Below are 72,089 nucleotides of genomic sequence, written 5' to 3' on the forward strand. Positions count from 1 at the left end.
TAAAAATTGAAGCTTAATTGTTATTGCCAGCTCCCCATCCATAAGCATTCATTCATTTGAAAACCAGCATTCCTTAGAAAGAAAGTAGGTGCCAGCCACCTGGGCAAGCCATCAAAGAAAGGAAGATTCACAGAATGACAGTGCACTATTTTCCACCTCTAATTGCATCCCATATTTCTGTGTATAGATCAGCACTAGAATGAAATTTGGCATCGAGATCTACCCAGGGTGCTTACGCTTCTCCTTGTTATGAGCTACTATAGTGATAAATAAAACAGCAACACTACCAGGGCCAGGGTATTTGTGAAGTTGAACACCAACAAGTAGGGATTAACAACCACATCGGAAATAATGAACCTTGACAGATCTAGGGTTAAATACTTTAAAATTAGATCTTGCTGAAAGCTGAATCTTGTCGCTTAGCAACGGCTGCATGGGATGCTGCTGTCACTCAGTGGATGCTTCTCTGGGGAGTTATCATTATGCTCACAGAAAATGGGTTATGATTGGGTCAAGGTGACATCATGCAGCACGGCAGCATCATTTTTTTAAGGTAGCATACAACACCATCGCGCTCGAGTTAATACCCAGATTTGTGTAGCCACTTGGAGATTTAAGGAAACATCTTTTCTTTTGAAATGGCTCAGGTCTGCCTACACCTTACCTGCCCCGCAGAAGGGCTCGCAGAGTCTGCACGAAACAGCAGGTCATTTCAGCTGGCACATTGTCGTCCAACTCAACAGGTGGATTTTTAATCTTTTCAAATTACTCAGAGCCGAAAGAAAAGCAAAATACCTGCAACCTGTGGAGGTCTAGCTGTGTATTCAGAGCATGGAAACCACCACCAGCAGTTCAGAAAACATGCACAAAGCTTATGAGAGAGAATAAAATGTACCCTTACTGAAAATAACTGAAAATTTAGTTTGCTGAGCTAATTTTAGCATTTAAAACAACTGGGAACCTACAGGATCTTAGTATGAAACCAAGATACCAAGTTAATTAAATCAAAAAAAGCCTTTGAGGCACAAAATCTATTTTTAAAAGTGATGCTCTGTAGAGGTTGGTATAGACACCTACAGAGGTTTTTCTGAACACCTGCCTGTCAGCTGCAAAGCACATAAGCACATCAGTGCTTCAGAGGTTGGCCTGGTAGGGACCAACCTGAATTTCTACGTATGAAAATACCCCAATGCTTAACTGTTACCAGTGTCTTTGGAATGGATACAGAAATTAGGTATTCAGTCCAATCTAGTATGCTGCCATTAGGGCTTAGAAAGTCAAGGTACTCTGGAAATGGAGATTATGGCAACCAGCATAAAAGCAACACTGGGGTAGACACACCTTTTTTTAAGAAACTGGATGTCCTTCTCTGAAGGTTGAAAGAGCACAGACAAGTACTTACTTGGTTGAGGGTAGTCATTCTGATGACTCAAATGAAGTGTGACAATGGCAAATGTAGCATCTCCTATTAAGACATGAGGCAAAGACACCTTTGATCTGTCCCCACTGTTTTAAACAAAAAAACCCAACGCTGCAGAGAACTGCAAAACGAGCTGAACGACAACATGCGTTGATGAAATACATATCATGACTGACAAATCTTGTCCTTCTTTATTTATTTGGACAAGTTGTGACAAAAAGTAGTTCCTGGTGAGCAGGAAGGTTACCAGGAGAGATCACAAAGAGTCAGGATCCAGACAGATCTCATTAAATCAAGTTCCAGGTCATGAACTACCAACTTTTTCTGCTGACTGGGGCCTCACCGTTTGGCAGTGATGGAGGAGAACAAAGACATGGACATATTAGTTGGTAATAGGATTAGTCAACTGTATGTGGCTGGGCAAAGGCCATGACAAGCCTAAGACATACCAGGCAAAAGTGGTGCTGCAAAGTCAGGGAAATATTAAGGCCTGGTTACAAAAAGCACCAGCACTCTAGAAGAGTGTCTATAGCTCTTCTCGTGCACCTGCCAGCAGGCTGAATTCAAACTGGAATTGATGTACCGAAAAGTGGTTAAGAGGAACGAAGATCATGTCTTTCAAATGGAAACCAATTGATCTTGGTTTATTTAATAAGTCAAGAGCCTAAGGAGGGAAATGATTGCTTTTGTACTGATGCAATAGGAAAGTAAACACTCTGATGTTTAACAAAGAGCTGTTTAAACTAACACTAGCGGAGGGTAGTTAATAATCTTACGTTAGTTTTAAGTAGTTTATAACTGTAAGAGCAGGAAGCTTTCAGGAGAGCCTTCTGGAAGAAAAGGGAGAAGAAACCTAACTGATCTGAAGACTGACAATTTGAGCAGAGGCGATATTGCTTTGCTATCTCAGGTGCAAGAATGACTCCCGTGAGTAAAAACAGGGAAGAGAGTTTCTGTGTCCAAATATGCTGGGAAAATTCACAGTAACATTGCTGGACTACTTCTCATATGCGATTACGTCCAAGCACACCAGATGTTCACAGATACATGTATTTACTCAGACTACTCAAACTAAGAACACTTACAGGTGTCTGGAAGCTTAAGATCTGTGAAAATATAACCATATTCTGTGTCAAATTTAGACAGCCATTTTTTCCAAATAAATCTATTATTTCCTCAACAAATGTCCTTAAAATACAGCTGGTATAAGTGGGTAATTGCTTCAATTAATGCTTTATTTCGAGAGTTGTGGCTCCATACAGAGGGTAATTTTCAGCAAAGTCGTAACTGAGGAAAACACTCTTGGGAAATTTAACAACGAACTTCAGGCTCTCTTAGCACAATATAGTGAATAACAATTAGAAAGATTATCATTAGCATATGATACATAGCTGTGATTTTGTCCAAACTAATTAGAGCAGTTGTTCTTTTATCAGTATATTACGATGAACACTAAATCAAAGATATTAACAGTGCATATATATTCTGTAATTTGTGATTTAAATTTTATTTGATAAGGTGATGAAGGTGTCTTTGTTAAATTCTACCGTATCACTTCAAGCATTGCAAAAGGAACTGATGTATTTCCATCAGGTCCTACAGAGGAAACTTAACTCAGTGATACTAGTAGGTTAAAAATAATAAAAAGAGATGGACCAATGTCTGCTTTTAAGAGAGATCAGCATCACGTCACATCTTGTTTCCCTCCTCTGGTACTTCTGCCTCTCAGGCACTGTAAGGGCACACGTGTGTGCAGGCACTCGAGGGGAGAGCTGCCCGGGGAGCAGCAAGCAGAGGCACATAGGCAGTGGGATGGGGAGTATTTCATTCCTGCTAGTGAAGAGACAGGTGTTCCCACCTGTGTGCTTTCCCTAAGGCCTTAGGGAAAAACCACCAAACAAGACCTACGCAGCTTTATCCAGGGACACGTTTTTTAAATTACCCATCCTGTATTACGCTGTTGATCTCCAAGTATCACACAAGCAACTTGGCCACAGTGATGCAGATGCAGAACTATAAATAATCACAGATGTTTAATCAGAAAAAGATTCCAGTTATTTCTGTTTAAACAAATGCTTTGCACAGGAGCGAAAAAGGTATGCAGTAGTATCTCAGCAATTTCCAAGATGTCAAAACATTCCTCAAGTTCCAGGTTAAAGTGTGAAATCTTGGCCTTAACAAGATGCTCTTAAAATATTACAGGCCAGCTATGCCTGAACCTGACTGCAAGCGAATCCTATTACGGATTGATAGGGTATTTTACAGATGACTTCCACAGGCATGCAACTGTCTTAACCAACCTACAATGAATTACACATTTGGCTTTTTACACTAGTCCGGTCTCATGGAAGAGGTTGAAAGGGGAAGGTGGAGCACTTGGAGCACCATCTAAGACCAGAACCAGGGTCTGTAGATAAAGAGAAAACACAGCGCTTTCTGTTTGCAATGCTGTTTATTTTAGAAAAGCCCCTTTGATCATCTGAATGAAAAATGTGGGCAGAAAAGTCACAAATGTTATAAAACAAAGTTTATTCTGCAATATTTTGTCATAATGAATTGCATCTCTTTGGTAAAAATAAACTTTATAAACATTTTAATTAACAGAGATTAGCATACAAAAAACTAAACCTTCTGTAAATCGTCTTTAAAATGGGTAAAGGACTAAACTGGAGGAAAAAGGGTTAGAATTGGTCACCTACTGGCAAAATTATTCTAAACAAACCCAAGGACATTGCTTATGCTACATTAGAAACAAGCTAACGGGAATGGTTTTAAAACAACTCTGGTTCATTTGATCAGAAAGCATTCTTACAATTCACTTTTAAATAAATAATAGTTACAATGAATTGGCAATTATAAAATGTTTTATATCACTATATGGCAGTAACATAATACTTTTAATTATGCACTTTTTAGTTTGAAGAAATGTACATTTATAAAACAGACTTGATAATGGCACTGGCAGTTAGCTGTGAAGAATGTGCTTTAAGATATAATGGCAGGTGCAACATTTAAAATATTCTACCTTTTCTTTTCAATAAATATTTTGACTACACCATTATTAACCTGTATGAGCGTACTTGGCTTTAGCCAAAGCTTGTAGTTAGTTTTCAGGCTGATGAAAAGTTGCAAACCATACAACTTCCATTTTACAGTTGGATTTTAGAACATTTGATGCGACTTTTGCAAAAGCAGTAATTTAGTATTGGAATCTGAAAGGCCAATACATGTTCATACAGTATTCCCATCGGAATTATCCTGAACAGAGCAGCCTCCCTTGTACACAAGTCTCACACACTTCTTCACTGTATGTAAAGAATTGAACGTGGTTCATTAATACTTTTCTTGCCAAAATATATCCGAGTTCATTGGCATGAACATTTTACATGTGTCACAAAAAACCCAAAACCCAACAATCAAAATAACTTTTAATTATACTCCATTTATACTATATACACCAGGGTCTCTAACTGAGGTGGCAAACAAACCCAAACCCAATGCTAGACAGGTAAGCGAAAGGAAGGGCAGCTATTCTCCCACTACCAAGAGGGGTGCTCTGCAACTGAGCTGGCGGCCTTTGCCTGCCAAAACGTGCGGGCAGAGGTATGGGACAACGTGGTGGAGTAGGTCAAGGGCACAGATTGGCTGCCTTCTCCTTTGGGAGGAGAGAGGGAACACAGCAAAGCACGAAGAGCATGGCCCCGCCGCACTGCTCTGTGTCCCAGGGCAAGGCTGCAATTGCTTCCCCGCTTCCACAATTCCAGTTCTCCCAGGCCAAAAGCTGTAAGGATGGAGGCAGCTTTCACCACTAACTTCTGATTAGTATGGTTTTACTGCTCATTGCATATTGTAAGTTAAATGCATCGTTAGCATCCCAACCCCATCCCTTCAGAAATGCTGAAGTCATTCATTATCACCAACTTCAGGGTTAACAGCGGCAGAGCCACACTCCCAGTAAGAATTAACCTTCTCAAATTTTATCTGAGGAAAAAAAATAATTCAGAACCAAACCACGGAGCCTACTAGGACTGCAGTTTCCAGGATACTTGAACCTTCATCCAGCTTTCACTGGAAGCTACAGAAAAGCTGCAACCACCTTCAGCGGGAACGAGGCAGCACCCCTCTTCAGCAGCGTGCAACTGAAATCACGGCACCGAGCAAAATCCCAGACTGCTAACAAAATTCCTGTGTAGCTGAATCCTCATTTGTCACTGACACAAACTCTGCCCTTTGCAGTTTTCCATCAAGGTACAAAAGCAACCCATGAGCAAAAAGCAGTTCCACCAAGCATTCACATCTCCACATCCCAAAATCCTAAGAACCACTGCGTTGGTACTTAATTTTCCTTTAAATCGCAAGTTTTACCCCTACTATCCATCAGTAACACATCCGGTATCAGATCTAATTGGCTAATGCACCACTTGTGATCTCCAGAAGACATACATGTCTGCACACGTTGCCCTGTTATGAGTGTAGGCTAATGGGTGTTCACACAAAGCAGGAATGCAGCAGAGTATTTTTCTTCCCTTTCAAGAAATAAAACAAATCATTCTTAAAACTGAAGTAATTGGGGGGGGGGGAGGAAGAAAAAACCCACTTTTTTTTCTAGTGTTTGTGCTTTAAAAAAAAAAAAATGTTGGCTTTAAATTCCAAACACAAATAACATCAAATATTTCAGGCTTGATCCAACAGCCATTGAGTCAGCGGGAGCACCACCGTTGTCTTCAAGAGGCACTGGAACAGGCCCTCAGAGCAACAGACCTTCAGCAGCATGGCTGTGTTCATAGTTAAAGTAGACAGTTTATGGCAGTATTCACGAAGACTGACAAATAAGAAAATACCCAAAAAACCCACACTGATCTAAGAAAGGCCTCCAAATAGCCAGAAAAATACCCTGTTAGGGAAAGGTTAACTTTTGGCTGAATCCAATCCATGGTTTTCAACAACCAAAACAGTGGACAATGGCTTCCTAGGTGGCTTTGCTCCTAATTTTCAACCAGCTTGCCCCAACACCTGCTGGAAGCAATAGCTTCATGTGTTTGCAAGAACATTTATGGCACATCATGCTACCTTTCAGAAACAGGAAAGATGACCTTTGATAGTTGTATACAATTCTGCAACATACTTAAGGCATCCTTAAATGTACAGTACTGTTAAAACTTACTCCAACAGAACTGCTTACCCATTTTTGAACAGAAAATTTTTTAGAAAGCCATCATCTACAAGAAGATGTAATTAATCAACCACCACTGATTTTTTTTTTTTTTTTTAAAAAAAAAAAGGAAAAAAGTTTACCATACCCCTAAAACATTTTTGGCTGAAGGATGTGTGGGAACTATAAAGAGATTCTCTTATTGCAAAAATGAATTGTGAAGGAATTTCTTCCCAAAACAGAGAGGTCCTCCTGAGCTACGATGTACACCCAAAGGCTAAAGCCTAGCCTTGCCCATTAGATGCCCCATATGCGGCAGGAGGCTGACAGGGTTCACACAGCACAAGGCACAGTGATCTGAGAAACAAAAGGTATGGACAGCCCATGTGACAAAAACAACAAGCATTGGGGAGGAAGGGACAAAAACCCCAAAAACAGGGTTCACTGATCCAAAAGGAAGCTATTTGATTTTGTCTCAGATTATGGGGCAAGACATTCCCTTTTCAGCAGCTGTTCACCACCTAGCCACCTAAATACTCCACCTCATCCACGCTGTCACCACCATCAACTGTTGGGTTCTTTTTTCCCCAAAAATTGATATAGGGGAGAAAAAGGGTAGATGTTGCAGGACTAGGCAGCTACTATGTATTCAAGAGTGGTGGTAACACGAGGACAACATCAAACTTGGCAAGTGGCAGCTTTCACTGTTGGTTGGCTACATGAAGGCGTGGGTATGCATGCACACATCTGCACGAAAAGGACACACACCCCCCCAAAAAAAAGGCAATTTGTCTTAAGATGAAAAAAACCAACCAAACTGTTTTCCTTCAGGAATCTGACCTGCACACAGCAGGTTGGGGGGAAGGAGGAAAAAAAAGAAAACTGCAGGTGGCAGCCCTTGTCCCCACTCTTCCTGGGGGTACTTAGCGTCTTGCTGAAAGCAGCTCCTGGAGCGCTGCAGGTTTTCAGCCACTGTGTCAGATGGGCTGAAAACTGCAGCCACTCAGAGCTGCTTCACCAGCATTTCCACCGGATCTGTCTCAAAAGAGTGACGAGAGGATGGGTGGGCGGAGGCAACCAAAGCCAGGACTTTTTCCCCCGCCTTTCTTTCTTTTTTCTCCTCCTTTTTAATCCTTTACATTGAAGTCAGAGCCCTTAGACAGGGCAAAAGTCACCTCTGCAGATGGGGCCAGCAGAGATGTAAATATGATCCACAATGTGCATCTGAATAAACACATCTGAGAAAATAAAAAGGTAAAATCAATTATTAAAAAGAAAAAAAATTAAAAAGTGATCATTAAGAAGTATGCTTTCAGGTTTTCACAAGTCATGCATCTCTTCTAATTTTAAATAATTTTTTTTTTTTAGGCAGTGATTTAAAAATAAATGGCTAAATTATAGTTAGCGCCAAAAATAAAAAAGCAATGAGTCCTCTTATGGCTTTGATCTCCCTTGTGAAGGGTAAAAGTAGAAGAGTATTGCCACAATTAAAAAAAATATATGTATATATTCAACACTGACAAACACACTATTTTCTATTTTTTCCTTTGCTTGTGACAGTGGGTCTTTGCAGTACTTATTAAGGAACTCAAGCATGTTTGGATGCCAGCAAGGTGGAGCAGAGACCCTGCTGCTTCTTTCAACTCCTCATCGATTTCTTGACATAACTCCTTGAGTGCTTTGTTGCTAGGCTGACTTTCCTCAGAGGTATCTACACAAGGTTGTGATGCATAGCCACTGTCTCCAAGAGGATCATCTTCATAGTCAACGTCTGTATCCACTTCACTGTGAAATCCTTCGCTGCCATCGCTTCCGTCATGGCTGGTCTTGGAGATAAATTCATACACCTCATCAAGGGAGGACAAGGAAGACACGCTGGACCTAGATGCACAGCGCTGGGAACCCATGCTGCTGGCACTGTAGTTGTGATCCTCCTTTGGATCAATATTAGTGGCCACAGAATCATTTTCCTGCAAATTTATGGAACTGGGAGGATTGAATGCACTGCCGTAACTCCTCTTCTTGGGTGTCTTCAGAGGCTGAGGTTTCTCACCTATTAAAACCAAGATCCATCAGTAAGCAAATACTCCAGTGAGATCACCTGCAAAATGAGCACACTATGGCTGGCTGACTGCAAAGTAAGCTGAATGTGAGCATTTACTGTCATCCACAGAGGACAACAGTCTTCACCTAATCACAACTAGGAACTACAGAAACAGAGAAGTAGCTAAGAAACTCTTCCTACCGTCTAGCACAAAGAGGGCAGGGGAAGAACTTTGCAGAAAAAACAAAATTAATTGGGGAAAAAAAAAAGAAGGTGGTTCTATAAAACTCTGTAATGCTAGCAGAAAGAATAATCAAACCAGAATCGCTTCTTGACTGCTCCTACTATTTGGAAACTAGACCATACTTGTTTCCTAAAACTTTATAGAGAAAACATTTAGCTACTGGGTAGAGCAAAAAAAAACCAGAGTAAAATGGTTTATGCTTACAGTCCAACATCCCTTGCTGAATGGAAGTATTTAACAGCATCATTGCAGTAGCAGCATCGATATCGGATTCTGTGAAGGACAAGCAGCAAAACATTAGATTTCAGGTAAGCCTGACAAAATGAGGTCCCTAGAACATACAAAGAATATATATCTGCATATATTGGCCTAAAATAAAGAGCGAGGGGGCGGGGAAATGTACAAATTCAGACAGAGCATGGCTCCTATACAGTACAATATAGTTATAGAAGTCTTATATGTTAACTATGGTATTCAAAAACTGAATTCTCATAATGCACTTACCAAGTCTGAAGCCAAGAATCAGCGACATTAATTAGACACCCATATGATGATGCTGTTGCTATACTTATCAACAAGTGGCTTTTGTTTGTACTGGTTGAGAAAGATTACGCATATGGCACAGCAAAGCATCTCGGCAGCTTCACACCCTGGTTATGTGAACATGCAAGGCTGAGAACAAACGTGCCCATTAATGCAGCACTAATTCAGCACACCTCTCCTCCAGCAGTATTTTTCACACTAACAACAACTCAAACAGAAGAAATCGAGAAGACGAAGGGGGAAAGGGCACTGAACTGCTCAATCTAGAAAGCACGGGGATCTAAATAACGAATAGGCACTTAAAAAGGTTTAGGTGAACTGCGGTGCTTTTAGCTGTGGTGACAAGCGCTGCTGTAAAACACCATCCTTTGCTGCCCAGAGTGAATTGTTTACATCTCAAAAAGGGCACCTTGAGGATATTATGGCAAAAAGTAGCATTTCTAACCAGAGTCAGGTGAAAAGGAAAAGAAACAAGCATGTTTTTCCCGTTCATTTCAGGACACACTCATGCACTTTAAAAAAAGAGGAAATCCAAGGTCTTCCTTCCTTCACTTCAGCTATGGATGATGAATACTCCTTATACAGGAGAGAAATATGTAAGAAATATGTATGGTGGACTAACCAGGCAGAAGAGGAGCAAAAAGACTTTGAGCTCTCACAAGAGCCTTGGCTCAGAGTCTCAGAGCAAAAGACTACATCTGAGATGTACATATGCACGTATGTACGTAAAAGCGACGAGCGGAGAAGTGGGGCTGGAAGACAACGTGCTGGAAGGTGCTGGCAGCGAGCAGAGCGGGCTCTCGGTCCTGCTGAACAGGAACCGGGGTAGGAACCCTTGAAGTGAAACATCAGCGATGTCTTTTTTGATGGCATTTGTTTTCTTCCCCCCTCATTATATGCATTAACTGTATTACTGAATTTGAAGGGAGGGTTAGTATTGGGAGGGGAACTGCAGAATTATCTGTTTGGCTTCCTTATCTTATATAATCATCCCTAACTTCATCCCTGGTCAAGGAGAAATTTGAGGAACATGACAATTTGAGAATGTTGTACCAATGTGGGAAGGGGACTGAGCTGCTGTTTCCAACAGGGGTTACAAAACATACACATTCCCCCCCTCATTTTTGCTGTCTCTCATTTTAAAACCAGCATACTTTAAGGTCTATTCCATTGCACTCATGAGATTATTTTTTTTGCTCTGTTTTGTCTGTCTTTGGCAGCAATAGAGTCCCTGAATTTACAAGTCATATGTATCCAACTGACAAAAAGAAATTAAAAGAAGCACGAAGAGTTACTTTCCCCCACTACCATAATCAGCAAGTGAAATATTCCCATTCCTTACTTGCTATCAGACATTTTATTTTAACATCTGATGTTGGTATATAAGCACCACCTTGTTAAAATGACAAGCAAACAGAGGCATTAATGCAACACAAAATTACTACCTGCAAAGAACATTTCTGCATCTGAGTACCCCCAAAGAAAGAGGAGAGACACTTCTGCAGCAATTTCTTAACAGTACTCTGCGTCACTGTTAATGTGCTTTGGCTTCACTTGTGATTGCTCTCCTCAATAGAGCAGTATTTCCCAAATTTATGCTTCCCAAGCAGAACTGCTAAGGAAGCACCTTATTACAAGGAATTCTTTCAATCTGTACAACAGCTGCCCTATGCGACCCTGTGAACATTAATGGCTTGCCTCTAATGCCAGGGAGACTCCGCACAAGTTCACCGAGATACAGAAATTCAATGAGAGAAGATATATGTCATTATTTCGGCACCGCCAGTGTAGCAAATTGCAATAGTTAGCATCAGACTGGCAATCTCCAAACCTGTCACAGGACACACCAGCAAAATCATTACGAGAAGGGGGATTTCTTGTATTCTCTAACAAGCCCTGAGAATCCCACATCTAGCAGCCCTGCAGCAGCCAGCCAGCCAAGGATGCTTCCTTGCCAGCCAGGTACCACCATAAAACCTCCGTCTGGATGCATGGTAATTACCATCTATGGACCAGGAAGCTGCTTGGTCTCTAAAAAACCTTGGCTTTGCTGCCTCACCAATGTTTCTGGTTTGTGGCTAAAAACTGAAAGCAACCTTCTCCCCTCAAAGCCTACCGTGCTAGCAAAACCAGAGAGCTGGATGCTCAAGTCCTGCTTCATCGGTGGCCTTTCATTATCCTTTTGAAAGAGCTTTAACAACACTTCTCTACAACAAATTAACACATGCTTACTTTTTCTTGGAATCAGCCATTTGGAAGTTGAGCACAATTCACTTTTCAGCACTTTTTTTAAAAAAAAAAACTTATTATTTTTGACAAGGACAAGCCTTCAATGTATTAAGCTTTAGTGGTGAGGTGCAAAACCTGTGCTCAACAGGATTCTTCAAAAGAAATGCTGTGATACCCAACATGCTGTCCTGGTACCAAGGCCCACTAAAATGTTTTAAAATGAAGAAAACTTTTTTAAAAGTACATATGGGAAAATGAAGTAACCATCTTCTGTTCAACAGCTGTTGCTACTTCTATTTGCATTTGACTGTCGATGAGAAACAGATTTCCATCTTAAATTAGCTTTTTTTAAAAAAAAAAAATCTGAATCTGGCTGGCTGTTTTTCCTTGTGGAAAGCAAAAGTAGAAATCCCTAGGACTGAGCTATAGCCAATTCCTTCTTACTCTAATACTCACTAAAACCTGTAACAGTAGGCTGAGGAAGGGGACACCACAAAGAAAAGCAATGCTGCACTTCAGCAGGGATTCCCTGAAAATAAACAGCAACCCACCCCCCAAATACCTGCATTCTTTCTCAGCAGCAATACCACTCTGGGTTTGTCTGTACTACAAAAGCACAGGTGTACCTACGTCACCATCCCTGGCTCAGCTTCCAGGCTGCTGCTGGCGCATCGCCCGCCCCTGGGGCAGGTCTGCAAGTGCCGAATAACTGCCCTAAACAGCAGTGCCAGCTACTGCAGGGACAACCAGGAGGGACAGGCACCTTCTGAAACATCACCTACAGACAACTATGTTTAACTTGCTAGATGGGGAAATATATTGTGCTACTGAGTTCCTGCCTTGGCTAGAAGGGATCACTCATCCACAGTAACATCCTGAGCATGACTTGGTCCGATCCGATCCTTCTCCATCAAGTTTTGATGGCTATGGTTAAAATAACATTCATACAACATAAAAGCTTTTGGTTGTGGACATCGTTTGTTTTCTCCTGCACCTACTTCATTACTAGTGCAGGAAACACAGAGGGATATAAACTTGGTTGAGAAGCAACACTTCAGCCCACAGCATCAAGACCTGTATTGGGAGTCCATATATTAAACCCATCCTATTCCCCTCTCCCAAAAGTTAAAATGAACAATTTGCAATTTTTAAGGTGACACCTTAAACTAAACAGACATCATGAGGCTAATCTGTTAGCTGGGTTAATACCCAGAACTTAGATCTTCCTGCATAACTACACTGGCAATAACATCAGCTTGTGCCCAACTTTTTGGCCAGTGAGTGAAAAGTAGCACACAGCTAGGAAAGACTCATCTGAAGTATACTTCTAGTTCCACGTTCCCCTGCAAATCCTGTCATGCTCTCCCATCCACCTGTATCAAAGAACCAACTTTAAGGGACTTCTGTGGCCACAATCCCACGAGTTTTACACATTAAAATTTGCTACCTTTTGTTCTCAGTAACCAATAAAACTAGTATAGAGATATGCAGCTTTCAGATTTGTTTTCTAATGAACTATTCATTCTTTAAGTAGGTCATATTTGGGAGTGATACCTGCTAAATACCTTCCTGGTAGAATAAGATGGCCCCTATTACATCTTGAAATTCATTGTATGGATTTAAACTTAACACACAAGCAGCTAATACAATAAGCATGTGTTCTACTACATCAGGGGGTTTTTTGTAATCTAGTAGACCCTTCAGAGCAGGTCCATACATACCATCAGCTGGATTTCAATACATGCTTGTGACTAAAACCAGAGAAACAGAACAAAAGAAAGTTCAGTGTTTACCTTTGAGAGATCGGCCATGATTCTGCTGAAGGACTGAAGTTAGGTAGTGAGGGGATGCTGACCTACTGAAAAAAAATTCAACAGGTCAAAGCCAAGCCCTAATTAGTCAAATGATTTGTACAAAGTATAGTAGACACAATATTATGATCATAGAAAGGTAAAAACAGAAACAACCCAATTGCCACAGTTTTTGCTGTGCAAGCAATTTCTACTGCCCTCAGCAGATGGCTTTACAGATTAGTTGATGGTTTATGTAGCACTATAAGCCATCATCAGCACTTGGAAAACACCTCCAAACACACACACTAAGCAAAAGTCTCATTGGCAAGAGATACTAACTTTTACAGATTTTATGTACCCACCTAAAGGCTGGATTTTAAACAAAGGTATGTATTTTTTAGTAAGTAAAACCTACATGTGAACAAAACATTAGCTTATACAGGGATGCTTAGAGCCCAGAAGCAGTTGTGTCTGCTATTCGAAATGGTGGTGGGAGATTAACAGAAACAAAAGGTAGCGTCATGCAAAAAGCTGGGGGAAGAACAAAAGACCCAAACCAAAATATCTGCTGATTTTAAAGTTATCTGAAGCTGGGCTGTTTTGGTGATGCCGTCTGCTTTTTTGTGTTAGGAGACCAGCTTTGCACCTGGCAAAGTACCACTTCATACCTTACAGAATAAACGGTGAGTTAAACCTTTCACATGGTTTTCTTCTACACACCCAGTCCTAATTATTCAGTTCATTATAACTTTACTAGCAAACAGTTAGAAATACATACAACAGAAATGGTACACAACTATTAAATTGGATGACACATAGCAACGTGCAACTTTTAGAGTATCGTTGGAAGAACTCGAAGGGTGATGAGCAGAATTTCAAGCCCACCCTGTAACAGCAGCCTTATGGGATTAATGGGGTGATTTCTATCGTTAAGGTGTGTTTACCTTCTATATTTATTATATTTAGGCAGCTCTATTTTCCAAAATAAGGCACTGACACAAATCCCCCCAAAATCACAAAGCTACTAAGTGCTTAACATTTTTTTTAATTACCTGTCTAGATCATTAAGGAAAATCCAAACAATTACTTCAGTTTTTAAAAATATCTTTTTAAACTATAATCCTCATTCCTTAAGTTGAATTCTGAAGAAAATATTATTCACTGTTCATTGGCTGGTGCCATGGCTGCACACATCTCGACAACCCTGAGATCAGTTACTCTGCACAGCTGTTAATGAGGGATGCCTGTTTAATACTCTCACCGCTCCGACTTGCCATCATAAATCAAAACTCAGCTAGCCATTGGTAACAGCTCCAAAGGTTGGTATAGTGCAGGAGGAAAAAAAAAAAAAAAAAAAAAAAAAAAAATCGAAGCAAGGTGGCTTGAAATGCATCATCCGAGCTACGTAAGGAGCTCTTGCAGCACTGCAGCCTGCCTGGCGCTGGTAACCAAAGCTACTGGAAAGGAGAGTAATATTTAAGCATCTCCCAATAGGGTAACCAAAGGGAAAAGGATCCAGTGCAGCTGAACGCGAACACGTGCAAAACTCGAGTTCAATGTCTGTTATGTTTTCTTGTAGGGGTGATAGAGTGCAAAGGGAACGGATGCAAAAATGGGGGAAAAAAATTAAAAATAATTTTAAAAGTCACAAGGAAAGCAATGGACCCACCCCAACTTGGCTGGCTCTGCAGTCTGCAGGTAAATTGCACAAAGAGATGCTAAACATCTTCATCCTTTTGCCTGAGCTCAGATCCTTCAAGAATCGTATCCACATAGAGCTTTCCTAGAGCAAATTAACGCATAGCTTGTCTTAATCAATACTAAGCATATGCAATAAGGTATTTGCAAGATGAGGACCCTAGCTGTCCCCAGAGCCCAGGGATACAAACCATGTAGTACTAGAACCAGAATGCAGCTAGGGGCCTCGCACTGACTGGGGGCCTTGCACTGACTGGTTGAACAAGCTGTGCAGAAATAAAATGCACCGGTGATGCCAATCATCTATGATAATACAAATTTCAGTGTAACTAGACACAGATTACAGTTTTGGAAAGCTTCTGCTCAAAGTAACACCTTAAATTTTACTTTAAAATCCTGCTGAATGATAGGTATACTCCCTGCGAACACACTGTAAAATAATTATGAACACTAGCCCTCCCACAGAAAAATTCAGAAACTCTCACAGTCAAATTCTAGCATCACCCTGTAGGTAAATTTGGACAGTCCTTCCAGCCTCTCTCCAGCTCTACCTCTGGGCTTTCTCTTTCTCTCCACACATAAAGCAGCCCCTTGGGGGCCCTTCCCCAAAATTATGCCAGAATTTAAATCTAATCTAAGAATTTTTAAATGTGGGGGGGAAAAAAAAAAAAAAAAATCTGTTTTTTCTGTGTATGACTTAAAGCCACACAGATGTTTTTTATTATTAAAGGAAAAATAAACCAGCTTTCATTAGGGCGGAGTTTAGTATCTTAAAATGTTTTTTTCTGTTTTGTTGCCCTTATAAATACAACCACTGCAAAACCCTTCACGTATTGAAGTCAGTGGGAATTTTGCCATGTGGCTTCATTAGGACCAGGATTTCCTTGTAATTGTGATTGTTGGCAAGTGTGACTTGTTCTTCAGTGAAGGAAAAAAGTTACTGAGAACAGCAGCTTCAAATTAAAGTCCTGATCTTGCAAGTACTTCAGCATTCAGATAAAATCTCTCCTTCCCTACCCTAATTTCAGTAACTTGTATTTATACAAGCTAGGTAAAGCATACTTCAGTGCTTGTATTGTTGGACTAATCTTGAAGACCTTGGAGATATTAAAAGCTTAACTGGTCAAGACTCTGAACGACCTGCCCTAGGCTGAGTATGTCTTGATTCTCTGCTCCTCTGCCTGGACAGACAACATCCAGAGGTTCTTTCCCATCTGTATTATTATCTAAATTTTAAAGTTTGACCATGTCAACATAGACACGGTGTTAAGAAGGCTTCCAAGGACCAGACCTTCACTCGAGTTGCACTGAAAAACAGAAGTCCATGCCCTTAGGTAGAAACATTAAAGCCTACAAAAGCATTATCATCAAGAGTCCAATTACAGTAGTTTCAGTAATCTTTGTTCCCACAAAACAAAGCCTGACAATACCACCAGTCATCTCATACTTTCCAACTTGACTATTTCTTAATACTTAAATGCTTTAGGGTAATTTTAGTAATGCTCCTGTTCCAGTAGAAAGCTAGGAAACAGCACACTTCTGCCTGGCTCATTCAAACCCAAGATGACCCTTTACAGTTCAAGATGGCTGGAAGGTCAGAGACCACTGTTACACCTTGTCTGTTACAAGCCCAAGTGGCAAAGCCCATGCCACACAAATCTTCAGCCACTGACAGCCAGCCAGCCAAGGCTTGCACGAGGGTGCCAGCTCCCAGGGTCAATGTCCCATTGGGCCCTTCGAAATGTCTGCTCAACGTTATCAGTTTTACATCCTGCTCCAGTAATCCCAGTTCCTCCTGTTTGTTAAGGAAACTCCTTGCAGTAAGAATAAGGCATAGGGCAATGTACAGAGACCTTAATTATCTCTTATCTCACCCAAATTATTTGCTGAACTAGATAAACCGGCCATGTGCCTAACCTAAGAACTGAGCTCACCAACAGCAATGTGTTCCTCTCTGCTTTCTGTCCTCCTCCTCTTTGTCCCGCCTCTGTGGGCTGACCCGGCTCTTCCTCTACTGAGAACACACAACATTTACTTCAAATTCTCAAAAGTCTATTGCCTAATCTTAAAATGTGTCGGATGAGGAAGCCCTGATTGCAGAATTCTTGCATGCTGCACCTCTAGAGTATGTTTATGGTAAAGGCTGTTCCTCCCATCCCTGCTGCAAAATGCTTTTTAACAGCCTTGGAGAAAAAACACCTCTCTCAGACCAGCCTCTCTAATCACTTCAGACTGCAGAAAAGTTGATTGTTTTTGACAACAGCATAGAATATATACATTTTATATCCTGACGAGTGACTTACATGAGAAGACACACACCTCCTTGCAAGCTAGCAGCACCAGGCACCCTAGATCAGTCCCAGTGAACTGTGCCTGAAGGAGGATTTTGCTCCACTACCCAGGACTGCCTGCCCTCCAGAGAAATGGGGCTCACCAGTAAGCACCCAGCACAGCCCCAACCTCCTGCTTTTAAACTCTCCCACAGTTATGAAGATGACTTGGACACAAGCCCCAGATCTGCTATCTGGGAAGTCTGAGCTCATTACACCTCCCTGCCTCATCTAGCTGGTCTCAACTAAGCCCCACTCAAATTCTTCTCTCAGGTGGCAGCTGGTAACAACACATCAACATCCGTGTGGGCATTTCCTCTGAGAGGTGGAGTAACGTAACCGCGCGCCCTACTCGGATGCGAAAATCCACCTACCTTGGCGGTGACGCTGGCGGAGTATAAAATGCAAGTGCTGAAGGAAAAGGCTGCTTTTTTAGTGCTTGGACAAGATTAGGTTTATATTCTGGGTCAACACACCATAACGAACCTTTTCCATTCACCTGCAAGAAAGAAGAACTGCAAATTAGAAAATCCAGGGGCCAGGCTGTTACAGTCATTTCTAATTTAACATTCTGAAGACACAGTGCAGTGATGTAGGCATCCACCACTGTACAGCTGATGTACATCATCCTCAGGCAGCTCCATTGCCTGCCTGGAAAGCAGATGCTCCCAAACTGAGCATATGGTCCTGCGACCCTTGTTATACGGTATGGAAGCACCCATCTTGCAGTTTGGGATAGTAACTCCACAGCCTCTTCTCTAACGCCCCACTTCCACTCATGCTTGACCACTGAAAGCTGTAAACCTTATTTTAACACTTGGTAAATACAGCTCTAAGTTTAAGGATCTGTCCCGGCATCAATGGACTGATCAGCAGTCTTCCATTTAACAGGTTTCTGAGTAAGTAACCAAAGCACCTTTCCCTTCACTTAGATATGGCCACATACTCACTTAACTTTACATCATCCTGTAAAAGCATCTTGCCAGATGCCCAGCTACAAAATGGATTATTCCCACTTTTTCCAAAATCTGAAAATCTAATTAACGTATTTTTGATACGCCTAACAATGTAAGCACCACTGTGCTAGTCATTCTTGATACTAAATTTGATCTATCAAAAAGTTAAGCAAAATAAAGCACCTCCACTCCTCTCAAGGGTTTCTTCACATATTTACTATATAAAGAAAAATGGTTTTTAAGCCTGCTAGTTCTTGCAATAGGAAGAGGAAAATTAAGTAGGAAAAGTTGAAACACTTCTATAATCACTGACCTGACAGATCAGCTAACAGCTCTGTGGGTAGCGATGACAGGTTTTTAGGGTGAAAACAGGTGTTACAGAAGTGGTCATGCACATGGCAGAAAGATGGGGCAGCTCTACACCTCAATGGGAAGACCCTTCTAGAGGATTTTTGGGGAAAAAGTCTCAGAGCAGAAACCCAAGCTCCATGGAGCACCTCCTGTGAGCCCACAAGGCCAGCTGGCCTCCTCCAGCCAGTATCAAGGGGGTATTAATACCATTTTATGGATGGACACTCCATGACTTACTGAAGACTGGAAAGGACCCCCAAAGCACATAAGTCTGTGGTCCTATTTAAGTCATGGGGCTTTTCCTGAAAAGAGGAAGTACTTTGCTATCAGTGTGAAAAAATCAAATCAGGGAGTGCTCCAGCTGAGAGATGCCACTCTGTAATTTTAGTTAAAGACAGTGCCTTTCATAAAGATCTTTGAGCTGCAGCATCTCTCAGAGTGATGTATTTTTTAAGCTGAACCTTTCTTATCTTTTCATGCTAAAACTGAGCACAGCCTGTAAGATACCTATCAAGGTATCTTTACCTACCTTTAATTAAACAGCCATGGTGGCTGGCAGGATGATTTGGCCAACTAGGTGCTAACAGGGGGTATCCTCCCAACTGGCTCAATCCCTCATCTCAGTGACAGACTAATACCCTGATCCCCTTCCTTGCACCTCTCCCAGACCCTTTCCCCAACATCCCAACCCTGTCCAACTCTTGGTTTTGTTTCCCTCCCACCTTTGGTAGCTTTGAGGCTGTTGCCCTCAGGGAGGGCCAGTAACTCCCCTGACCAGCAAACCACCACCCTACACTGTTTTATCTGCTACTTTAGCACTTTGACTTGACACCTAATTCAGTTCAGCTGGGCCTGCAGCCAGCAGGGGTTAGTTTCCTCTTTCATCTTCCCAGCCAGGTACTCCCACTAGCTTGCTGCCCTGACAACATAATACAAGGATTTTGGGTGGGTGTTGCAACAGCAAGCTGAACCAGGGCACACCCTGGAAGCCTTACAGACACTCAGTCTAATGCAGGATGCAATGAACAGCAGTGACTTCTTTGGGTAGTTAGATTGGGTTAGGTGTAATGTGAAAGCACGCTTTCACCCACCATTATTTGTACTAAAAGCAGACACTGAGCAAAAGAGATGATGCCCATGGGGCTGCTCCTGTGCACTGTTTCACTCCCATCAGCTGCTTAGCAAAGACACACAGTGAACATCCAACACAAGCCTGAAGTTAGGGTCATGCTTTAGGGAAAAGCCATGCACAGGGAGCTGGAAATTCCACAGAATACAGGTACATCCAGCAGTCTAACCACAGCAACAAAAAAGACTGCCATTTCTCCTACCAAAGACTAAGCCTAAGATGATCTAAAATGCTAAACTGCCTCTGGAGGTTACTATTTCATATCAACAGTGGGGCAGCTGTTGATGTGCTAGCTGAAATGCAGGTGTAACTTTTATTTAACATCAAGGGAAACATCCCTCCAGAGTCTCTGCAGAGCAACCACCAGACCATTTTGACTCTCCATCTCAAAATGAGCGGGTCATTGATATTGTTTTTTAGTCTATCATCTTTTCTGCATCTTTCTAACAATTTTAATTTGACTTGCAGTATTTTATCTAGCAAAATAAAGGAAGGAAAATAATTCCTACATTTTGAAGCATTTGGGGCTATTTCGTAGACAGTAAGTTTCCAGCCCTCAGCATTTCAGGGCTTGATTATAGCAACAGGGGTTGGAAACAAGATGCTCGACATGGTGCAGCCTTATCCTTTACCACCCCCCCACCGCAGTCCCTCCCCTGCCTGCAGAGAAGTACAACCAGTGCGTATGGCCAGTCCAGCGAGGAAAGCCCAAGAAGCAACCAAAGTGGAGCAACTCAGCCAGCACCGGTGGTTCGGGCTCGCTGCAGAGGCAGACACCCGTCCCTGTGCTACAGAAAGCCCTCCATGAGCTTCAGCTTGGGCAGCGGCCCCAGCTCCATGGGGTATGGGCAGTTCTCACCAGCTGCTTCCACCTGAGCTAGGTGAACCGCTGGAAAATACTCGTGTGTGTGTGTGTGTGCATGGAGGTACGTGGCATATTCATCACGAGGTTTATCAGATAATAGACATCTCTCAGCTATCTCTACAGGCTTTTAGATGGGACCTGCTCTTTACCCAAATATTTGAACAGATTGTTTACCACCATCTCTTGTCAAAAAAAAAAAAAAAGACAAACCCTAAAAGAAAAAAAACCCCACCCTAAAACACATATCTATTAAGAAGAAAGAAAGGGAGATCTGTTGAAGATATTCAAGCCCTGGCCCCCCCGACCTCTGGAGGAAACAGTGGCAGGGTCACATCATGCAAACAGTGGCATGCCAGATTGATGCTTGATGTGGATGCCACTCCTGCCTCCTCTCACCTTTTCTCCCCAGTGGTATCGATTAATAAAAAGTCCCCAAATCCACAATTGTAAAAACAAATCTAGCAAAGAGCTGGGAGACTCTTCAGGGCTTCCAACTCTAAACTGCTTTTCAAATCAGGTCCTCCCTGTGCTGTGTATCCCTCAAAAAGAGCAATTTCCCACTGTAGACCTCTCCCTCCCCAACCCCAAGGCTGCATGACAGTGCTTAAGATGCAAAGAGCATTAGCTGTATCTTCTGAGGATCACTGGCCCACAATCACACCTCCACATCTTCAGGGGCACCAGGGCCACAGCAGGTACACTGGGAGGCAAGCAGGTGTCCCAGGGACTGGCCCCAACATCATCCCCTTGCTGTTCATCAGCTCCACTCCCAACCACCATTACCGGAGAACCACTAGAAATCTCATCTGTCTGGATGACTGCAGGCATGAACTCAACTGCAACTCTAATACGAAAGGGTATTTCAGCTTGTAAGTCTATCACCTGAAGTAAACCTTGACAAACCACTTAGATACAGCAGCATCACAGTATCTGCACACAGAAAGGGTACTGTGTATTTTAGCAGAGATGTGACGTATATACATCCTGTTTCCATGGCATGAGAAGTTCCTCCTCTCGACTGCAGTGCTTGTTCATAAGGCATCTCAAGGCAGTTGCTTTCCCTTCAGCGCCCTTCAACTCATTAGAAGAAAACCGTAATATACAATATTTTTCAGCGATCCAAGCAAGAACAGCCTTCCCCCAATCCCTACTGAACACTGTCCTAGACTCCTGAACACCCGCAGCCTGCTGCAACAGGCAGAGTAAAGGTATTTAGCTGTCTGATAGGAATATACATGCGAACAGAAGGACCATCCACAGCTACCTCTGCAACACAGTGTGGCACAGCTTGGTGGAAACAGCTCTGCGGAGTGAGAATGTTGGTGCTGAGGGGTCACCCGCACATGCTTTGGATGTTTTACTCAGATCTGCTCCAGCAGGGTCTTGTGGACAACGTCCAGAAGCAATCAGGGCACAGCAAGCACACTCCTGCAACACCTCTTCCAGGTTAGCACCAGCCAAAATGAATCTGGTTCACATGTCCCAAAACTGCCTTGCAGTGCCAGCTAACGTGGGGTAAGTGTGAAAAATCAAGAGACTCACTTCAAAGTGCACTCCCAGAGCAAACCAAAATATCACCATTATGGCAAACATGAGGACAGACCCTTCCTAGTTTTGCTGCCAGATCTCCAAGACATGATTTTGTAGCTAGCAGCAATAGCCAGGGAGGTGTCAGAAAGCAGCCTGTCCTAGGATGTGGGGGCACAGACCCTCCCCTCCTGTCAGACTCTTCCAATAAGAGAGCCCAGATTCATTTGAAAGGCTTTAAAATCCTTCTTACCCTGATGTTACAAAATAAACCAGGCTCCTCCAGTGCAACGTGCCATGGGCCTCTGCTTCCACAGGCACTTGGGATAGAAGAAAGCTGGCTACGCACTCCCTCTGAGACACAATTAAGATGCCATTAACAAAGAAAAAATGGAATAAAATAGAAAGTTATCTTGCCCTCTCAGAAGCACCCAGAGGCATGGCTAGCACATGGTTACAGGCAACACAATCGGCAAAACAAGCCTGTAAGCTCCTGCTACTTGCTCTAAAAAGAGACACCTGAGGAGCTCATCTGAAGGGGTCTGCAGCATTCCCATCATCTGCCAGATCAATTCCTGTAGAGCCTGCATGTGCTGCTGTGCACCATGGACTTATTTTGCAGGAACAATTTGAAGCAGCACTCTCATCTGGTCCTTTTCTCTGCAGGGCAGAGGGTAAATATTTAACTACTGTTGGAAATGGGGAAGCTTAGGCAAAGTTTCAGAAGGGGCTTTTTTGGGGTGGGATTTTTTGGTAAATGCAGTTTCTGTTCTTAAGAATTAGAGCGCTGTGCAGCCTGTGGAGCCCTGGGAAAATGCTGACAGAGCACATCAGCATCACCTTACTGGTAATGGTGGTAGCTATTCTGCATTTTGGTTTTCCTACTAGAGATCTCACATCTAGCAGCAAGCCATCCTCTGAGCCCAGCAATACTGGTGGAGTTGCCAGGGTAAGTAGAGGACCAGGCAGTCTCAAGTTCCTGCTGCCCAAATGCCAAGACATGAGGTTTGACTGGTAAGTCCTAAACCATCAGGGTTTCCAGGCTGGAAACAACTGAACTAGAGATCCACAGAAAACAGGAACTCATACAATGATTTAGGAGATTTCCCCTCCCTGCCCTAACTCTTCTCAAACTCATGTCTCCCTTCCTGGACAGAGCCACCCAGTCCTTTAAGGGCACCTTTGCCACCTGTGGCAGCATGCAGTTGCTGCCCAGATCCACATCCTTCACACAGACACAGCTTGCAGCATCTCAGTTACTCCGTTACAGCACCTGGAGCCACATTAAAAGCCCATCCTAACACTTGGCAGGACTCAGCTATGGCAGAGTTACTGGACTTGCCACACAGCATCAAAAAGTCTTTTTTTTTTTTTCAGGACAAAGCTGCTGCTTGGGAAAACAACACCCTAACAATCTAATGGCAAAGCAAGGATACTGAGAAGCAGTGATGTTCAGTCCTACCAGTACAAAGCAGTCCTTCCTGATGCCCACTCAGCTCCAGAACCTCTACCTACAGCGAGAGGCTGTCAAGCATGCCAGGCATTGCATGCATTTCTGATAACAAGCCTGTTACCACTTGGGCTGACCTCCAAGCACATGGGTCCAGGACTCGTTTGTTGACTTTTGGTATGTGGTTTGTTGGTTTATTTAACTCAGAGCTGGCTCTTTGAGGAATGGGATGGGAAATGAGAGAGGGAGGAAGTCACCAGTGAAATCATGCAAGTCAGAAGAAGAAAGAATTTGTACAGAAAAGAATATCATTGACCTTAAGAAGTGAAGCTTGTGTCTGCACCATGCAGAGACACACACTGTTATGTTATGATAGAGGTTAAAGCAATACAGTACATTAAATGCAGGAATTAAGATGGTTATTGGAAAGATAGAGCTGTGCTAAGCGTAAAAGAAGGTCACAAGTGCAAGAATCAGTTTAATATTCAAGCCAGCTGTTAGACTGAGAAACGCTCAGCCACGTACATACAGCGTGCCTGCAAGCAAAGGGGCCGTGCAGAAGACCACATCTGCAACCCAAACAGGTAACACCCGTACTAGTCAAGCAGGGAAGCTGCTTGGCATCCTGCAATCTCTTCTGCTTCCCAGTACAATCGTAGCTGTGGCCATGCTGGAAAAGCAGGGAAGGAAGAACACACCCCTAAATTTCAGCACTGGAAAATAGAGAGCACACCAGTTTAAGAAGCTTCAGTGAAAAGACATCCTAAAACAGATGTCAGAAATTTCAGGCTGGGTATTGCAGGCTAACAAAATTATAAGTAAGTGGAAACAGGGTCCTTTGCAATGGCATGTTAGCCAGCTTTAAAAAGGATGCACCACCGCTAGCTCTACACAGGTCAGCACTAAATAACAAAACCAAGTGACTTTTGTCATCCTGTGGCTTGTCAGAAGAGGCATCTCCAGCTGCAAATAAAGTGTTAGAGGACATGGAGGGGAAAAAGAAAACCACCAAAAAGTCCTCGAGAACAACAGCCTTCTCCATTCCCCCCTGGATTTCAAATTTGATCCACCTCCCTCACACCAGGTCTCACCTTGCCATGGCTTCTCTCCACCTTTCGGAAACACTTGTTCAAGGAGAGGTTGTGCCTGACCGAGTTCTTCCAGCCAGTGGGTGCCGTGGCGAAGTAGGGGAAGCGCTCCAGGATCCAGCTGTAGATTTCTTTGACTGGCAAGCTCTTGTTGGGGGAATGCTCGATCGCCATGTAAATGAGAAGGCTGAAAGAGTAAGGGGGTTTGGAAGTGGAGGACTTTTTTTCAGGGTTCTGGTAGCAGGATGGTGAGAAGGATGGCACGCTGTCACCCTCAATGTCATATAAGGGGCTAACGATTGGAAGACCCTCACTTCCGAGGCTGAAGTTTGTTAGAAGGTTAGTACTTTCATGCAGCCAGTTCAAATTTGTGAGCTCATCATCTGCTGAATCTCTGTCTACCACAGTGGCCTTTGGCCTGCCAGCATCGCCTGCATCGGGCAAGCTTCCCATCCCATGACACTGCCGTAGTCCTGCAGCTTTTTCTGCTCCTGGCGTTTCAGCTTTCTTATCCGGAGTCATTCCAGTGACTGGACCCATTTAGCTTTACTGGTCTGCAACAAAGGAGAAGGTCAGAAATCAGTGCGAGCTTTCAAAATCACGTTCAGTGGCCACCCACCAAACCCAAATGCAGGGCTGTACCATCCCCATGCTAAGCAAGAACACTGTAGTAGTCACTGATGAGAGCCAGGGTCCAACACGAGCCCCCCTGCCCCGTAATCTCACGAGCGTGTGTTAACTCCCATCAGCTTATATCCAGAACTTGTGGTAAGCATTTGGAAGCTGCTGTATCTATCTTGAAATGCCAATTTGGACACAGAAATAATAGCTATTTTGATGTCAACATGTGAAATCTGAAAGAGACCCTAACAGGTAGGATCTAATCCATTCAGCTCTCACATTAACTCTTATACTCATCATACTGTAAATTGACCCTATGTATAGAAGCATTTGCCTTTGGCGCCCAAAGAGGAAAAGATAAGTTGCAAAACTTAAATCAGCGTAAAATGAATTTGTGGTCTCAGTGCAAATGAAGTGTTTACAACCCCCTACAAGTCACAATCAATCCCAAGTACCGCCTCCTGTTTCTACCTGGGAAAAATCTGGCCAGCCTATCAGTTCATCAGCTGGGTCCCGCGGAGCTGCCCAGGTCCAAAAGACCTTCTTTTTCCCCTCCTGTATGGGCTTGCTGGTCTAACCCGGGCTCCCCTTCAGAGCAGAGGGTGAAGCGACCAGCTGTCAACAGGAAGGGACCATCCGCTGGGGTGGCAGCTCAGACCTGTTGCAGAAATAATGGCTGACCACTTGCTTTGAATTTTTCCCTAGATGAAAAGCAAAAAAAAACAAAAAAAAAGAAACACATAAAATTATCTATAAAAAACTGCCACCCAGAATGCACAGTCCAACAGGCTACCCGTGCTTTTAGAGGCATTATGCTACCAAAAAACATCTTCTTGCTTGTAGTTTTAAAAGGGGTCATCTGGCAAACTATATTATAGCAACAGCTGTTTCTTCCTGTTGATGTGATCATATTAGAGCTTCACTGCACCTACAGCCTTGGCCAACATAGTAGACCGGAAGTACAGACCAACAAAACCACTCTACACATGTGGTGTGTATGTGTGTGTGTATATATATATATATATGTATACACACATGCACACACACAGGTTATACCAGCCTGTTATAAACAGAAGACGTTCCAACTATGAATGCAGTTTACCAGCAAAACTAAGGTTCATATTAACTGTAAAAAAAACCCCCAAAACCCAAACAAACCAAAAAACCCAACCCAGTTCCCCGTCCCAGTGCCTGCTATCATTCTGGTTTCATGCTCCAGCACCTACTGCAAGAGCTCAATTGCAAGACTAGGACAGTTTCCATATCATATCTCACCAGACAGTTACTGGGTGTTTTCTTACAACGGTCTTTAGTAAACACGTGGTTCTGTGCACTTGCGTCTTCTCCTACGAAGTGGAGGCAAGGAGTTGAGCAGCTCGCATACACGCTCTGGCTGTCCCACCTACAAAACCACACCACTGGCTGGCTCCAACCCAACAGCCTCACAGTGTCCATGCTATGAGGTTGCCCAACCTGCCTGGAGATGTATTTGCCCAGCCTCCTTATTTTGGAGGAGGAGGGTGACATGCATGATGTGGTGACACAGAAAGGCAACAGAATACATCCATTTTATGCTACCCAACAGGAGCCAGAGCCCTGCCAGCCCCTGCCTGGTGCCGGGCAGGCGTGGGGTGCAGAATTTGTGCCTGCCACAGAAAACACACTAGGTTTCCCACCAGCAACTTCTTCTCCTCTCTTCATCTGCTCACATGCTTTTGCACCAGCTATTGCAAAGCTGTTTTGACAGTAACACTTGCACCTATGCTTACCAGTGCTGGAAACCATCCTCAAATTTTCTATTTAAGTGCAGGAACGGGAGTGATTAACTATCAGCTCAGTCATTCATTCATTCATTCAAAAAAAAAAAAAAAAAAGCAAAGTGAACTGCTCAAATAGCTGGTCAAAAATAGCTTTGCTCTCCCTACAATTTACTTCTCCCCCAAGCCATCAGAGCAGATTTATACTGACAGTCAGTGATTGCTGGCTTTAAACACAGCAATATATACATATGCTTATGTCAGTTTTTCAATCCTTTCTTAAATTGAAAAACAAACAAAGAGCTAGTGATAAAATTCATACAGTGAGACAAACCCCAATTCTACTGCAACATGAGTTGCACCGTTTTCCTTATAATGAGTAACTTTACCTCCTTGTTCAGCGCCTCTTTAGCCAACTACGTACTAGCTTACACCTCTCAGCCGTGTACCAGTAATTTTAGCACTCGGTTCATGTTGCATGAAATAACCCTTTGCAAATCTTCAGTCAGCACAGTAGATCGAGAACATGCACATATACGCACACACGTGAAAGTTTTAAGTGAGTGTATTTATTCCTTTGGTGAAACGGGACAATAAAAAAAATTTGTGTTTTACAACACAAATAGGGCCTGGGCATGCTCACAATATTCTCAAAATTATAGAGGGAAGAAAACCATATTAACTTATTAAACTGGCACTTAAAATCAGGTAGGCTTTGTGGTGTCAATGCGCTATTTGTTTGGACACTATGTGTTAGCAGAGAATCATTAGAATAATTAATATGCTACTTTAAAGCAATAGACTTACAGTAAATAATATGGGCTAGTGCCACATTTCTCTTAGTAGATGCATTACAAAAATCCACATCTCATATTACCTTCTTAGTGCCTAGTTCACCACTTCACACATCTACTTGAACACATCAGCAGAAATCAAAATCTTTTTTTCTAGAAAGCTGTAAAGACATTAGACTATTATAATCTAATAAATTAAAAAAAATCAGTTCCATAACTACTGCAGCTTTCAGTGGTCTAAACTGAACACTGCATCAAGAATAACTTAAATATAGAAACAGCAGAGTATGCAACAGGAAAAGTTATTTTCATGAAGCAATACTCACCATCAAAAGCTTGCCCTTCCCCTAGACAAAGATCAACCACAGCAGCTCCAAGGGGACCCCACAGACGGGCTCATTGACAGACATGTTAATTAGTCTGCCTCACCACTCAAGCACCCAAGGACCACACGGTCCCCAGGACCTCCTCGCCTCACAGGACCTCCTCACCTCTCAAGCATCCAAGGGCCATGTGGCCCATAGGACCATCACTAACTACTCAGGTGAGACAGCACTACTCCTTTCTGCTTGTAGCAGCCTGGCGGGGAGGAACAGCAGTGCCACTGGCATGTATCTGAAGGCACACAAGCAGTCAGTTTAATTCACATGTGCTTTCCAGAGCCCCTTTTCATTCATGCAGACCCTTAATGACATCTGATAGTCACGATTTCTTTTTCTGCATGTGTGCTCTGCTTGGCCATAAGCGGATGGGACTGTGAGACAATTCCAAGCTATTATTTTCAAGATTGTCACTTCCAATATTTGGGGTTTAATATTTTACGGAAGGGTCCTGTGATTCACCAAGGCCATCTCTGCTATAAGCTAGTAGGGGCTTGTGGACAGGGATAAGTCTGCAGGAAATCCACAGAAAGAGCAAGGAGAACAGACCACGAGAAGATGACAGCATGGAAGAAGCTCTCCAACACAGACATCGTGATGAAAATGTATACACTTGAACCATCAGATTTCTTCCTAACATTTCTCACTGTTACCGGCTACAAAGGCTGATGCAAACAAGATTAGAGGTAGCCACCAGGACCTGCTCTCCACAGTGCTCCCATCCAAGCTGAACTAGCAGCACCTACGTGAAACAGGGAGGGAAGGGAGAGGGAAACGTAACAGAAAGGCAAGGTTAAGAGCGCACACAAGCATTGCAAGGCCACTTAGCGAAATCCGTCTTCCAATCCTTTATTCCTGCCATCTTCCTCACCTTGTCCGCTCCTCCAGGGGCAGCAAAAGCCTTGCAAGAAAACCATCTCCAAGTGGCACGCACCCGCTCAGCTGCTGAGACACACTCCCTGGCCCTCTCTTCTCACTCTCCTGGAGCCACTTGGCATGGAAGGAGGATGGCAGATGGCCACCATTTAACCGACCTCTCCAGCTGGCATATCGAAGGCCCAGAGACTCTGCCATTTCCACGAGGACAGCCCCAGCCCCACAAGCAGAGCTGGAAGGCAACCTCCAGCCATGCAAATGCAGAAATAAAGTGCTTTCAGTACACCTCTGAAAAACGTGCAACAGTTTATGCTCCGTCCCATGTGCTTTGCCCTACCACTAAGTACACAGTAACACAGCACACTGCTGTTAATTAGTATTAACACCTCAACTGAAAGCAGAGCATCACGCATCCAAATCCTAAGGAATTTGAGCATCTATCTCCTGTAAGCACCTTCAAAAGAAAAGCCAACAAGACATCTACTCCTCAAATACAAAGTATGGCAGCAGAGATTTACATTAGTTTGCATGGTAATTAATAGAGGACTATGATTCTAAGGTAAGAAGACTAAAAGACTGCAAAGTCAACTGAGGTTGCTCAAAGAAAAGTTAGGGTGCATCAGAAAAGAGGCGAGAGAGATGTTCTTCCCAGCAGTCTTGTGATTTTTGGCATCACTCAAGAACACACACAAAAGCCAGGAGAGGACCTCCCTGCTAATAAATGTCAGCCCAGCACCCAAAGCCCAGTGAAGTCCTGCTCTTCCAGGCACTTGTGACCCGAACAGCACAGCCCAGGTCCAAAGGGGCTGATTAAGGCTGCAGGTGTATTCAGAGGAGCCCTAACATATTGGAAGAGCTTCAGCGTCACAAGACAAGGTAATATGTTTTGCAGTCTTCTTTCAAACTCGCTGAAGAGCTAAGTTTGGGAAAGGTTATGGGGACAGGAAGGTCCTCGGCAGAGCAGAGCACACCTGGGGTTAAACCAGGTTTGCACACCCCATATACATCCCCAGCTATGACTTCATTTTGAGGGAAGACCTTAAGCATTGCTATGTTCTGCCACAGAACGGAATGCTTTGGTGTGTGAACGTTTATAAAGACAAAGCTGCTTTAATGTAGGCCAACTGTTAACAGAACTGGAAGTCCACTTGGGCACATTCTCAGGCAAGCAGGGAAGCATGCTTTTTTTGCTGCAGCCCTTCTTGAAGAAGTCTCAGCTCCAGCAGAGTCCAGGTCCAAGGGACAAAGCCGTAGCAGATACCTCCATCCCACCAAAGGTAACCTTCTCCAAAACCAGCAGCGTTGCAACTAAAAGTGCACAGACATCGTTTTTACTATGGCCACCATGCCTGGACTCACTGACCTGGCAAGAAAGAATTCAGCCTTTGTGTTAAAAGATGCCACAGCCTTGTTCATGCCAAGTTAGCGTGTGAGCAGAGCTCCTGCTGCTGCTCAACCCTTCTTTACTCTCCAGTGGCGTCAGATGAAAGGTGCCATTTGGCATCTGCACAACATCAGTGCCCTAGGTTAGGACAACCTTTTCCACAACTAAACGCACCTATTTATTTCTGTAGGACCAGCCAAGCAACTAGGTCACCTCTGCTAGTAGTGTGAAGACCTGGAACCTGCTAGCAGCGCAGTAATTTCCCTCCAGATTTAAAAAAATAAAAAATGAAATTAAAAAATAATTCTTACCATGCATTGTCTAAGTCTGAGGAGTTGAATATGATTTTAATCCAGAAGAGATTTTTAGCCATATCACAATAATGAGAGCAGCTCTGCAACCACCCTCTCTGCAACAAGCTCAGGGCATGCAGCCTTATTTACAGAGCTGGGGCGTTTGCGTACTCCATGCACAACTTTTGTACTAACATAATCAGACTCTGTGAGAGTATTTAAAAAGATGGGTACGTGCTTTTGCATGCAAGCAACTATACCAATAGCAAACTCTTCTATTGATCTTTCATATTCCCTTGCACTTACGGGAAGCGTATTGACACCACAGCTTGTCCTGACTTAAATACTATCAATGTATGTATTGTGTTGTTAGAACAGCCCAAGAATTACACAAATAAATTAGTGTCACTGCTCACCTACATAAGTTTGGGATAAACTTCCAAGTCAGCATGCACACAGCACAGGACCAGCTACAAGTTTTTGTGTGTTAGAGGGAAGAACAGCAAAAAAAATTCTTGGCACAACTAGTGAAAACCCATTGATAAGAAGTACCACATCCGCTTGACCGGGAGCATTAAAAGCATGACACCAGACTATTTTTCCCCCATTAATTTAACTTTCCCCCCCTCCCAGCTCCTTTGTCTCAGGCTGTCCTGCTCCATCCCCTGCCCACCTCACAGGAGCGGCTCAGCGGGCTGGAGGTCAGCTGAAATCCCCCCCCCCCAGCTCTGTGAAAGGCCTGTATTTGATTACAACACTGTATGATGTCACGTAACCAAGACAACTAAAGGCATTACGGTCTCCCGAGGACAAAACCGCCTCTCGGCCATAGATTTCGGTCAGCCAGGACCCCTTGTCTGCAGGGGAGAAGAGCAGGCAGCTGTACCCCCACCGGTGACAAAAGGCACCCAGAGATGCTCCCCCAGGGCAGCACCCATGGCAGACAGGGCCCTTCCCACTCCTCTTGGCTTGCAAAGGGGGGGGAAATTAAAAATAATTGTTTAAAGAAACATTAAAAAGGCAGTTATTGGCTTCTCGAAGCCAGTCTGTAAAAACAAAAAAACCACCCCACAACCAAAGTACTGGACAAGCCATAAGATCAGGAGTTTCTTTTTAACCTTGGTATTGGTGGGCTCAAAGAAGAGAGGTTTTCCAGGTATTTGCTGAAATACTTCCAAGCCTCTCTCATTTTAATGCCCCTTTAATGTCAATATTCTCCCACACCCTGTGAAATAATTAAATGCAGGGGGAGGAAAAAGAAAACAAATGGTAACAAAAACCAGTGAAAAGGTCCAATATTAGGAAAGTTAAGAAGTGCTGCAAAATTTAAAAAAGGAAGGGATTAAACCCTTATCACAGCCTAGGGAAGGGCAGGAAGTGAGAGAACGAGATTTCCTCTGAGATCTAACTTATATGAGAAAAGTTTTCATTTTTTTTATTAAGTACACATACACACACAAGTTGGTTTGTGATTGAAATAGATATCTGAAACAAAAATAATACGTAAACTCAGACATGCCCAGACCCCAGTCCAGACCCTTTGCACCGCCCAGTCTCTGGGCCGTTTATTCCAGTGCTGCCTGCAGAGACTTTGCAAACGTGAAGCCTTTCCAAAGGCTGCAGTCACTGTTGGACCCAGTTCCCTGTGCCTTGGATTTAAAACATGCACATGAAAACAGTCTTAATAGAGAAAGTGGGAAGTGAAAAAAAAAAAACCACGCAAAAAACCCAGCAGTGAAATCTAAACTATTAAGGAAAACCCTTGGTGTCACAGAAAAGGGGGGGGGGGGGGGAAGAAGTGCTTTTAAGAAAAATGCTTTACTGCCAATAGTAGCTTTTCAAAGGATGCCTTCAGGTCATGTTCCTTAAATTCAGTACACTGCTTGCTAAATGGACTAAAATGAAAAAAAAAAAAATGTAAGCCATTGATATGTTCACAAGTGAGCCATTTGAGCAAATGTCTTGCAAAATAATTCTGATGCTAATTCCCTTGCCAGGGTAACCCTTCCACGTGTTTCTCTACCATCCTCTTGGAAAGAAAATATAGATACATTTCAGCTGGTGTCAGTAACAATTTACCAACACTAGAAAACATAATGCTACCCTTTCCATCCAGTTTTTCTGCCTTCTTCAGCCTTAAAGTACCAGAACTCCTGATTTTCAGCTGAAAACCAACAACTTGAAGCTTCGCCCCAAGTGATCCTCCTGCAAGATTTTATTTAAAAGCATCACTGGAGCTGTAACACAAAGCCACCGCCACATTACCAGTACAACTTCATGATCACAAAGCTTTCACCAGTTGCTGCTTCCCAGCTCCTGCTCCTGAAGCACAAGTTTTCCTCCAGAGCCATGGGCACAGCACAGCGATGCTCTTCACCATGCTCACCTCCCTGGCCAACTTGCTCTTAATTTTACTCCACAACTGTTGAACTTGGGCTTTCTGTTTCAAAATTATATCAGAATAATCCCTCTGCTCATAACGATTGTGCCACAAAATTATCTTTTCTTCTATACGGTAACCCCACACTGGAATAACTGGCCCAGTTTAATCATACAGGGTCTGTATGTTGAGGTACACCTTCAGATAGAAGGCTACAGAAGATTCAACTTCCTCTAAACACAGAAGAAAGGCAACCGTGCTAACAAAACTAGACCATCAAAGTACAAGATGCCATCTGACACTTCCCATATGGCATGGTCAAAAGCCCAAAAGCGTACTAGCTCATACTTTTGACTACTCAACATCCCTAAAGCAAATCAAACTGCCTGATAACCAGTCTGGTGAAGGTCCTCACAGACCAGAGGATGAGGGATGAGTGACTGCTGCTGCTGGGCAGCAAGCTTCCCAGCTTCCACTCATTCAGCTTTACTTTGTCCAAGTTTTCCAGTTGCTGACCTCTCTCCACACCCAGTAATTAGCTTTTAGGTGACCATATACTTGCCCCAGATCTCAGCATAATGCAATCCAGTGAGAGTGTTAAAAAGGAAGCAAGCAGGGGACCGCATGTGAACCAGGAAACTAAAAGTAGCTACAAACTGCAAGATAGGAATGCACTGAAAATAATCCGAGAGAAGAAACAAAGCCTGAGCATGGTATCAAGATAAGCGGCTCCAGGAAATGGGCTTTGGGAATACATCCAGTCATACATCAAAGTCCACAATAAAAATACAATGGCAATTCGTATGACAGACACTGGTGGGACACCCAGATGCATAAGCAAAATAACACGAGGATCGAGCAGCATCACCTGCCTACCACACATCCAGCACTTAACAGATGGAAAACAGAGTCACACCGATAAAGTCGAAGGTACCCAATGATGCTGTTCAAAGGCACATCGAGGCGTGCGGGTCTGTGGCTGCAATGCAGAGACCAGGTTTGTCACCGGCCGGAGGGGAAGGCCAGCACAGGGCCATAAGCACTGCAGCCAGAAGCTGTAGACCTGATCTCAGCCCAGCCCTGCAGTTCAAACCCACCCCATTAGCAAGTTCAGAGAAGTGGCATTAAATACCTTAGACAACAGCCGTCCTGCAAGGCAACTAACACACACTGGTACACCTGATGAATTGTATTAGGATTTTCTGCCAGCGGGAACTGGGTGAAAACATTCCCAATTTATAATCTAATCTTTACAGAGTGAAGAAGAGCAGGGGCGGGGAGTGATTTCTGCAGTGGCAGTAGCCAATTTAACACATCCTAACCTTTGAGGAAAAAGTAGGGAGCTCTAAGTCTAGTTTGAACATAACAGAAAAAAATTTGAACACACTAGGAAAAAAAAAAAGTCAAAATCCACATCATTGACTTCTGGTATAAATCTTACCTGCACAGATTCCAGGCTTCTCTTAAAATGGTCTTGGTATGCAAGCAACCGTTTGGTAACAGGGGTGTTCCTACCCCAGACACAACAGCTAGTCTTCCCGGTTGCTGACCGCGTGGACCTCTGGGCACCAGCACTGAGAGGCACCACCCAGCACACTCTCCAAAAGCAAGTGTGACCCAACCCTCGTGCTTCCACAGCCGTTAACGTTTTACAGGGAGGAGGCAGAGTACCAGGGGTCATGAAGACGCTGGCTGGCATCAGACAGCACTTCTTCTGTACGACATAATCTATTACCGAAGCATGGGTGAGCTGTCTCCCGCTTGCTGACTTAAACTGTATTTTGCAAGTACCCTGGAGTGTTGCTGAGTGCTTTTACTTGGCATGGTGAGGATGGGATGGAGGTTCATCATCACCCAGCATGCACTAAGTCAGAAGGCACGTGTAATATGACAGGGAACTAATAAACAAGTATCACACCTAAAGGTCCAGCCAGAAAAAAAATGAAGCAGCATCTCAGGGTTTTCTTGTTTTACTTGTGAGTGTCTTCTCCAGGAGTCAAGGAACCTGCTGGATCTGGGAAGAAACACACCACAGGCACCCAAACCGACCCTCTCAGTTGCTGCGCTGGGATGCGGACGGGGTTTGCAGCCTGCAAGCGCGCACTTGTCGAGAGACGAAGCCACGTGCTGACATGAGTCACCAAGAGCCGCTGACAGCAGCATCTCGGCGCAGGAAGTTGCCCAACACCATTTCAGTTGTCGAGCAGCAAGGCACACGCGCTAGGATGAGGCACTCACTGCCTCCATCTACTTCCCTCAAAAAAGTTACAGTCAAGGCAGTGACATCCTATATATGAGCTTATACACAATACACTTCGTTAACAGGAGGCAGAGGAACAGCAACAGCCATAAAAACAAAACTCAAGGAGCCAAACGGAATAAAAAGGGCAGAATTTATACCTGTGCTAAAAGGTTGTGAGCATGCATCCATACCACTGACAGTCTTTAGTGACAGGGACTGAAGGCTGCTCTTCACTCTTTTACAGTCAGGAAAGGAAAACTGTATTTCACACAGCTCATTTTGCACCGCGGCGGTGCAGTAAGACTACCCCGTTGAAGGGAACAGCGTAAGAGATGCACAGCAGCAGTGTCACTCCTCCCAACACCCCTACTTTCAGTCATCCTGCCGGCTATAATCCTGCCGTCCAGCTCATTCTGATAAGGTAACATGAACCTGCATGTGGAAAAAGTCTTCTGAGCGCCTGGGATATTTCCTCTCATAAATATCGGCTCCTTTTAACCCCAACGAGTAGCCAAGGAGCAACAACAGGAGAGGAAGGTGGAATTACAACCCCAATGAAACCAGCATAAAAACTTCGGTTGTTCTTATGGGAACCAACATTTCCGCACAAGAACTGCATCGCTTTCTTACCAGTTTAAGCTAAATCCATACACAGCATCTTCAGGTGCCAAACCATCTTGTTCACCAAAAGAGTTTGCCTTTGCTCAACATGTCAGGTTTTCAACTCTACTACATTGAGTGGGAAGAGACTGTGGTTAATAAAGATGGCAAAAATCAGCTTGACATGCCCCTAAGCCTCTGTCTTCTTTCCCAGGCACTACACTCGCTCACCAGGCAGTCCTTTTTCTCCTTCGACAGGACCATTACAGCTCCCTATATCTGCTCCATTACTTACTGGACTGGCACGTCCTGACACTGAGATAGCTGCCGCAATGCTGGCACCTTCCATCCCGAGCTCCCCAGAGGACACGGGAAGGCTCCTCAAACAGAAAACCTGTGGCGGTTGGAGCTGTTGAGGCAGCACGCTCCTTGGTTGGTGTCCCTTTTGGATAAAAAAAAAAAAAATCTTACTTCTGGGCTGAGCAATCCCCGCAGAGCTTCTTCAGCACAGCCTCGGTGGCAGCACTCAAATGGGGTCACAACTTCATCCTCTGCTCAAGACACTGCCAACAAAGACATCAACCAAGTTTTATTCCAGCAAGGTCCCCAAAAGCACTCAGGGCCGCACGCCTGAAGCAATATGGGGTTGGTGCCTCCAGCTCCCTCCTCCCCAGGGCAGCGCCGCAGCATGTCCACCACGCTCTGCAGGCCTAAACACCATGTACAGCGGCACCACTCGGTTTATGGGCGCATTTAAAAAAAAAAAAAAAAAAGAGTAAGAACACAGAAAAGTCCTATTTATATTGAAGGCAACTCAAACATACAAAGTGAGAATTACCATCTTCTCCCTATTTCTACAAAACTCAAAGTCACCCAGCTGGACACAAGTGAGCCCCCAGCAGAAGCTGAACTGCTGCAGCAACACGCAGCGGAGCTCAGAAATAACATACCCTGGCACTCAGCGAAGTTCATTAGCTCAAGCTCTGTGCCCTGTTAATTGCTACTGTATAGCTTTCAGTTCAGAGTTGATGTGTCCAACTACCTTCTGCAGAACTTGGGAAATGTGAGTTGGCACCTGCCAAGAAAAAAACCCCACAAAAACCAACTGCAAACTAGTTCAAGTTTTCTGACATAAGGTAACACCAGCTTAATTTTTTTTCGCATAGATCCCACCAGACTTCCAGGAGGGGGAAAAAAAAGACCCCAAACCAAGAAAAACAACGGAAGTTAAATGATTCACGTGTCAATATAGTACAATCCAACCGTTACCAAAGTCCATCTACATGCAAGTCCGCCAGTAACAAGGTCTGGCGTGTCTGTGTGTGTGTATATATATATCTATGTAGTATATATCAAATTATCTTGATTTCACAGATTAGCCCCAAACCTAATCAAGTTACCTTCACAGCATTCAAGTCCAACATAACTCAGCGTTTTTAACTTTACATTTTGCATATAATGTCCACCCCTAAGCAGACACCAAGGCGGGGAGGTGAGTTCATTGCATCCCGCTCAAGGTTACGTCTTATTTTCTGGTTTTACTTTTTGTCCTCTTTACTCTTTGGGCCTTGTCAGAATCCAAACCTTTCTGGAACAAAAGCCAGTTTCTGCTCCCACACAAACTGGGAGAGCTGGCACGTTTGAGGGGCTGAGCAGGACTAAGCCAGGCGGGCAGTAGGGTGCTGCTCCTCAGCCGCCACTGTGCTTCGCTGCCCAACTCCACCGAAAACCCCTGAAAAAGCCGGAAAACTCCCAAGGGCCACGTGCAGATCCCAGCCTCGCCTCGAGCGCCTCGTGAGCCGTTTCGAGTGTTAAACCCCAAAACGCGGGACCCCCGTAACGTGTCTCCCGCTCCCCCTCACCTCTGCAAACCACAGACCTCCTGCGCAGCCGTGGGGGGTCCCCACCGTTCCGGGGACAAGGGGGCGCGCCGGAATGACACCAAAAGGGCGTTTAATTAGTTAAATAAACCGCGCCAGGGTTTTGCTGCGGTGACCCGATGGCGAGGGGCACGGCGGGGCCCCGCTGCCGGGTCCCTGCCGCGGGCGGACCCCTTCTCCATCACCCCAGTTGGAAACGCGTAAGAAGCGCGCGCCTGCGCTGCCCTGAGAGGTCACCCGCGTAAAACCCGCGGACAGACGGAAGCTCCGCGGAGCCGCGCCGGGAGGAGGAGCCCTGAGGGGGGGGGGGGGGGGGGGGGGTTGGGAGCGAGTGGCCCCGCTCCCAGCACGGCCGCCGCGTGGGGGGGTCCCCCCGCCCCGTGCGCGCCCCCCTCCGCACGCATCGTCATCGAGACCGGCTGAAGAGGAAGCGCCGCCGCCGCGCGTTGTCCCCACGCGGGGGGGAGGGGGGGGGGGGGTCGCTTCCCCGCCTCCACGCGTGGGGCGCAGCATCCCCGAGGTGGGGCACCAGCCACCCCCCCTCCAGCACCAGCGGCACCCGCCGCCCCGCTCCCCGCGCTTTCCCATTTCCCCATGAAACCCTCCCAGAGCGTTAAAAACAAAAAAAACCCAACCCCCAAACCCGCGAAAAAAACGAAAACTAAACCAAAAAAAGGGAGAAAAGCAACAAAACCAGGCGTGGGGATAGGGGGTGGGGGCGGGGAAGGGAGGGAAAGGAGGTGGGGGAGAAGCGCCGGCTCCACTCACCGCGGTCATGAAGCCGTGCGGCCGGCAGCGCGGACACAATATGGCAGCGGGGGGATGTGTCAGGGAGCAGCTGCTCCCTGCGCAGCGGCGGCGGCACCGCCCTCCCCGCCTCCCCATGGCAACCGGGAACAACCCCCACACCCCCCCGCCGCCGGGACCGCCTCCCCGCTCCGCCCCGGCGGCCCCGGGCTGCCTCCGGCACCGCCGCCACCTCGGGGCCGCCGGGGCGGAGCGGGCTGCGAGCGGCTCCCAGGCCCCGCACCCCGCCCCGAGCATCCTCACCGCCTGCGAAAAGTTTCCATTTGCCCCAAAACACCCCCCAAAGATCCCCAAATTGCAAACGTAACCCCTCCTTTCCGTGTCACTCCCCTTTCCTCTCCCCTCGCACATCCACAACCACCCGTGTGCGCCTATTCGTGCCCCCCCTTTTTCCACATTTTTCTTATTTCTCCCATGACATTAAACCTTTTTTTTTTTTTTTTTTGTCCTCTTAACAAAGATGAAGCCGCCGCCGTGTTTGCTCTGCCTTGTAGCGCATTGTCCTCCACTCGTGCCTTCGTCTTTAAGCTTTCCAGGGTGAGAACTTTGCTGTTTGCTTAGCAGGGTTTTACAGCGCGCTGTAATAAAGAGAACCTCAGGAAGTCGCTTGCAGAGAGAAATTTTCTTTTGCGGCCGATCTGCCGCTGCAAAAAAGTTTATTTGCCCTTCCAAGGTTTCCTTGCCTTCTGAAGGACGCTTGGCTTTCGCCCGCCTCATGATGCATTGCAGTAGTTTTATTTATAAGGGAGGATGGGAATGTCTTTCGAGGAAATTCCCCCACTCCACATTAGCAGAAACCAGTTGTTGGGGTTTTTTTTTTTTAATTTGAAATAATTTTAGAGAACAACCTCGGGTTTTTTTAAGAGTAAGGATGAATTGGGCCCAGGGTTACAGCAGGCAGAATTATTCTCCCAAGGGCGGAAGATCAAATCCAGTGGCAGAGAGGCTCAGCCCAGCACGCACAGGCTCCTTCTGCTGCGCCGTGAAGCATGACCAGCTCCGGAAACAACTGCACAGTTTTGACCAAAATAAATTGTTCTCAGCAACTTTCATTTTCCTCCTACCTAATTTCCACCGATTGAATACAACATTACGATTCATTCAACCTCTTTTTTCCCTTTTCACAGCTTCAGAAGTTATCCCGGCCCTTCCTACCCTCTTGGCGGACTTGGTGCGCTTCTATTAATTACGTGTTACTAAAGCTGTCTGATGCTGAAAGCACCCTCCATTCCTAAATCATTAAAAATAGACCTAGCGCTGCTGGTACCAACAACGCTTTGCCCATAAGAGGCTCTTTAGCCTAAATTCCCATCCCTCCGCCTCCCAGAAAGCGTGGGCTGCAGCTTGCCTTGCTGGCTACCACACCTCAGCTGCTTCAGAGGAGGGAGGAGCGGGGGCCGAGCGGAGCCTTGTTTGCCTGTTGGAATCCAGGGTGTGTTGCTTTGCCTTTTGCCCGGCTGGGCGGCGACCTGAAAGAGATGTTTGAATCAGGGATCCCTTTGGCTTGAATATATTACATGAAAGGTTCGGTGTGGGCCACTGAGGGCGGTATCCATTCTCGCCCCTTGATTGCATTTACACCTTCGCCTTTAAAGCAGGGCTGCTCACAGATTTTCCCATTTACCCTTTAAAAACTCAAGCTGAGTTCAGCAGGAATGTACGCCCTCTCACCCTTTATATTTTAATGGAAGATATAAAACCCCAAACCAAACAAAACTTAAAAAGATAAAAGCTGAAAGTGCCCCGAAGTCGCCACCCCCTCGCAGAAGCAAAAAATAGCACTTGGCCTTTGAACGGGCATTTTATTTAAACCAGGGTGTAGCAGTTGAAATAAAATGTTTCTGCACCTTCTGAAAAATGTTGTCACCTTTTATCTTCCTTGGTCCTCTCTACTCCTCAACATGCCCACGGTAGGTTTTTTTTGCTTTAAACCATACTATGTTGTTAAAAATCCATCAACTCTATCAACAAAGGCAGTAACCAAGATTTGAAGCTTTCTGGAGTGCCTTCTGCATCAGGTCCTTAACTCCAACACCAACCAGAGTTGCCTTCACTCTTCTGCCGCCTGTGAAATGCGCGGTGGTTGCAGCAGTGGATTTGGGGAGGGGGTCAAGGAAGGCCAAAAACAGCCCAGCACAATCCCTAGAAAGGCATCAGCTTTCCACCTCATATCGTACTCGTCTCAGTGACGCGCCATGGGCAGAATTACATCTTCCAGAGGAGCATATACAGCTGCAATTCTGTAGCAGCTCGTTTGTGCAATGTTGAAGGAGGCCCTGGAGCTGACTCAGCTCCGCTGGAGCACGGAGCATTGAGTGGGCATTGCCAGGTCAGGTACCCAGTACAGGACAGGCACATGCCACAGATAGGCACATTCAGCATCGGGGGTTGCTCCTCAAGGGTGTTCACTTTCCCACCAGCTGCAGTCACCAGGAGCAGCCCTTCAAAAACCAGCGTTCCTGCCGGAGCACTCTTTGCACCCCTGGCCAACGCTTCGTTTCCACCCTGTCTTCATCAGCGGCCCAGATCCGTGCCTGCAGCTCACGCAGGAGCCAGGGCACGCCAGGGCTCCCGGCTCTCCTGGTCCCCACCAAACACACAGCTGGAGGGAAGGGTGCACACCCTTCATGAACAGGCAGGGACAGTCGTTCACCGCAGGCCTTTTTGGGTCATCATGGGGGCACTCACACCTCTCCTGATGTTTGCTTGCTCTGCCTGTCCCTGCCTGTACTGTCTCCTGACTAGCGACCTCAGCCAGCATCAGAATGTCTTCACTTGGTGTCCAGGCATCTGCCAGATGATTGAGAAACCTGTGTGTCTCTCTGGTGTCCGTGCTGAGTTTGATCCCTGTTTCCTTACCATCATCCAGCTTGCCTGCTAAATCCTGCACATGATCTGTGAGAGCAAGAGGGAGCAGGTGGTGGATGACTGGGAGCGACAGCATCAGACGGAGCCAAGGCCACCTGTGTCGTCCTGCTGCGCATTTGCTCACCCCTCAGAAGCTGGAGAGCCATGGTGTGGAGGATGCCCTGCCAGGCTCCTTTGTGCAAAATCCCTGAAAGCTGCTTGCTCCCAGATTTTGGTCTGAAGGCATTAAACCATTCTTTCCTGCAGTTTACCCTGTCCCACAAAGGAGGCCTGTGGCTGCTGGCAGTCCAAGCCTGCACACCGCCTTGGTCTCCCTCTCACTCCACCTCAGCTTTCTACTGCAAGCAGGACAAGCATCAGAGCTACGGAAGGAAACCTACAGCAAACGGCAACCAAGCAAAGCAGAACTCATCCAATAAACATGACAAGGGCATGGTGCTGTTTCCCAACACACACCTTTAAAATAGGTGGGACAAGCATTAGTCATGGTGCTACCTGCATGGCTCCCCGGGATGTCCATGCAGCACCTCCTGCAGTACCCCAAGGCAGGAGGCGTGGGGAAGATGGGCTTCAGAGGCCGAGGCAGGTGCTGAGGAGATGGCAGGAGGTGCCCACCATCCTACCCTTGTCACCTCCTGCTCAGAGCCAAGGCAGACTCAGCAGAGGCTGCTGGTGCCTCCTGGCCCAGCTCCAGGGCTGTCCTTCAAGGTACTGCCCGCTCAAGGACACACCGTGCCTGCTTTGCCAAGGCTTCTCTCATCACTGCAGCTCTCCTTCCCAGCTCCTGCGTGGTTTCTGCCAGACGATAGCTGTCCTTTCCCCTTCAGGGCACAGTCACGGCTCTGCTTGCCTTGCCCTCAGCACAGGTTGTGAAATGCAAACAAACAAACAAAAAAAGTAAAAAAGAAGTGGTTTGGGCACAAAATAGGACCTTCCACTTCTCCCATGTCAGGGTCAAAATCCTCAGACCTTTTCTCTTATTTTGATCTGAGGTGTTGATGGTAGGTGGCATTTATACATGCATGGTGGGATAAGGCTTTCTCCAGGCAGAGAGGAGATCCAGACCCGTTTTGTGGAGGGCAAACCCACTGGGAAGATGAAACCTGCCTCCCAGCAGCTGCAGTCTGCCTTCCCGAGAGGAGTGGGCAGAGCAGGGACTCTATGAGGGCTGTATCAGCCAGACCCAACCTGTGCCACCCAGCGCCCCAAAAGCACTTCCTCACACGAGCCAGTCACCCATCCTGTCATCTAAAGTACAACGCCTCATTAGTGCTCTTATGTGTGACCTAATTGCATGGAGAGCGGGGAATGGCAAGAAAGGAACTGCTAAAAAGCAGAAGGGCAAGTGCTGGGGGCCCAGTGACATGGACATGCGTTACTGTGCCAGGATTTCTGCCATGTGTGTGAACGGTCAGCCAGGCTTTGTAGTGCCTCAGCGTTTCACATTATGTCCTACAGCTGGTGTATCACCCTGCGGAAAGTCAGCATAAGAAGAGTTTGTCAGGTTAAACCACACAGGAATGGCATTGTCTTCTCCAGAGGAGCAAATCAGAGTGCTGTTCACAGGATCTGTTTAACCTTTGTTTCTGCCCAGGGATGCCATGAGAGAAATGCCAGTTGAGCAATGGCTGGACACCTGCTTGTCCTAGGACTTCTTGTTGCAAGTGGCATCTCCGATTTGCATTGGCAGCTTGTTTGAAGTAATAACTTCAAAGGGACTTCCTATTTCTCCAGGTGGGTGTGTGCCGACTCAGCTCCCACACCATAACTTTCTGCTTGCAGTTTGTCTGGGAATGTCTCCTGCTTTGCTCTCTCCTACCACCAGTCTAGTCTAGCATTTGATCTCTTCCCTCGCCCTAGGCAAAGCCACAAGGGATACTGTGCAGTGTGGGATTTGTAGCATTTGTTCTCCCACCATCCTGACACCTGCCACATTTGCTCTCTCTCTCATCTCTTGCTACACCCTAAGTAGGACTCAGTGTTGAAGTTCTTGTTCAGATCTGGTTGTATCTATATACAGACAGGTCCGAAGTCCTTCATTTTAGGGACTGAATATGCTCTCTGCTTTCTTCTTTCCCCTTTAACAGCTCCTCCTATGATTGAGGGTCTATTAACATCTCTTGAGACCCACTCTTCTCCACTGAATATCTCTGCAGTAAAGATTCAGAGCTCAGACAAGCAGGTAACTATAAAGTGAATCTTAGGGGCAATATTATCCAGCAAAATTAATAATTAGGTGCTTTCCCAACCCTACTGATAGGAAAGATGTTCAGTGCTGGTTGCAGCATTCCTCCCGCACCTCATGTTGCATGTCCAAGAACTGAAAAGGCATGTGTTGAATCACCCTCAAAACATTAAGATTCTACGCTATTGGCTATCCAAAACTGTTTGCAGAGCTGAGAAGGTATCTGTGTGAAAAAGCATCTGACATTACTGCCACACTAGGAAACACTTTGGGTGGAAATATTGATCATACTTGCATCTGGTTGTTTGGTAGAGCTTATGCTAGCTCAGTAAATGATGTAAGCCCAAACCTGCGTGAGATGGCTCTGCCAAAACAGAATAGTGAATGTTTTGCCAGTTTAGCTAAGTCACTTAAGGGTGACATTTTTTTTCAGACTTCTAAGTGATACAACTGAAAGCTCATCACAAAGAGACCAGGCCTGGTTTGAAAGCTCGTGCAGAAGTACCTACTCAAGTATGAATAAATCAGCCATGGAGGAAAGCAAATGGGGTCTTCCTTAGCAATGCATTTGGATTATATATTTAGCACCGTCATCTATTTACTTTTAAGCAGGAGGAAGTTTATTTGTAGACTTGTTATCCTCAACAACGGGTAAATCTATTGGAAAAAATCTTGCATTTTTAAGAAATAACTTACTTTCCTGTCTTCATGGGTAATACAAATACCTTACAGAAAATAGTAGGAATTTCCTAAATAAGACCAAGTCAATTGTTTTTGTTGTGCACAAACAAAAAGATTCATGCCTTTTAGAAGATAGCCCACTATGTAATCTGCCAAGCTGAATCACCCAGAGATACTTTGTTTTGAAAGGAGTGCAGAAATCCTGCAGGTTTAATTGCCAATAAATCAGCATGACCTCCACTCCCTGACACTTTTTTTTTACAATGATCTTTTCAAGCAGAAAATGAAGAGACTGATTTTTACAGTGTGTGCATACTGCCTTTGGAGAGATAAGCGCAATGACACACACGCAGGTTCCGCCATTAAAAGCTATCCTAGATAATGAAGGACTCAATCAATGGTGTGTTCTGTTTGCTTTCTGGTTATTTTCACCTTGTGTTAAGGCACTCTCTTTTTGTTATGATTAGGAGAGCACTTGCTTGTTTAACAATTGGCTTTCAACTTGTTGTGTCTGTGTATTCTGCAGTGCTCAAAATGAATTTATTTGTGGTTTATTTTTATACTGATGCTTAAAATTTTAAGGCAAATGGCAATAGTTCAAGTTCTGATCTGGAGTTAAATATCTGACTAAGGACTTGGCAGTTTAAAGAGAGCTTGAGTATTTTTAAAAGAAACTATTTTGATTTCAATGCAAAATGCTTATTATGGTGCCTCTTAGTAACAAAGGTTTTATGGGTTTACATTATTATTCAAAAGAAAAGGTATGATTTAAAGCCCAGTAAAAAAATCTGAAATCTAGCCCCTTGTCTTGCTGCATGTTGTAAGCTTTACTTCTCATATCAGCTTTTATTTAGCCTATCTTTAATCCAAATATCTTCAAGCATTTGCAAGTGCTTAGCTTCAAAACACCATCTGAGGCAGCTGGTTATTATAATCTCCTCTAATAGATGGGTGGGTTAATACAGGGAGGGACAGAGGTGAACAGCACCTCATCAATACACGGTGGTGGGCTGGGGTTCAGCAACTCTGCAATAATCTCTGAAGAGATTTGCTTTGCCATCATTTTTTTGGCTGAATTAAGAGCAGTGCAGAAGAGCTGTGGCTCTGCTCTTGGATGTTTTTGGACTCGGCCTTACACAGGCCAGTGAGCCTGAGGTGATGCCAACCTAATGTTCAGCCCAACAGCAAGAGGAATGCACAAGCCATCCAAGGCAGTTGCTGGGAGGACTGCTTAAGGAGATGCTCTCTGAACATTCCCTTTTGCACAGGACATTTACAAACCAAAGAGTGACTAGCACAAGACAAAGGATGACAATGATCAGCCTACCAACTCCTTTAGCCTACCTGTGTACTGCAAAGGCAAGTGAACAGATGCTGCCCAGATCTGGGGGAAGAAATGACCACCAGTCTCCATATGCAGCTTTTGGCATTGGATGAGTTGGTTTTTGGACAAGACACAGAAGCAATAGGAATGGCAGTGATGGGGAGACTGATGGCAGCAAGGGCATATCTCAGACATGAGTGCATATCTCCCTGGCTCTCCGGCCTCTCCTTCTTCATTACCCGTAATCCGTAATTCAAGGGATTCCAGATGGGCCAGAAAGATTGCACATGGAACTGGCACTTCATTGTTATGAAGTTCAAAGTGTTTGCAAAAATATATAAAGGGGAAAGAAAAGAAATAATACAAGAAGTGGTATTACGGATGGCGCAAGCAGGAGTGCATATTTCTTATATATATTACACATGAGGCTCTTTGTGCAATGCTTTCGTGTCAAGAGATTGTGTCCTGGTTTAGCCAGGATAGGGTTAAGTTTCCCCAGCAGTGGGGGAAAGCTCTAGCCGGGTTATTCAATACCATGCTGACATCACCTCCGGGTGCCCAATTGCGGGAGCTCGGGACAGCCGGTGAAGGTGTGTGTTATGTGATCTCTCTCTCTCACACTGCTGTATCGGTACATACCTTGCTCCGTTCATTGTTATTACTGTTATTGTTATTGTTGTTGTTTGTTGTGTTGCTGTTGCTCTGTTGTATTAAACCTTTCCTTATCTCAGCCCCGGGGCTTTGTATTTCACTCCCTTTGCAGGGGAGGGGCAGCAGCCGCATGGTCTCAGACCCCAGCAGGGACTAAACCACCACAGATTGCCATAGAGTTATGCCATCAGTGGTACTGAAGCATTGACCCAGGTGGTTCCAGTAACTTCATGATATGATAAAAGCCCATAAGGAGAGCAGTGTTGAGTTCCGGATCCTCTCTGTCTAGGCCCCACGTGGCTTGAGACTCCAGGTGCATTGATAATCATGGTTTTGCTGCCTGGTTCTGCAGGTAAGTCTCCCTTTGCCTGAATCTCCCTCCATTCCTGAATGAAGTTGCTTGATGATCTTTTCATACAAGAGAAACTCAGGATATGTCGTCCTTGTACAAGTCAAATAACAGTGGCTGGTTTGGTACCTGCAAACCGATTCTCAATGAACTTTTCAAGCAAGGTAAGAAAGGTCACTCTCACATGAATGATATTCCAGCATCAAGCTGGAAAACTCATAGCCTGTTCTAGTCAGGGATTTCAGACAGGCTCCCTGGCTGGAAATTATAGAAACATAATGGTCAAAGACTTTGTATCTGGTTGCTGCACTGTCTCTGACAGCCAAACCCACATTTTCGCTAAACTTTCTTTATCACCATGTGTCTGGGGGCTGGCATGGCTCCTGCTAGATGTTTCTGAGTGGCTGATGCGTAGAAATGAAATTAAGGCATACCAAGTAGATAAAAGTATCAACCTGCAACCTCGCCATCACTCAAAGTATAAAAGGCATGGGAGAGAAGGCTGATTGAAATGGTCTTCTTTCTTCTGTAGACAAAAAATACTCTTTCACTTCTGGGGCAGGATGTGCTGGGCTGAAGGACCAACTGTGTTGAAACTCCCAGCTATGGAATAAAATTTTTTCTCTTCAGTGCACTGACACTGGGTATAATCTCATGAGTCAGAGCAGGAGGTGGATGAGGCCTTGGAAAATAAGCTGGACTCAGATGTCTTGTTACTTGGAGAGAAGAAAACCTATTCAACACCAGCTGGTGCATTTCTCTGTGGCATTCAGGAAGGTGCCTTCCAGTTGATTAAGGGCAGCATAATGACCATGCAGCATTTTGTTTGGTTGATATATTCATGTACTCGTTGCGGCCAGCAAACCGTATGCCACTAATGGTCCTGGCTGAGTACAGGAAGCTTTTTCTCTCGAAGCCAGTCCTTTTAGGCACATTCACAATATCCATCACTCATATTTTTATCAAGGTTTTAATCCACTTCACTATCAAAAGCACCAACATCTGGCTTGCCAACATTAAACCTGTTGATCATGGATCTGCTGGGTATCTGAGGTAGTCATGCAAATAATGACATCCCTTGGGACTAGTGATGTAGACCTCTACACAGGCTAATATATCCTGCTGGGGAATGGCCCTTGTGATGCTCGAGTGGCATCTCCAGCTCTTCAGCTGGGTAGTTTTGGCACATGGTGCAGCTTGAGCAGGGCTGGTGGATCCCTGTGCAGCACAGCAGCGTGCAGCATAGCACCTCTTAGACATATATCACCATGGCATCCAAGTGGGAGCAGCAGGAGGAAGCTCCCCAGGGATGTTTCCAGATGTGAATGGGAATTGACAAACTGCTAAATAGCAGCTAAAATAGTGGATGGGCTAATCGTGGAAAGGACAGAAAGCAATTCTGTGCAGGGTCACGTGTCCGTGCACATACATCCTGATCCTCATCTAAGGCTGGTTTTAGTCAGAAACAAAAGAATAGGAGAAAAATAATGTTACTGAATTTCACACCGCACATTTGTTTCAATTTGAAACGCTGATAACAAAAGAGAGACTTCAAAGCTTGAACCACAGCAAAGGGACACTTTGAAAGAGAGGTTCTTTGGACCCCTGAATGTCAAAGCCAGGCTTGGCTTTGGCTCCAGCTGTGCCATGCATGCTGCTGTTGTATATCTCACTTCTCATCCCCACTCCTGTTGTTTTTATGACCAGGATTTAATCTGCCTTTTCTAGTGTAAGACTAGAGTTCAGCCAATGAAGCTGCCCACCAAGTTTTGGAGAGCTGGTGGTGGGTCCTCCATGCCTGCATCTGCCGGTGGGGTGGTTCTGCACTCTGGCTTTCACAGGCTTTAATAGCCTGGATGTCCTGATCTTTCTTTTAGCTGTAATAACCCAAATAATTCAGAATTGTCTAAAACTTAAAGCTATCCAGGAGACAAAGGTTTGCTCTATCTCCAACCAGACCCAAGGTTTGAGATGATCCAAGGTGGAATTAACATTCCTTCGATCTCGCTGCTGCCATATATCAGACTTCCCTAAAACGACCGTAATCAAAACATTTATCACTGAACATTACACTTAACAAGCAATTTCTGCATTTGCATGTAGCATTGGTTACCGCTCAGCAGCAGTTTACAGCTCTAATCATTGCAAGAAATTTTCTCTGTATGCCACTCAAAATATCAAAGCTGACGTTCCTGGGCTGGACTGTCCTACATATTCAGGGATATCCTCATTAAGGTTTTCAGAAACACTATGAATTACTGATTGTATTCCACTTCTAAACTTTTTTTATCTTTTGAAGTTTAGATTATTGTGTGTGTGTATATATATATTTATTTATACACAATGCATACACGCACATACTTTATATGTGAATATGTATGTATATTTTTGTATATATATAATTTAACTGTAAGAATATATCTAAATATTGGTTATAAATCTATTTCGTTATAGGCGTGCATGGAGTCTAGCAAAAGAGGGGGCTATGTCCACGTTAGAGTATCTGAAGGTACAACAAGGTGAAGAAGAGGAGTCAGAAATGACTGGGTTCAATCACAGTAATCCTCATTTGAGTAAACTTCCCAGGGTTTTGCTGGGCATCTTGCTTGGTTTAGGATGACAGAATTTGCCCCAGAGTAATTTCTTTCCTTTCTGGAGTCTGTGAGATTGTCTCCAGTTGGGCGCACAAAGTCAAAAGCTCCTTCTGCACACCTGTTCCCTGTGTGCGATAGGGACTTCCTCTGCCGGTGAGATGTGCGGGACTTGCTCTGCCCCTTCCAAGGAGGCAGAAGGGACCACAGTGGAGTTCAGGCTCCAGTACCTTTTCTCCCAGTTAGCCTGAGCCTGGGCTCCCAGCATGGTTACTGGAGAACCTTTTAGAGGTCCTTCTGCCTTGGCACTGGAGCAGTTGCTATAAAACCCATTGTAACTCATCTGCAGAGAAGTGACCACCACCATGACCCCATTCGGCAGAGCACCTGCATTTTTACTAGCCATCCTGATGGCAAACCTGTTCAGTGTGTTGCTTCCCACGTCCTTTCTCTGTCAGATCTCTCTTAGTCTTTTCAAACTCACTCCAGATTTACAGCAGCATAATTTAGATCAAAATCTCTGAGGCATGCACCAGCTATTCACTTCCGTAGATCATTACACTTTATCACCAGAAATCTTTTACATTTATATTATTTGGAGAGTTAGTTAGAAATCAACAGAGTTTGGTACTACAACCTAGTGGAGGGGTTGTGCCCTGGGCAAAGAGAGGGGGACGTTCTTAGATGGTGCTTGTTGAGTTTCCCAAATTATAAACATTTCCAACAGGAACATCTGTGCAACAGTTGGCGGGGATCACTGCTTGGACCTGATTTCAGCTGTCCAGAGGACTCATACTTTCTGGCATCTGCATGGGGATAGCCTCTTCCATAGCTGAGGATACGTCTATTTCTATTTAATACATACATAAAAGATGTTGTATTAACAAAATTGCATTGTTCGCCTTCCTCCAGAGAGCCCGAGGCGTCCAGCCATCATAGTTGCCTTGGCCAAAACCTGGGGGTGGAGGAAAGCCTCCAGCCCACATGGAGAGCACACACTCATCCTGAGAGAGGCAGTGGGGAGACGGGAACGTGATGAGAAACATGATGAGAAACAAAATAAAATGCAAATCATCGTTAATGTTTCACATTACATTGATATACTTGACATCAGTTCTGGCTCTAAACCCCTTGGTGCACCAGAGAGAACAACCTCAGACAATCTCAGCTGACTGAGAGAAACACAAGTTTTAATTCATTAATTATCATGGTGAACAAAAGCTGCACTGAATTCTCTCTGAACTGGTGTCTTGCTCAAGTAAGATTTCATCTGGAAACATGGAACAAGATCATCAAGTGGACCAAATGAAGGTTATTCCAGTGGCATCTCTGAGGTGGTGTGAAACCATGCTGCTGTTTTTCCTCTCTTTACTGCAACTTGGATTTTGGAGTCCCAATGGATTGAGATGAAGCATAGAAACTGCTACCCCTTTCCTAAGGGTTCATTTGATTATTCTGGGAACCCATGAAAGAGAAGTTAGACAAACCAAATTTATTTGGTTTAACTTCTAACCTGAAGAAACATTGCACATGAGTTAAATTACAATGAAAGTAGGATTAGGCTTTTGTGTAGATCTTTATTCATAGATCTTTAAGTATACCCACCACCAATAAGTAATTTTGCTCTGTTAACTTTGAAAGATCACTTCTAATTAATTAAGATGATGAATTTACTTAATGTTTAAGCAAAAAACCAGTCAAATACAGTTAAAAATTATTTTTGCTATTATTCACTGTTCCTATACCCAAAGGTTTGAGCCACCAATGAGACAATCCATCCAAATCAATCACCAATGAAACACTTCATGTTGCCCAGGATCCACCTGAGAAGGCAGCAGTGTTGCTCCAAACACTACTATGTTGAAGACTAAATCATTAAGCATGGAAAAGCAATAACTTGTCCTCTGCAGAAGCAGGGCTTCAGCAAGGGGCAACTTCTACCTGTGAAACACTGTTCAGAGGCTATGTCTTGCTCCTGAAAGCCACATACGAGGTGACAAGGTGGCCACACTCACTCCAACCAAGGATCCCTCTGGCCCATCATTCTGTACATGGCCGTGGCCATAAGTAGACAGCGAGGGGAGGCCAGGAGCAGCGCAAGTGTATGTGATCCTTCTGCCCCCTAATATTCTCCCAAACTCTGCTTATGTTCAGCTTGTGAGCTTCCTGAGCCTGGTGTGCTTTGTCTTTTGGTAACCAAAGGGTCTCTCCTCTAAGCACATTTCCATCTTCCCTTTGAACTCATAAAAATGTCTTGCATCCAAACACCACCCTTTTAGGAAAGACTTCTTAAGGTCCATCACTTCTTTCAAGGAGCACCACCTCTTTTTGTCTCGAACCTGGTTTAATTGTTTACCTACATATAATTTGATAGCATGTGAGTAAAGGTGACCCTGTTCACTGTACAAAATTCCAACATCTTTCTTTGTAAAGACCATATCTATGTCACAAATGCTGCCAATTCCCCGCTTATACAGAAAATAAAGAACTCTGAATGATCTGAACCAAACTTCTGCTTTTTAACAAAGGGAAGCTAGGATGAATTGCCCAAGAGATGAAGGTGGGTGACCATGCCAGGAAGCAGTTTGGTGATGGGAGAGGTGGCACCACATCATAGGTCCACGACCAGATGGGGACATCCAGACAGCAAGTGAGGAGCAGTCAGGGATGGGAATGGGGCCCATAGCAGTCCCAGGAGCAAGGCAATGGGTGCACCCAGGGCCCTGGCAGCCAACAGTAAAGGCCAGACAGGCTGCTTAGGGGTTTCTGGCTCATTTTCCAGTTCCAGGAGGAAGGAGGCTGTGGCAGGAAAGTAGGAATTAATCTTCTGGCTCGATGTCAAAGTCCAGTCTGTTCAGCAATTCTGATGCAGACTAGTATTGGATGCTTCCCAGGATGTAGAAAAATCTGCATTTCTCATCCCAACACCAGGAGTTAAACACTGGCTTCCAGGAGGCCATTCAAGAGCTTTTTCAACTTTATTCTCATTTGGTTTAGCAATAACAATAGTAATGCTGGATATTCTTGATTGCGCCCTCTCCCTTTTGAAAATCAGTGGCAATAGGAAAGCGGAACTGGAAATGATTCATGTGGCTAAAATCTGCAGAACAGAGGTGAACTGTTGGCTGAGCCAACATGGGCTTGTACAGATAACTTGGAGTTTTGTGTATAGGAAAAACTCTTAATCTGAGAAACAGAAAGACCCCCCAAAAGGCACTGCCAAACCTTTTTTAACTTCCCGATCACATAGCTGTGTTTATACCACTCGTGTTATTTATTGGCCATGTGCTTGACAAGCGGTTACCATGAGGAATACTAATTCAAGGTGGCAGTAAATTTCAGGAAGAGAAGCAATACATTTTTCAATTAATATTATTTGCAGCCTTAGCTAGATGTGGTGACCTGCTTATATGGAGATTTGTACGGTAAATAATTTGCTTTGTCTATACATTTGATTGTTTCAAACATATAAAAAAATACTCTGTTTCATTTTCTACTAAATATAAATGGTATTTTCATAAGCTAATCAATAGCATCACACCTTTAAACACTTGCTTGCTTTCTGATATCTGTGTCAGCTTTATATGAGGCAGGAAGGGAATAGTATCACTTGCTTCGACCCCACAGTCAGTTTCCAAAGAAATGTATAGATACCACTTGGTGAGAATAAAGCCAATTAGTTATTAAACTGGCTGCTACTGTTCTGCCAGGAACATTTTTATTACCATACCAAATGTTTCTGACTCTCAAGTCAGTTGTAGATGTATTCATTGTTTTTCACAGCTTCCCAAAAGTGAACGCCACGGCAGCCAGGGCTGGAAGCTGCTGGGAGCCAGTGACTGCTTCAGGATGGCTCCAATTTAGGGAAGCAGGAGATAAATTTGCCAGTCAAATGGCCAGTATTACAGAGATTTCGTAAGCGAGGATCAAAGCCCTGTCCGTCCTGCATCGCCACCTCATACTGAGATCATCATGGAATAGATTGATAAGGGCACAGAAAAATCAATCCACAGTATGCCATAAAAACCTATTGGCATGTGCGAGGACACGTGTGATGTGGTATTCCACAATATTGCAGCTATGCACGACAGCAGATTTCTCTGCCTTGTGTGATCATTGTATTGGCATTTGCTGCAACCTACTTGCAAGAGCGTATTTTGAATTTTCAAAGCATGGCTAAGCTAGCAGGCATTGTATGAGTCAACACTGAACTGCAAAATTGCATGTGAGGAATGTTCTGTTGTACATGAATATTGGCACTATGCAATGACATGAAAAAGCTTTTCAAGGTTGAAATTAAATATACTTTAATTGAAATAAATTAAGGCAATGATCTCAAACTGGATGCAATCACAGCTGATGACTTTGTTTAAAAAATGAGGTGAAAGTTCAAAGAACAGCCCTGAGTTTTTAACCACTGGAGTTATCCTTTTGCCTGTTTTTACAATCAGATTTTTGGACTCCCAGTAAGTCCCTAAAGCTATATTGTTGCTGATTATATAAAAATATAACTTCATTTATTTATTACCCCTATAATAAAAAAGCAAACTCTCTGCTAAAAAGAGGGCCGATGAGATGTAAGGGATAATGCCTATCCCAGCTTTTGTTGGCCAATACCATGCCATCTCTGTGTACATCAGTGTTGGAGCGCTTGGCTTTGGGGCACGTCACCTCTTAGTGTCATGAACCCACATCCTTGCCATATGCAAGAAGACTAGGTCAGCACCTCCCACCCTACCGTGCTGGGCCACCCAGATGTCTGAGAAGAAACCCGGCAGCCAGCAAGGTGGCTAACGAACATCATTCCCCTCTTTGGCACTTGAGCTTCCATCTGCTGGGCAGCTGAGCCCCCAGCTCTTCCCCCGGGCCAAGCACCTTCACTGTCCTTTTCTGAAAATACAGAAATTGTGTTTCTGGGAGCAAATGACATCACTCAGGCGTGACCCAGGCTGCAGGTCTCAATTTCTGACCTGGGAAGAGAGGGAAATTTTTTCTGCTGATGTAACTAGTTCAGCTCCACTGAGCTCATTAGAAGGATTTGTGTTTGTATCAGTCGCACATCTGTCTTCCAGCTTCCTTTGTTTACTCCTTCCATGGATGATGAAATTAAATAAAGACTCCAGAAATGTCACTGTGAGAGACTGTTTTGATGCAAGGATGGGCAAGGCAGAGTTACTTGCATGTGACAAATCAGGCGTAACAACACTATCGATGTGTATCAGGCCTGCTTTCAACACACAGCGCGGTGGAGGATGACAGCATCGCTATGCCAACACCACCTCACCGGTATCACTGTACTGTATTGTACTGTACACCACTGTAAGTGTGACCGTGAAATGACAGGTTGGTTCACAAAGGAAAATAAGGCTGCCCTTGCTGTGAGTTAGCTGGGTCCCCCATCTTCAGGGGATATCGCACATACAAATCTAATTGCTGAATTTGATGGCAAATGGAAACTGCAGTTGGACTCAGTTTAGTCATTGGGGTAAATTAGCTTCATTTTGTTTATGCAGAAAACATCAGGCTGATGCAAGTCCCATGATTTTGCCACTTAGAGCTGCCTTCTGGTTACTGGGGGGGGACATCCTGCATTATGTTTCTTCTGAATTTTCCTGCTCTCTTTTCCTGTGTCTTGTACAACATCGTGCCACCTGTCAGCGTTTAATGAGTTACAAGAAACCAAAAGGGTAGGCTTTTCCCATGAGAATTAAACCAAAACAAGGCAGAGGATCATTTAGGAACTTTATGAAGTACAAGGGAGGCCAGCAGGACTCCTGAAACACCTCTGTAGCAGTGTTTCATTAAGCTTTATAACTAAAACAAGGCTTAATGCTTAATCACATTTAGAGTAATGTTGCAGACTTCAGGCAGCCAAATTTTCCTCCCAGTTACGTCACTGTAGAGCTGCTTCACCCAGCCACCTTCAGGCTGCTCAGGTGAAGACTTCCATCCATGGTCAAAGCCACACTTTGAAAGCAGTCTTCAGTGGACCACGTGCACTGGACAACAGGGCTCGGCAGGAGCTTCCCCCTGTTCTGAAGTTTCTTAGGATGAATTTAACACAGCAAAGAGCTTGATGGGAAACTCAGCATAACTAAAGGCTGAGAGCAAATCATCATCTTTGATCTAGATCGGGTCCCATGTAGACTTGAACACACAACTGCTGTGAAACACAGGGGCTAGAAGAGCACAGAGCTGGGAAGGCAGTGGGACTGCCTTTCTTGGAGGCAGAAAATGCTGGATTAAAATATTGGTGAAACTGCAGACCGAGAGCTTGTCTTTCTCATTATAAGGCAGATCTTCAGGCTGAAAGGCTAAAACCTCACCCCACGATCACACTGAGGGCAAACAAATACCCCACGGTGTAACATGTCACACATGTGTGGACCTTGTGCTCTCACCACAAGCACTTTGCTGTTTGCCTCTGACCCGGTGCCTCTGCCCACTCAAATCCACCCCGGTCTCAGGGTGATTGAGCAGATGCAGTGCCAGGCTCCTGCAATGAGCTACAGGGACAAGAAAAATGCTCTCCCACTGGTGGAACAATGCTGACAAAATAGCCCCTGACACGTGCACAACTCACAGCAGCAGTAGGGCCTTTTTACTATATTAATTACATTGATAGGGGGATTTTAGCTCTCTAGGAAGAAGATTAGTTTTCTCATTCTAGGCTCTCCCTCTACTGCAGTCTTTGCTGACAAAATTCTACCAACAAAAACATCTATACAGTAGCTTTTAGTCACTCCTGGGTCCCTGTCTTAAGATGTGGATGCAAATATACTGTTTGTATTAACTGAAGAAACCGGATCTTTCTGCTCCTGGCAGTATTAAACAGCTCCTCACACATCCTCTTATTCATATTAATCTCTCCCCAGCTTTAAATATGTTTCCCCAGCTGCTAAGCAGAACCTCACATTTATGACAATACAGATTTAAAATCTGTATCAATCAACAGGAGCAAATTCAGATATTCATCTTGAAAGCAGAATTTAAGCCATGACCACAGAAGCAAGTGTACTTGTTTATCACCACTGTGGTTATTAGTAACACTGTGGTTGCTTGAAAAATACAAGATTCTTTTAAGTAAATTCTTTTGGCACTTGCTAGGATGTGTGTTAATGTAGATAGCACATTTTCAACAACTACAACCATGTATTCTCAGTAATGACTGTAACAGTGAAAATATTTTTCATGTTTTACTGATGTGATAATTGGTTTGAACATTGCAAAGTATGGGACATGAGAAATTGCTGCTCTTATATTCTAAAAAAGCTCTTCTTTCTGTTTCCATAACACAAGGGAAAGTCATAATTGATGTAATTTGCAAAGATGTTATTACATTAGTTGTGCCACACAAATCAAACAAGGCAAACAACTGGTTGAAAGTGTTCTCAATATCCATCACACATTTTGTGCAATGAAAGCGATACTTCTGTAGCTGCCAGTTGGTTAAAAAACCCTTAATCACCTTCTGTAGTGGCACTCTAATAAAACCAGAAGAAGGAGTTGGATTTGATTCCCTGTGAAAGGTGAGCAAGGAGAATGATGACAAAATTGATTTTTTTATATAAACAGCCACTTGGAGGAGACAGAATCAGAATAAGAGTATGACGACATTTAATTTGACACAGGGTTTTATAAAATCTTGATGGTAAGGCGAAGGCTTTAAACAAAGGAGCCAGCTTCACCCGCACGGTACCTCCAGAGATGCAATGAAGCCACTGAGCTACTTCAGGGAAGGAATTAAACCCTCTATTTTTCAAGAGTCACATCTTGCAGACTTTGAGTTAGACGGATCTGGCCTTGCATTTTGAGCAGATAAGTCAAGACCTTCAGCTGGCACAAACAAGGCAGCCCTGCCGACTTCCATCCGTTCGGCTTGGCTGTCTTGTGTCCAGCTCACCCAGGCTCAGCACATGCTTCCATGTGCCACCTTCATTCCTGTTTTGGTTTTGAGGTTGGTTTGATACAGGATTTTTCCTTCCAATAGTAATATGCTCCCCTTAATACTGAAGCTGGAGCTCACAACCTTCTCCAGCAGTCGGTGGCTGCAGATTGTAGCACAGATCTCAGCCGGTGAGGAGTGGCAAGTCTTCAGCACAGATGGCACTGTCAGGCTGGCTTGCTGCTGTGTCTGATTTTTTTTTTCCCAAAACCCTCAAATGACAAGGTTAGGACTAACCAAAAACTACCCCTCTTGTAGTGGTGGGGTGGAAGTGTGAGTCACTTCAACCTGACAGCAGTGGGGAGGAAGGCTGGTGCATGAACCGCATCCTCGTCCTGCATCCAGATGAGTCTTTGGAGAGCCGTCCCAGGCCATGTGCAAACAACATTGTCCCCATGACCTGCATTTCCAGTGGCTGTGGGGAAGGAGCCAACATGGGAACCCCACCTGGTCAGCAGCTCTTTGCTGCTACCAGCAGAGATGAAACACACAGTAGCCAAGGGGAGGAAAGTGTTTCAAGATTTAGTAATCAGTGAGGCACCAAATGCACCAGAAACAGAGAAACAAAATGCCTTAATTGTTGAAAAATACAGTGGTAGAGGTTGCTTCAGGGGTCCTTTTTTCACCACCCATTTCCTAGAGAGGTAAGGCACAGACATGGGATTTTGATGTAGATGGACAACTCCTGCACTTTACTCACCCACACGACAGTAAAACTGTTTGTTTTCTCCACTAAATGAGATAAAGATTGTAAGAAGAGATTGTATCTTTTATTAAAGCAGTCCTCCGTTCAAAAAGAAAATTATCCATGGCTTCAGGTGCACAAGCCCTTTTCCTAGTCATGAGAAGGACTTTAGAGTAAGATACTTGAAGGACACCCATGAATGAAAAATGGCTGCATTTGGTAACAAGGTGGTCGTGCCCAGCCTGAGGTTTCTGCACAAGGGACTTGCCTGTCTGCCTTTTACCATTGCTCCAGCTCACAAAAGCAGTACTCAAGTGCCTGCCTTTTAATAACGCACCGCTCTTGGAGGCAATCTGACTACATGTTATCCATTACTGCTGCAAAGGAAGAGGGACCTTGAAGGGTTTAGGGATTCAGGAAAAGACAGTTTTGCTACGACTTCTCAATTAACTGCCCTAAAAGAAGAAACAGGTTGTGCTAATAATATACTCAAACTTGAACGCCAGACCTGGGAATTTTCCATGCAGATACCCTAGTTGGATCCTCGGGAGATAGCAACTGGGCCGCTTCATAAGCGCAAGCAGTACGTGTTGGGAAAGGACCCCAGAGGCATCATCAGTGCTGTGTGTTTTACTCACACACAGAAATATTAATAGATCTCTAAAATGCCTTGTTACTGAGATGCTAAGCCACAAACTTTAAACACTTCTGATGTTCTGCTTGTTCAAATATTTCAAGAAATTGAGCACCTCATGCTCTTGAAACTGCTCATAAACTATTCACAACAATCTGATTAAACCACATTTGTTGAGAGCAACTCTTTATCTGTTTCTTCAAACTTGTAAAGCTGCAGGAATGTTTTATCAGTTCAAGAGGAGCATGGCTGGAGAGGCAGAGGATGTGCCCTCTGTGATATTTCCTTGGCCGCTGTTTATCCATGTAATGGTGGATGTTGATATACTGGTCAAAGATAACTTCAGCTGAGTGATTTTCATGGATAATATCTGAACATCTGAATATTTTACCTGCATCTGTGGCATCTATATTGAAACAGGGTAATTTGTGCACTGAGTCAATCCTATGCTTTTAGCCTAATACCCACCAACGGGGTTTCGTAGTGGAGGGTTTAGTGGCACTTACTTGAAGCCCAAAAATGGGTAAGGAGGGAATGTCCTGTCCACAAGAAGCTTTCTTCTAAATCCCAACTATTGGCAGTTGCCTCACATCTAGTTTACAGCTCATCTGACGTAACTGGGGATATTCTCATTGTTCCCATAAATGATCTAACATCTGCTCAGCTCCTGCATGCACAAAGTCTTGTCACGGTGAGCGCTGTGGCCCTTGGTGCAGAAATACTTTCCTTCACTGCTTTGCATCTGCAGCCTTCAGTGTTTCATGGGATGCATGGTTGCAGAGGTGGGTAAATAAATGGAGAGAGAGAGTGCTTTCGGTCCAGGTATTGTTCTGGGCAGAGCGTGCACCTGTACACACAGTTATTGTGTGCCACAGTCTTTACCGAAAAGCCCATGTGGCTGTTGGCATCTCCCATTGGTACAGGGCCACGGCAGGAGCGGGCACCACAGGGTTGCACCGAGGGACACAAAGGAGCGAAGGAACTTGACCTGCCTCTTACATCTGCAGTGCAAATGTTCTTTGCTTGACATGTAATGGAAAGCGGAGCCTGTTTCTCTCTCCATTGCTGTGACCAGCATGAGCAAACACCGTTAGAGCACAGAGCAAAACATTAGGAAGGCAGTAGGGGATACAGATATTCACCTCTTGCATGTGAAAGCAAACTGTGCCAGTCCACATTGCCTGCAAAGACGGGGCTGCTGAGACATCTAGGAAAGCATTATCTACTCCACAGCAATAAACGGCATTTTGTTTCACTTTATTTTTAGCTTGGTTCCTCCTCTTCCTCCCCACATATGAGCCCTTCAGCGCAAGGCAAAGGTCCAAGAACAATAGCATTTCGAGCCAAAGACTAAGCTCACAATCGGAAAACCAGAGCCTAGATATGACAGGCTGCTCTATTTACTAACACAGAGCACATAAACCCAAACCAAACTAAAATAACCTTCTTCAATATTTTTGCTTCATACAGCAAGGAAACTGAGTCTTCCTTGCACTCTGCTGCCATCAGGAATACCCTGAGAAGTCTGATGAAATTTATATAAAACACTGAAACCCTTGTCTGTATATTCTTGCTATAAATTTAAACCTCAAATGGGAATGTGATTTGAATTTAAACACTTAAAGCTGTGGCCTTAACAGTAGGCACTTTTGTATATTCATGCTCCTGCCACTGTCCTCAGTCTCCCATGGTCTTGAATGATGTGTTGTTTTTAGACAATTAGCTTCTTGTCTGCAGAAGAGCAGTTTGGCCCTATCCCTTCCATTGTCTTTTATGTCCAGCGAGGAAAAGAGGGGGGGAGAGAATAAAAGAGAGACAGATTTCAATCAAAAGCCCTACATTGATAAGGGATTAATAACAGCCTGCCTTGTGATCAGATGAAACCTAACAGTCAGCCTGAACACCTTATATTTGATTAACAAAATCAAGTATTGCACATAGAGTGGACTACCCACATCGCTTCAAGCAGCAGCAGCTCCCAGCAGTGCTCGTTGCCGGTGGGTTTGCACTTTAGCAGACCCTGCTACCACCAACTCTTTTTAAGGACATGGATTTGTTGAGTAACATAAGAATGGTGTTTAACAGGCACAATTAATGCTGAAGATACAAACAGCTCTTTCCTAAATGCACGCAACAGAACTGGTGAAGGAGAACTAAATAGTCAAGAGCAGGTAGTCTGGTGAGCACGGTGTTCTGGTGCTGTACTTTAACTCTTCCAGCAGTTTTTTAATGCTCAGCGTTTTAAGGGCCAGACATCCCAGTACTGTGAAGGAGTCAAGTGATGCCAGACAGAGCAGATAACAGCAAGTATGGGGCAGACAGATGCTGTGGGGGGAACATGGTGGTGTGGGTGCAGGCTTGGGGATATGCCAAGCAGGGGAGAGGCAAAGTACCTGGCACACCTTGCTGCTTCTCGGGGTACCTGAACCATGCCCTGCTGAAGAAGCCGGCAGAAGCACCATGATGCTTGAGGAAGGTGATCTCACTGTGGGAGCAAGGCTCAGAGACTCCGTAGAGAATAAATCGTCATGGATGCTCATGCCATCCATTAGGATGGATCCACCTGTCTCTGAGGATGCGTGATTCACTCCATGAATTAACTCCATAGCAATCCCATTCCCACTGTGGCATACAGCTGGTGCTGTACCTGAAACAGTCACTCATCCTTTATCCTACTCTTCATGAAGGTAATGCAGCATTTGAGTTACTGTCACCATGTGCTGTTAGGTTTCTTTTCATTCATATTTTTACAACCTTTATATCTGATCTGGGACAGTGCCAGGAAGTCACTGAGAGGAAGGAATAGCGCTTAGGTGGCTGGGATGCCTCTGCCATCTTTGATGTCCCTTTATGCCCAGAGGAAGGGAGAAAGGGGCACACCCCTCTGTCATTTTAGATTGCCACAATGAAACACACAGAGGTGCTGTGTAGATATTACAGGTAAATGTGGGCTTGTTGCACTCCTTGAGAAATAAACCCACCAACTAACAGTTAGGGGTGACAACAGCTACTTCGTGCTTTTTGTTGACTCCTCAGCCTCTCACATGGTTTGCTGGGAGGAATAACTGCTCTTGCCAACACTGTCCCTGTCAGGACGCCTGTCTGTCACCACTTTCCTCAGCTAGAGATAGTCCAGTCCCAAAGTTCTCTCTGCAGCTAAAATGGGGTCTCTTCCAGACACCCACCTAAGGCATACCTTTTAAAATTTGCAGGCAGAAAAGCAGCACCCCACTGCATGTACACAGAGAGCCTAGCACATCTATAAGGCATTGCACATACTGTGTGCACACAGACTGGCGCTATGTGTGCATACCAGACGTGTCAGGTTCACCACACACAAAATGAAGAGGCACTCTTGTTTTAGGAGTCAAGATTTCCAGGAATCCATCAGATTACCAGGAAAACTTGAAGGATGTAAGATTACTGGTAGAAGTGATAATCCAAAGCATCTGAGGTGGCTGAAAGAGGCTTGACACTTCAGGAGCAGTATGTTAGGTACAAATGAACACACAAACCAGATTGCACAACTGGAAAACCAGTGCAAGCTCAGAGCACTAGCAGAAGTACAAATGTCCTAAATGCAAGGCCATGCTGTCCCTGGTAATTCACAGGGTCTAGGGATGTTAAACAGGGTGGCCACTAGCACACAGCTTGTTTTCTCTCACCTGGCTTAGTCCCCCCAACAACGTGAGACCTTCTGCACTGATGAAAACTTCCCACTGGTTTCAGCCTTCCCCCAAAACCAATCTAAACACTCCTCTTGTCACTTCTGTTGCTTTAAGTTTCCACTGTTTCTCCCAGCCCCTTCACTTCAGAGCAGAGAAAATCCCATCCCCTGCCTAAATCAGCCCGGCCACCATTTATTCTTGCAAGCCATGACGCAGCCAGGACCCACCTCAGCTGTGCACAGAAATGTCCGTGGATGTCCGTACAGGTGACACAGTGGCTGATACAGCAGTTTTCATAGCAACAGTTCATACCCTGGCAGGAGTCGTACAGCCAGATTCCCCAACTCATCCTAGAGTGACGCCCATTTTCTGTTTAGACATCTTCACCTCCTACCTCTGGGAAATGAAATAGAAGAACTAATGCATTGGATTCTTCAGTCAGGTTGAATTTGTTAAATACTGAGTTAAATACAATGCAATGGATTTGAGACACTCATGAGAATGACTGAACTCCTGACAAGTGTGAGTTTGTCAGACTCTCATTTGCAGTTGTGCCACGGTCAGTGAGTAATCCATACACACAGCATCTTGCCTGAATGCATCCAAAGGACCCCCCGTGACCACTGTGCTTCGAACATTTCATTCTTTGCTGGATAATTTGGCCACGTACAACACCAAAGTGCACACTGTGTTACGGAAGATGATAGTCTATATTTCACCTATATTATCTGTTAAGCTCAGGACAACACAAAGCAGTGCTGACAATTTCTTAAGTGGAAACAGGGTTGTATTTTCCACCCTGTAGCAGGTGTATGCTACCCTTAGCAGCAGTTTACCTTTTGAACGGGGAGAAATGGTGATATCCTGGTGCCACGGCTCCAGCCCATAAAAAGGCCGACAGGACTTTTTAAAAAATGACATCACAGATGTTTTACCAAGCTCCTGTTCACCATCTGCTCCAAGTGTGACACCACCAGTTTTCCTTTTAAAAGGTCAAACCCGGCGTTGGCGGGAAGACGAATGCCGCTTAGTTACAGCTGCGCTGTGCCTGGTTACGCCGGGATATGCACACAGCGGCCACAACAGGCTGGCTCCTCTTTATGGTAATCAGCCATCTGCCAGAAGGCAGCCCAGCAGAGCCGGCAGCAAGAGCAAGCAGAGCCAAGCCAAGGCAGCCTTGTGAAACAGTGGGCAACAAAGGTACGAGCTCTTGTCTGGCGGGAGGGGGCACAGCTTCACGCCATGCTCTCAATGTTAGCCTCGTCTCTTTGAAGGTATGTCATCTGCTGGGCTTGTACAAATATATCTGTCATGGTCATCATTCTGTATGGGAAACAGAGATGCAGCTTTCTAAGTATGCATTAATGACACTCTACATTACAGGAGACACTAAACACCTTGTGTTATATATAATCAAGTATTGCAAAACAAGACATATTCACACCTTCAGATCACATCTCAGTATTTATCCTGACACTAACTCACCTTCTCACATGAGATGTTTTAACTATGTTGGTATAAATATACCCATTTCATAGCATGATAGCATGTCCTATTATTAAGGCTACATTCCAACTTCATCTATAACCATTCACTTCACTGGTTCCTAAGCACTGACAAAATAGTTCCACTCAGACAGCAGTTTTTTGTATTTGACCTCTTTTTAGAAGCAGGAGGGGTTTTTTTAAGTTCATAGCAAAAGTTCTAAAACTTTAAAAGTTTTAAACTTCAGCCTTTAAAAGTTTTAAAACTTTAAAAAGGCTGAAGAAACATTGTTTTATATATATATGGAATAAGTGTGCTGTAAGCAATAGGTTCTGCTCACTGTAGGATATGCAATATGGTTAAGTCATGATATCACGAGTTATTATACTTTTATATAGTTCATATAATTAAAACAAAAGGAACAGAAATATAAAAGCAGCCTGGAGTGAATATTTAGGCATGAGCTCCATAAGACTCAGTACAAGGGAATTTCAGCTAACAGAGATCCCAAGGATTGGGCGAGTAGTGCCTGGGGTAACAGTCACTGGATTCTCCTGCAAGACCCACCATCATCCAGCCTGGCTGTCCCACTAGCTACAACAAACTTCAGCTGCCTGACAGCCTCAGCACTGCTCGTGCTATAGCTGAGAAGGTAAACAGGTCAACAGATTTCATGTTGCCTTTCACTTATGAAGTTTTTCAAGAGTCTTTGCAGTTCGTCTGAGAAGTGAACAGGGAATGCCTAGAGGAAGCTCAGACACCTTGGCATATTTATTAATCTGTCACTGCGAACACATCTCCTTTAGAGCACACAGCTCCTTTCCAAACCAAGCCAGCCAGCAACTCCCAACACTAAGCATATTCTTCTGCTCTTCAAAAGCATTTTGCTCGTCAATAAATTCTGAAATAATTTGTATATCTTAAAGCAGACATATATGTGGGCTTCAGGAGAAATGACTGTGAGGATGCTTGGAAGAAACTTAAGGAAACTCTAAAGACATCAGTGTGAGGATCCTCACTTACTTCAATGGGAAGAAAATGAAAGCGTTTCAGGCTTAGGAAGCTATGACACTTTGCACATGCCTATGTCTTTAGTGGGGACCTTGGATGGAAGACATCGTAGAATTACATCTCTGTTATTCTCATGGCATTTACTGTTGTGCAGCGCTTAGTTCTGCTCAGGTTATTTCTCATGGGCTGAGGCTGTTGCAGAGCTTTTAATGCAAAGCGAAGACTGCAAGATCTAAAGTCCAAGGATACCTACCCAGCTGTTTCAAAATGTTCCTCTAATGTATTTGAGGGTATTGGTATAGCCTGCCACTGTCATGTTTTCTGAGACCCTGATAATTTATAACACATTGCAGTAGTGTAGCTTTATAGTTTCACTTTATATTTCAGTATCTAAGGAGCAGAGAGATCTGATCCATGTCCACAGGAGCTTTTTTGGCATATAACTCCTTTCAAGGTAGAGTGGAGGATTAAAGCTACTATAAGCTAAGAGTTATTAGCAAGGCATATCTGTCTAAATAAACTTCAGGAAACAAACCAAACCCAACAGAAAACAATACCCAATAATGTAGTCAATAATGGTTTTGACTGTACATTTTCCCAGCTCTGGAACTGGTTGGGGATTTACTACCTCACTTTGGGAGATGGACTACACAGCTCAAATGAAGCCGTAATGGAGCATTAACAGAATTAGTGCACTGAAAGTGCTTTGTAGGCTGGAGTTAGACATTTTCATCCAGGATGATGGGATCACTTTCCTGCAGTAATTAGTGGAGCAGCTGACATTAACTCCATAAGTGACCTGCTTGTTGCCACCACTGTGAATCAAAATTAGATTAGCAGCCCCCCTACAGGTGTGGTGTGCAGTATGGAGGTTAAAAACACGCAGAATGCTTCGCTGATTCAAAATGAACCAAACGGCGTCAAAAGGATTACATAGCATTTGGATCAGCCGCATGCAGCGAGGATTTAGGAGAGATCGTATAGCCTCAGGGAAGGGAGGTGAAGTGTCGATACAACAAACAGTTCTTGCTAAGTATGGAAATATTTATTCCCAATTCCTCACTAAATTTACAGTCGTCATGGGTTGCACATATGTGCTGTGTTCAAAAGCAACAGATGAAAATAAATAAAAAAAGATTGGCTTGAATAAATCAAAACCCAGAAACATCCGATGTGTGTGTAGGGGGGTGTCACTGTAAAAACACACTTTCAGAGAACACCAGAAGAACTGTCATCTCTCACAATTATATTATATGTCTTGCAGTATTTGGTAGTTTGAAATAATGACCCAAAAATTCCAATTTTATTCTAAAAGATAAGATTTTAGCCCTCATTGTTGCAGAAGAAATCTTGAAAATGTGATCCAAATGTATCCAAAGGACTTCTTAAAAACCCAGACAATGAAAAGGCTGCTAAACTCTTAAAAACAGTCTCATGATTTCTGAGCTACTCTCAAGATGCTGTGGGGGCCTAGCAAAATTTATAACACTTCACTTTTTTCAATTCTGGTGTCAGGCATAAGACACAAAGCACAGAAAAAAAAAAAAGTTTAAGAAGTCAAGTAACATCTTCTAGAGCTGCATCCTTTAACTTTGTTCATGACTCCATCACAATCGGGTCAACTGAAAAAAAGGAAGAATGAACCCATGAAAACATAACACAATTTTGAAGGCTGATCAGTGCTCCAGGCCAGCTGAGGGCATGAGCACAGGAACAGCTCAGGAGAGGAAGACCCTGTACCATACTGGGGCAGGGGATGCTGGTGTGGGCTGTGAGCACTGACAAGAGCAACAACACCTTAAGCCGCTGCTGCTGCTGAGCACATGGCAGAATCAAAGCACAGTCTCAGTGCAGGACATAGCCTCTTGTAACTGGGAAAGGAATAAAAGATGGGGTATACTGGGAAGCAAGCCGACGTGAAAAGGAACAGAAGAGGGAAAACAAGAGTCCAGTTGGGAGAAAATGAAAGAAAATTTAATAGCAGCAAGGTGAAAAAAAAATAGAAAAAGCATCTCTGACCGAACCAGACAGGGAACTTCTACCTAGCATATGTTCCTGACTGTATAATTAGAAGAATATGTGTTGACCATATAGATCTTCTGTAAATTCTAAGTGTCTCTACAGAAGCCATAGGTCTTTGAGCACAGAGATGTCAAACTGTGTTTCTCTGAATTCAGATTTCTCACATGATTTCTGGATAACTTAGGACATGTAAAAGATGCATTGCCATAGAGAAGAAAAGAATTTGCTGAGATTTTCTAGTATCAGGAAGAACTGAACAATAGGCCAGTTGTAGACTGAATTAAGCCGTGTTAAATTGTGCCCAGCATATCAAGCTGTTCAAAATGCACATATAAATGAACATGGTTATTAGAAATAAAGCTATTCCCCCTACACACACCTTGTAACACAGGATGTAGTAGACAGCAATTTGTAAACATTCATGTGACCCCATACCACCTTACAAAATCAGATCACTGTCAAAAGACAAACTGTGACTCTTCCTCTTGACCCAAGACTGATCTAGGCTGCTCAAATATAACTATCGCACTTTTTGTGTCTTCTGCTTTTCACCCAACACGTGCATGAAGTGTCAGCAGATACACAGTAGGGTGCAAGTAGCAGCACTGTCACTGATGAGCTGCAGAGACAACCACGCTATGCCTGTGTGCCACTCCTCTGGCTGGCCTGAAGTGTCTCCTGAAACAGTGGAGCTTGCAATAAATGTTAACAGATTCCCAAGTTAAGCAAAACCACCCACTAGCAACACACCAAAAGACCCTCAGCATTATCACAGACTCCACTGATGGCTGGTGGAAATGCTCAGACCAGTGGATGACCACAGCCCGTGCATTGTGGTGCAACAGCGGGAGTCCAGGGAAGGTGGGCACAATGACAGCCAACAGCAGCTCAAGTGCTGCATGAAAAATGTTTACCAATCAGTGTTAACCACTGGCAGCCCATTCCTGTAACTTTATAAAGCACAAGATCTGTTGGACTGGTGGAGTACCATCTACAAGGGTATACTCTAAGAGAGGTTGTTTTGTCTTGCGTTTCCGAACAGCAATGTAGCAGTATTGCAGTGAAGAATGTGCTCGAGTTACCAAGGCTGTCCCTCCTTCCCCAGACCAGACCTATAAATGGCATTATTTAAAGTAACCACGATCGCTGCTGTTACCAATCTACCTTTAATATGAAGGAAGTGCAGCAAACACCTTAGGTCTGTAAGAAAAAGTTCTGGTAAAGGTTTTGTTGCTGACCTGCAGCCAATGCATTCTTTTAATTACTCAAAATTCTGCTTAAGCTTCATGCTTAATGCTAAGCAGACAGGAACTGTTAGCCAAACCTGCCTGCCAGACAACAGATAATATCCTGACTTTCTTAATGAAAACAGCTGAAACACAGCCAGGATTGTTCATAGCAATAGGCACCATATACGGAGATACTGTCTCACCCCACAGCAGTAAGATACGGGTATGTGCATATCGAAAGAATATACGCTTTTTTGTGTTCATTAAGAGTTAACGCTGCTGACAACAACAAAAAGACAAATAGCATTTGGTTGCATGGCTGTCGGCCACTGTGCAGATTTTGTCACAGGAGCACACCAATGAGAGCATTCCGCCACTGATTCAGATCAGGGAAGGAGACCTTTAGGTCTCATCTTTCAGTATGAATTTTTTTGCAAGAGAGGACAAGCAGGACACACTAGGGAGTGCTGACTTTAAAATACTAGCCCTATTAAAATGCTATACTAGCTATATAAAATGCTAGCTATACTAGCTTGCAGTGCCCATGTTTGCTCGAATGGAGATTTTGGGGCCCCTTGTAGGTTGCAGATCAGTTGACAGCACTATCAGTGGTCTGGAAATGCTAACTAAGCTGGGTCCCTTCCAGTTCTCTCTCTCTTTTTTTTTTTTTTTTTTTTTTTTTAACACATACAAAACTTTCATCCTTAAGCCTTTAGTCAGTGAGCAGTTGAAGGAAGAGACTGACTTAGTTTCTAGGTAACGGTGCTATTGAAATCAAGCCCAGCACTGGGATTGACCCATTTGGGAACTCCATTGAGATGAGCAGTGATGAATGGAGCCAAGAAGCTGCTGGTACACGGTGCTGTCACCAGCTGTACACCCCCTCTTTTGGGCCCAAGTCCTGCTGCTGGTTTACCAACAGGCAGGATCTGCCTTAGGAGGCTCAAGGAACAGCATTATTGACCAGAGGCCAAGTGCCAGGCTTGATATTAGTTACAGTTATTCCAGCGATGTCTTGCTCCCTGGATTCTGCCTTGTGTTATATTTCCCATGCTCTGCAGGATGAAAGACACCACCACCCCCAAAAAAAGGAAAATAATAAGAAAAGGTGAAGCTACAGTTCACTCTGCACAGCTTTTGACATTCTCCAGACCCTCTATCTTGATGCAACTACCTTTAGTGTAAAAATCTTTAAAGATGAAAAAAGACTGCCATACAGTCTCCAGGCAAAAACATTGCAAAGTAACACAGATCTGAAATTCTTAAACTCTGCAGTGGCTCATAGACCTCAAGGAGCTGATCATCATCTGGCAATCATTCTTCCCATATTTACAGTGTCAGAAATCATGCACTTCCCTAGCATACTTTCTACAAAGCAAGCCATGGTTGTAATTGCCACAGATATGAGATCTGACTGTAAATAAGAAAGAATGAAGGCTAAGAAACCCTAAGGAGACAGTAAATTGTACTGGTAAGAGATTCTCCATCGCACATAAAGAACAAGACATCAAAGTGTGGAAAAGCAGGAGATTTGGGGTTGCTTCTAACCACTGAAGAAAAGTTGTCCACATTTCTTGGGAAGCAAGATCAGACACTTGTTGATATGGTGGCTGCGCTCAGTCGCTCATCAGCAACATCTTGCTCTAACATGAGACACACACAAAATTAGGGCAACGTAAAGACCATTTGCTCCAAGTGCTGAAGTAATTGACTTCGATCAGACTGCTTATGTCTGAAAAATAGCTGCTGAACCTGCCCAGTACTGTATCTCAGCAAACAAAAAGTCATCAGAAGCACCAATACTTTTAAAATTAGTGAGTATGATTATCATTCATATCCTGACACTAGTGTATAATATTGGCACGTTCAGACAAAATCACTGCTTGTATTGAATTAAAACACCTCAGTTTGGTAATTTTGAGCTCAGCTGTTTCTGCATATGAAAAGTTGGTTGGAAACTGGTTTTCCTTCTGCATTATTTTGACAACACAACCTCTCGGAGGTAATTTTAAGTTGCATAGGGTGTAGCAGGTTACCTGTCTACAAAGCTCCTAATGAACAATTTGCTGCTGTGTTTAGACTTACAGTTTTGTAGGGTTTTTAAGAAAACTACATGAGAAGCCAGATCCTAAGCTGATATCACTATACATAGCTGTATTGGAGGAAATGAGGAAAAGCCAAAATATAGTAGCTGTAAATCTGATTCTGCAATCTTAAAGTACAAAAGTGTTTCATTTTAATTTAAAATAGAAATACACAAAATGGGAACTGAAGGAGAGAATCATTACTATGAAGATGAACTAGAATAACCCAGGGAAAAAAAAAAAAAGCTTTATCTATAAAATGCTTTTTAGAATGAGCCTCTATGCCTCTATGATAAGTCAGAAATCCTTCTGTTAAGTGTCATTCAACTGAATGCATTGATTTTTTGCTTTGACTTTCATGATTTCCATCTACTATTTACTGAAACAGAGAAGACTGCAAGCTGATCTTTAAAGACTCTCAGTCCAGTGTCTCCCTCTTTCAGAGGAACATGCAGAGTAGGAAAAACTTCCCAGACATCCAAGATGCATTAAGTGGAACATATCTTCACTCAAACCAACAACATTCTTGGTGAGGGCAGGAAGGTAATGGCAGATTTTTGACACTGTGATCCTTTACACCCATGGGTTGGTTTGGGTTTGGGTTTTTTTCAGTACATGCAGAAGGAAATATCTGCTCTGAAACACAACTGTTCACATTATAAAGCCCTCTCTGCCATTGCATTTTCCACCCAACCATAATAAGGCTCCAGCAGAAGCTGCATAGACATTTGCTGGTGCATCCTCTTTCTCAGTAGCTGCCCGGTACCTGCGTTAGAAGTAACCAAATCTTCTCTCACTTACATTTTGGAGTAGGGAAAATAATCAAAAGGAGACATGGAAATAGCGTGCCACCTTTCTTTAGCTCCAACCTTTGAAATCCATAAACCTCCATACACACCAAGCATGAGGATCAGTCAGCTGATATAAATCTGCTCAGCTGCACTGGAGAAGAGACATCTTAAGCCAATGTGCAGCAGCTGATATTCTGGCAGGGTAGGGTGGATGTTGGTAGTAGGGGACAGAAGGTGGCATTCATTTGTCTTCTGTGAGATTTGCGTTTTGGTTTTGTGTGTGATGCCACTTTGGATCATTAATACTTGTGTCATAAGGCAAAACTGGAGAGGGAAGAGTAAAAGTAGGGTACAGTTTAATTGATAGTTTCCCAAATGCCCACTTCAAGGCCATGGTTGAGAGGCTAGAGATTAGCTTTACATCAGTTCTTGCAGTTTTCAGAAACTCTTAGGCATATCTCAATGCAATATTCCTGCATTGAGATTAACACATGTGTTAATTTTCCCATAATTCAGAGAAGGTAACCAGAATAATTGGCAATAAATTCACCTTAGGTAAAAATCTTCAGTATAAAATTTTGTATTGTGCCTTGAAATTACAAGAAGTCTAGGAATTTCAGCTTTCTGGACTTAAAGTTGCTGATACTTCTTGATCCATTAGCCAAGATCTCCCAGCTGTCCCCAGATCTTGTCCAATAACAACAGAAAAAAGGCATTTTAGAACAGTCCATCCTCTTCACCAGGATCCAGTCTGCTGGTGTGAAATAAAAGGAAAGAAACGTTAACTCTGCTATGGAACTGATGGGCACAGGAGCATTACAGAAATTGAACAAGATAGAGTTTAGGATGGCATACAGGATAAAGCAAGAGTTCCCAATGTGTGCATGTGTCTTCCTCACGGCTCAAAAGCCTTTGGATGAGGCACACAGACACACTTTTGAATTGCTAAATCCATACAATCATTTAGGCTATTTTCCTGCTGTGAAAGGATGGGTAGGAGTGTCTAGACACTAAGAGGCCAAGCCTATTGATGCTGGCGGGATCTATCCCCAT

The 72,089-nt window shown here is 44.2% G+C and overlaps 1 protein-coding gene across 10 annotated transcripts; it reads right to left on the reverse strand.

The window, feature by feature from the left end:
• Positions 1-3,853: 3,853 nt before the first annotated feature.
• Positions 3,854-38,869, reverse strand: FOXN2 (forkhead box N2). 10 transcript variants are annotated; one of them, XM_074817681.1, is made up of 9 exons: positions 38,795-38,869; positions 36,442-36,588; positions 26,716-26,786; positions 25,912-26,141; positions 24,823-25,373; positions 17,828-17,952; positions 13,426-13,490; positions 9,065-9,133; positions 3,854-8,625 (listed from the first exon to the last, which is right to left on the reverse strand). In XM_074817681.1, the coding sequence occupies exons 5-9, from the start codon at positions 25,357-25,359 to the stop codon at positions 8,108-8,110; spliced, it is 1,314 nt and encodes a 437-aa protein (XP_074673782.1). In that variant the 5' UTR covers positions 25,360-25,373; positions 25,912-26,141; positions 26,716-26,786; positions 36,442-36,588; positions 38,795-38,869; the 3' UTR covers positions 3,854-8,107. The 10 variants fall into 10 exon arrangements, with proteins under 10 accessions (XP_074673782.1, XP_074673784.1, XP_074673781.1 ...); XM_074817683.1 differs by lacking the exon at positions 26,716-26,786 and having other exon boundaries at positions 25,912-26,098; XM_074817680.1 differs by lacking the exon at positions 26,716-26,786.
• Positions 38,870-72,089: the final 33,220 nt, after the last annotated feature.

This window comes from Strix aluco, chromosome 3, assembly GCF_031877795.1.
Source record: "Strix aluco isolate bStrAlu1 chromosome 3, bStrAlu1.hap1, whole genome shotgun sequence".
NCBI lineage: Eukaryota > Metazoa > Chordata > Aves > Strigiformes > Strigidae > Strix > Strix aluco.

Bases quoted from the DNA above. Each gene is read 5' to 3' on its own strand.
- FOXN2 (XM_074817686.1), bottom strand. From the start codon at position 25,359: ATGGGTCCAGTCACTGGAATGACTCCGGATAAGAAAGCTGAAACGCCA. The intron at 17,953-24,822 runs GTGAGACCTGGT...TCTTTCTTGCAG, and splicing joins TGGAGAGAAGCCATGGCAAG to GTGAATGGAAAAGGTTCGTT. The intron at 13,491-17,827 runs GTAGGTGGATTT...ATTTTTTTTCAG, and splicing joins CCGCCAGCGTCACCGCCAAG to TAGGTCAGCATCCCCTCACT.